Source organism: Aegilops tauschii, chromosome 4 (assembly GCF_002575655.3).
Source record: "Aegilops tauschii subsp. strangulata cultivar AL8/78 chromosome 4, Aet v6.0, whole genome shotgun sequence".
In the NCBI taxonomy this organism is placed as follows: domain Eukaryota; kingdom Viridiplantae; phylum Streptophyta; class Magnoliopsida; order Poales; family Poaceae; genus Aegilops; species Aegilops tauschii.
In genome coordinates, this window is record NC_053038.3 from 270,343,997 (window position 1) to 270,416,085 (window position 72,089).

Genomic DNA, 72,089 nt, shown 5'->3' on the forward strand with positions numbered 1-72,089 from the left:
CCCAACGATAGGCTTCCTCAAATGCCCTAGGTCTTCATGAGCAAGCAAGTTGGATGCACAACCACTTAGTTTTCAGTTTGAGCTTTCATACACTTATAGCTCTTAGTCCATCCGTTGCATGGCAATCCCTACTCCTCGCATTGACATCAATTGATGGGCATCTCCATAGCCCATTGATTAGCCGCGTCGATGTGAGACTTTCTTCCTTTTTGTCTTCTCCACACAACCTCCATCATCATATTCTATTCCACCTATAGTGCTATATCCATGGCTGACGCTCATGTATTGCATGAAAGTTGAAAAGGTTTGAGAACGTCAAAAGTATGAAACAATTGCTTGGCTTGTCATCGGGGTTGTGCATGATTTGAATATTTTGTGTGGTGAAGATGGAGCATAGCCAGACCATATGATTTTGTAGGGATAACTTTCTTTGGCCATGTTATTTGAAAAGACATGATTACTTTACTAGTATGGTTGAAGTATTATTGTCTTAATGTCAAATGATAGACTATTGCTTTTAATCACTCGTGTCTTAATATTCATGCCATGATTAGATTGCATGATCAAGATTATGCTAGGTAGCATTCCACATCAAAAATTATCTTTTTTTATAATTTACCTACTCGAGGACGAGCAAGAATTAAGATGGGGGATACTGATACGTCTCCGTCGTATCTATAATTTTTGATTGGTGCATGCCAATATTATACAACTTTCATATACTTTTGGCAACTTTTTATACTATTTTCTGGGACTAACATATTGATCCAGTTGTAACATCCCAAAATTCTAAATTTTGGAATGTTATAATAAACAGATAGATTGGATTGATTGTTTGATTGATTGACTGAAAGTGAGTGGATTTCGAAATCTTTTGAAAGTTAAATGAGAGGGAATAAAAGGACTTTCCCAAACTTTCATTTTACTTTTATGATCTCCATGAATTCAAATTCTTTTCATCACAAAACCCTGGAGAGAAGATGACATGACTTCTTCCATTTATTTAAATGAAAAGGGGTGTTGAAAATATTTGAATTTCATTTGAGAATATTTCCAATTTTGAAACTTTATGCAACTCAATGATTTTCACGAGCGAAGATAAAATGACTTCTTCAAAACATATGAAATAGGAGTTGGGAGTTTCAAAGGATTAAATTCAAAGTCCCATTGAAATTATTTTTCCAATATTGGACTTATTTAAGTTTTATTCAAATTATTTTTCTCCAAAATAGAAATATACAGTAAATAGGGTAACATGATTCCCTACATCAGAAAATTGGAGAAAAATAAATATGAAGTCATTTTGGTATTTTTAAAATGATTTTTATTGGATTTTATTAAGGCAGTAGCACTGTTTGATTTATTTAAATTTGTGTGGATTTTATTTGACCTTACAAAAATGCCCAGGCTGTAGGAAATAATTTTCTGAAAATTTTAATATATTATATGCCTTTATAATATTTTATTTTATTTTCATTTTCTTTTCTTTTCCCTCTGTTTAAAAAAAAACTTCGCCGACTGGGCCGGCCCAGCACCCAGCCAGGCCGCGGCCCCGCTCGCCCGTCGTCCCCGTGCGGGACTCCTCCCCGAGTCCGAGCCGCCGCCGCCGCTCGCCGTGGCCGCCCCGGCCTCCTCCTACCCCTCCTCCACGCCACCTCCTCGCCCCCCCTCTTAAAAGGCGCCGCCCCGGCCCCCTCTCTCCTCTCTCTCCTCGCCACCGCCGCATCTCACCGCAACAGCCGCGCCCGCCGCCGCCGCTCCCGCCGCCGCCGCTGCTCCGCCAGCACCGCTGCCCTGCGTCGCCCGCGCCGCTGCCCCGCACCACCGCCCGCGCTTCCTCTCGCCGGAGCCGCCGTCCGCAGCCGCGCCCGACGTCGTCGCCGTCCGTCTCGCCCCCGGAGTAGCCGCCGCCTCGGTCTTTTCTCTTGAACCGGAGATAAACCAACCGATCCGAACGGTTTATTTTAAGGTTCGGTTTTTGTTTAGAAACCCGTTTTTTTATTTAGTTATTTAACGAACTTTTTTGTTTAGTTAGTTTTAGTGAACGTTTTCGTTCTGTAGATCTGTGTAGCGAACGTTCGCTATTTAGTCTTTTTCTTTTATTTTAGTTTTTTTGCCAGGGACTTATCTGTGCTGATTTTTATTTACAGTCTAGTCCCTATTCTTCAAACGTCTACAACTTTTTACTCGTTTGTCCAAATCCAGCGAAACCAACGCCCACTTCTTCGTTATGATCTCCTCTATCCAGTAAAACAACTTAAACATGTTTTTGAAAGTTTTAAAATTTGAATTCAAACAGATTTGTATTCAAAATTCTTTTGTTCATAACTTAAGTTCCGTAACTCCGTTTGAGTTGATTCTTTTTGCAAATCGAAGCTCTTGACCTAAACTTTCTGATAAGGCCAAATTCACATAATTTTGGTGCTGTTAGAAATTGTTTTATGTTGCAAGAGTTAAATTGCTTGGTTTTGATGTTTTCTGAACTATCTTCTTCGTTCTTCTCGATCTTTTGAGTGATTGCTTATGTGTGGTTACTATTGCTTACTTACGATAGATTGACCGGAGTGTGACGAGTAGATCTATCCAGAGTATTGAGTGCGAATCATCTTCATCAACATTGCAGGCAAGTTCACACTTTGATCATATCCCTTTCATACCCAGTTTTTTTTATGCATTAGATTCAAACCTCAAACAATTGCATGATTAGGATCTGATCAACATGTGGGTATTGGGAAGTAGTTGATGAGGTAGTACCTATTGCCCTATTTACAATAAAACCCTTGGGAGTTACTTCTACGTTGCTATTATATTGCCATGCTATGCTCGTAGACGTGGATTGGGTTTGAGAGATATTCATGACAGATGTGAGATTGTTAATAATGGTTTACTTAAGGTGGCAACTAAAACTCACATCTGGGTGGATTGAGGCACCTGGAGAACCCAGTGTTGTCTGTTTGTATAAGGACCGCCACCCAGGCTCAAAGGGATCATAAGATTATTCATGCTAGAAACTTCCGTGTGCAGCCACAAGCTATTATGGGCTCTAGCATAGTTGAGTAAGTTGTGGGAAACCATTCCATGATGGGCTAGCAGATGTAGGGGATTGTAGGTGTACCGGCCTATCTATCGGTTAAGGGGACCTCTTCGGAAAGACTGTGTCTCGGTCATCCGTTTCTCAAACATCATGCAGTGCGAGAATCAAGCGGAGGCGATCGAGTCTTGTGGGGAAAAGTGCGCAAACCTCTGCAGAGTGTACAAACTAATCATGATTAGCCGTGTCCCCGGTTATGGACATCTTGAGTATCTAGTTCTTGGATTATCCCGTTGATCTCATCATGTTACTTAATTTAAATTTGAATTGGGTTTAATCACGTTCTTAATTGGGATTGAGATGCTATCAACCATCTCAATGTTTCACAACCACCATGATAGTTAAATAAAATTTATTCCTTTGAAGTAGGGAAAAATTGGCTTTTCGCAAAAACATTATAACCATAGAGCTTTTCCACCAGCCATATATGCATGTAGTGATAGCCTTTGTTCATCATTTCTCTATGGTGTGAATTTGCCAGCATATTCCATGTGCTGACCCGTTTTCGGGCTGCAACATTTCATGTTGCAGGATTCTTACGACGAGTAAGTGATACGTTAGGGTTACGATTTCTACACTCAACTTTGCCGTTGGTGTTGATGGGAATCCACAACCTTGTTACTTCCGCTATTTTGGATTGAGGTAATAGTATTTACGTTACTTTATACATGTGATTTACCTCTGTTATAAATCCTCGAGTACTGTGTGTGTCAGCATACCGATCCAGGGATGACACTTAAGCACAGAGACTTGATCCATTCGGGTCGGGTCGCTACACCAGTGCCCAGTGCCAGTTCCTGTTTGTTGCATGTTTTTTGTTTCGCAGAAAATCCATATCAAACGGAGTCCGAACGGGATAAAACTGACGGAGATTTTTTTGGAATATATGTGAATTTTGGGAAGTGGAAAAAATGCGAGACGATGCCCGAGGAGGCCACGAGGCAGGGGGGCGCGCCCCTGACCCTCGTGGACACCCCATAAGGTGGTTGCTGCCCTTCTTTCGCCACAAGAAAGCTAATATCCGGATAAAAATCGTGTTCAAATTTCAATCCAGTCAGAGTTACGGATCTCCGGGAATATAAGAAATGGTGAAAGGCTAGATCTGGGAAGGCAGAAACATAGAGAGACAGATCCAATCTCAGAGGGGCTCTCGCCCCTCCCATGCCATGGAGACCAAGGACCAGAGGGTAAACCCTTCTCCCATCTACGGAGAAGGTCAAGGAAGAAGAAGAATTGGGGCTCTCTCCCCCTCTCTCTCGGTGGCGCCGGAACGCCACCGGGGCTATCATCGTCACCGCAATCTACACCAACAACTTCACCGCCGTCATCACCAACTCTTCCCCCTCTATGCAGCGGTGTAACTCCTCTTTTACCCGCTGTAATCTCTACTTAAACATGGTGCTCAACGCTATATATTATTTCCCAATGATGTATGGCTATCCTATGATGTTTGAGTAGATCCGTTTTGTCCTATGGGTTAATTGATGATCGTGATTGGTTTGAGTTGCATGTTTTATTATTGGTTTTGTCCTATGGTGCTCCACGTGTCGTGCAAGCATGAGGGATCCCCTCTGTAAGGTTTGCAATATGTTCATGGTTTGCTTATTGTCTGCGTTGCGTGAGTGACTGAAACACAAACACGGATAAGTAGGTCATGGTGTATGGGAATAAAGAGGACCTAATACTTTAATGCTACGGTTGGGTTTTACCTTAATGATCTTTAGTAGTTGCGGATGCTTGCTAGAGTTCCAATCATAAGTGCATATGATCCAAGAAGAGAAAGTATGTTAGCCTTTCCCCCCCCCCTCAAATAAAATTGCAATAATGATTACCGGTCTAGTTATCGATTGCCTAGGGACAAATAACTTTCTCGTGACAAAAGCTCTTTACTAAAACTAATTTAGTTGTGTCTTTACCTAAACAGCCCCTAATTTTTATTTACGCGCTTTTTATTATCTTGCAAACCTATCCAAAAACACCTACAAAGTACTTCTAGTTTCATACTTGTTCTAGGTAAAGCGAACATTAAGCGTGCGTAGAGTTGTATCGGTGGTCGATAGAACTTGAGGGAATATTTGTTCTACCTTTAGCTCCACGTTGGGTTCGACACTCTTACTTATCGAAAGAGGCTACAATTGATCCCCTATACTTGTGGGTTATCAATACCCCGACGCCGTCGTCCATTACAAGAGATCGACCTCTCTCATCCACGGCTTCGGACCGGGATCCTTGCATCCCATCCTCTCGCTTCATCCCCGCCGTCGTCCACCTTGCCGGCGCCGCTCCTATGACCGTCTCGTCCATCGCGACCCACCGCCACCGTCTACCCTCCTAGATCTGCTTCCACACCACCGACAGCCATCGCTACCGCAGCACCGTCAAATTATCAGCAAATGCATCCACGGCGCCGCACCAGAGGCGGTACTCTTTCGTATCTGCTCAACTTATTTATCGCAGCAAGAAAAAAGATTGCCAGTGCTTTAATCTGATTTCTTGTCCATCACTTACTTGTTAGTTGAAAGCAAACATTGGTTGCGAAGTTGCCTTTGTCCGGTTTGCACCTTCAGATCCGCCATGGCAGCTCAACACTATACTCGCAACGCTTATTGTTTTCCCCTTTTATATTCCACACTAGTTAAATGACAGTAGACTAAATTTCAAAATTGGGTCAGTCGATTTTTGAGATCTCGCCGGAGATCGCCGGTGCGAAGAAAGGGGCTCAGGTGGGGACGGTGGTTGTGGGGGCGGTGGTGGGGCCTCGCCGAACGAAGAAAACTCAACGCGGGTGGGGGCGGGGGTGGGGGTGGCGGAGGAACACAAGCGGTGGGGGCGGTTGAGGGGAGGGCGGGGGGGTCGGGGCCGGTGGTTCGGCCGGCGGCCCGTGCAGTGTTCTGTATGGGAAGAATCATAGCCGAGGAAGAAGAAGGGTTAGGAGACGTAGGATCTTCATCCAACCACCTGAAATGGTCGACTGGCCCAAATGACAAATGTCATGCGACTTGCATGCATACATGCCTTTATATTCACTACCATCATTGTACCTGCTTAGCACTGCTCCTGAATCCATCAAGCTAAACAACGTGCCACTCATAATGCCAAACTTGTTGCTCAAATACGAATCTGATATGATGCTGATATTACTAAAACAGATAACATTTAGTTGGTAGGCTAATGTTCCTACTTTACTTTCGAAAAGCACGTGCACCACATATAGAGAGACAGCAGGGAGTTGCATTCTTAATGCGCTCTGGTTCATCATGTGTGGGCATTGCGCAACGAACATTTTATTATCCAAAATCTGCTTGCTCTTCTTTAGCATGTTCCTCTTCCGTTTTTCTTTAATAAGTACTCTCTCCATTCCTAAATACAAGTCTTTGTATAGATTCCACCATGGACTACATATGGAGCAAAATGAGTGAATCTACACTCTAAAATGTATCTGTATATATCTATATGTGATCCATAGTGGAAATCTCTACAAAGACTTATATTTTGGAACAGAGGGAGTATGATAGTAGTACTGTATGTTCCTTGTAGTGAAGATGAGCAGGGACATTTGCGGTGTAGAGGTATATACGATCGGTTGTGATGGACACTTTGAACTCTTCGTGCCTCTTCGATTCGTAGGATTTTGTAAACATAGGAATAGGATTTGTAGTGGCCTGCCCACTTGAATCCTATAAGATTAGCAAGGAAATGCGGGGAGCTGTGTCACCTTTGAAAGTTACACTGATATTAACAGTAACGCACCTTCAGTTGAAGAGAGCTGGTATCCGAAGCCTTTCTAGCCGTACCGGCAATACTAGCACATATATTCCAGCAAGTTCCACTTTGCTGATTTTCCTCCTGATGCTTACGGTTTTCCCGTTATATCTACACTATGATCTATGTAGCTGCTATGTGTCGCACGAGCGGCAGTCCACTCTTGAAGCTAAACAACACACCAATCATAAGTCCAAAGCTTACTTCTTCAAATACGAATTGTGATATGATACTGATATTAGTTAACAGACACACATTTAATTGGTCAGGTAATGCTACCACATATAGAGAGACAGCATGGAATTGCATTTCTTTGGGCGCTGTGATTCATCATGAGTGGGCAACCAACATTATATGCAATGAAGCGGAACCTATAGAATATGCTTCCTCTTCTGTTCTTTAACATGTTCCTCTTTTGTTATTCTGTATTTAGTACGTACAGTATGTTTCTTGTCCGAAAGGGGACCAGGGATATCTGTAGTCAACAGCGGATAGAGCTGGCCTGTACGTGATCGATAGGCTTTCAATTAGTAGTGGCAATACAACACCGTATTTTCCAGCCAGTTCCACTTTCCCGATTTATATATCGTGGTTATGGTGTACCCCTTTTATGTACACTACGATCTGCCTAGTTGTTGTGTGCTCTTGTTATCATGGTTTGGCAATAAACTCTTTATACAGTATATTATGAACTATCATCTGCCAACTATCCTTACTTCTGGAACCTATTTTTTTGTGTACTTGTGCCCGATTATATTGATGCACGCACCATATTACAGCACACATGAGCTCTCTCATCAAAATCCAGTGATAGCACACAAGGGTTTATAGGGGCGCCCCTATATTAGAATATCCTCTGCATTACAAAGATAATCTCACTACTATTTATGTTTTCATGGTTCTTAGATATTATATGTAATTACAGTGAATATTAGAATCCGCGCATCAGAAGAATATTGTGGAACACTGCAATGCCTTACAAAATTGGCACCAAGGCATTGTGTGCCATTCTGGATGCAATGAGACTCATACGCTCCCCACCTATAGATTCTTGTTCATAATATGATCCTAATGACTATTCTAACCACGAGGAGTCAAAGGAAGATGGCCTGTCCTGTTCACCCATCAAGGTGCCTATTGTAATTTGGCAAGGTTTTATTGATTGCGCGTTTCTTGCATATGTTGTCTTGCATTTCTTCTACTTTGTTGCACCGATCTGCTTAGTTTACTCATCATATATGTCAAGATGCCATGCCCATCCATTATCAATACATATTCCATCTGTCATCATACCATGTTTTTCCACTCAAATGTTGTTCTTGTGCATCAGACATCAAAAAGGAAGAGGGTGATTGCCGAACCTAAAGGAGCACCAGCAAAGTCCTTGAAAAACGTGGTGGTGCCGGAGAAATCAGACAGCACCCCACTTATATTGGTTGTACAACCAGTGACACAAAACATAGGACCGACTCTAGTACCCATACTTCACTGGCCACACCACTAGCCCCACCACACAGGACATGCACTCCGGCAAAAGGTATGCCGATTTCAGTTGCCATAGCACTAGACGTACCACAGAAAAATCCCACTCCAGCAAAAAGTACAGCAAGTCCACCGGCCGAAGACCTATCCCAACTGCAGAGACGGCCAATTCCTACAGATTGGAACCCCATTCTAGTTATTCCCAGTTTTAAAGACAATGTTTTCCATGTTGTTCGGGACTACGTGCATATATTCCCATCATGGGAAGATTATAGTGAAGACAAACACCATTTTCACATCTTCCTGTCCCCCTTACGTGCAAGTGCTATTATTCATGGTGATTATTTTCCTGTTTTCTGCTGATTGAACACATCAATGATTTACATTACATTGTTGTAAGTAGGCAAGGGTCAATCTGGATAGTCATGACGAGCAAAGCTTGCTTGCGCTTTTCAAGGAAGCATTGCAGCAGTATCGGTGTTACCTGAGGAAATCACACTTTGATGGCAAGTCTATAAACGAATTTCTGGTGAAGTCTCATGTGCTAAATTTAGAAGACATTGAATGGAAAAACCTTGTTATGCGTTGGTCTCGTTCCTAGGATGAGGTACTGTCTATGATATCACATGACAATTTGAACTTCTACTTTTTAGCATGTGCCTTACGGATCTTTTTTTGCAGGAAATCAGCTCGAAGAAGAATTCCAGTTTGAAAAGAACGACAGGATATCACAAATATGATGCCCGCTGCTTTGCTCTTGTTAGTAGTTGTTGTCCTATATCACTGTACTTGCATTCATACTTGGTTCATTATGTGACAGCAGTATGCATGATAGCTTGCTTATCAATTGTTCACTCCAAATTATCTGATCTGTATGAATGGTTACATTAGTGTAGAATATATCCAATGCCAATGAAATTTTTTAGCTCTGCATTGTTCTTGTATGTACCTGCTGTCCTTTATCAGTGTACTTATATTGACAAGTAGTTGTTCATGTACCATCACTCTGCAGCTTATCTTCCTTTGCCCTCCATTTTCTACGCATCAGATCTATATTTACTCTTACCATAAGGTTGGATAACACCGATGGTCCTGAAGAAGTTTAGCTCTGCATTGCTCTTGGCTGTACCTTTTGCCTGTATCGTTGTACTTACATTTATAGCTACTTGGTTATGTAGCACCACTCTTCATCTTATCTTAAATATTTTCCATTTTTTTCTTATATTATCACATCTATATTTACTCTTAACAAAATGTAGAATAAAGGCAATCCTTATGAAGAAGATTATGTGGTAAACTTCTTGAATTGACCCACATCAGCATGGACAAGGGGAGCCTGTCTTCACCAATAATGTAAGTTTGTCCTTCTCAAGCCTTCAAACTTTGTTGTGTATATTTGGTTAGGCATGACTGCAACAGCTGTTTATTTTTGGTGTTTGCATCAAATTGCATGTTTAAAGTTTATTATGTAGTTCATAAACAAAAGTTTGTCCTTCTCAATTTAAGTTTTCAGTTGTACAACCAAGTTCCTTCTTCATACCATGTAAATTGAACTATACAAAGCAAGTGATCTTCTTTTGCACTGCATGTATGCTTCTATTCTTGATCCATAATCCAGTAGTGTGGTGAACCTACCCACTACAGCACAATGTCATATTCTGCAATGTCTTAACTATGAAAAATGTCATATCATTCTACTATTATTTAAACCGTCTCTTTATCTGCCAATATGAAATGGGATAAATTGACAACACACTAACCATTGATACTTATGAGTTCTTGATCTGTAATCTAGTGGTGTCGTGAAGCTGCCAACTCCTTCACAATGTCATTTCCTGCCATGTCTTAACCTAAACAATACCATATTGTGTTAATGCTATTTTAAACTATGTAACTTTATTCGTCAGTAAGAAATCTGATGAATTGTTAGCACTGATACTTATATGTGCAAAACCTGTCATCTGTCTGCTTGTTTATCTTTCAGAGTGAGAAGGATATAAGTATCAAACAGGCGCAGTCTCATCAGCTTGCTCAGCTGCTTGCGCTGCAGCTCCCGAGCAGGGCGATCCTTTCTAGAACTCTATTGAAGTGCTGTCGGTTTTGTATATTATTTTGTTGGCGTGTTTATTTGCACTGGTGGCGATCTTTGATGCCCAGTGTATGTAATCTGTTGTCTGCTTGTGCTTTATTATCATAGTGGCGAACTTTGATGCCCAGTGGATGTAATATGCTGTAATTTCTTTATTGTATAGTCTAGGTTTTTTCTTATTCACGATGCTGCAGTTATTTTACTGTATATATATCATGTCTTGGCAATAAACTGGCCAAACCGTAAAATTACGGTACATAATCGGGCCGTCATGCAAATCACTACATAGTCGGTCCGTTAACAGGCCTAAATGTAAACTAGCCCACTAGTAGATTTGGGCCTCTAATAGTCCGAGTAAACCGCCGGCCCTATTTTCGCAAGAAAACTCAATGAGCTTTTAGGAGGCTGAAAAGTAGGCTGGGCCTGAAACTTGCCGAACAGCTCACGAGCCGGCAGCAGGCCAAAATAGACCCTGGCCCATGATTGTGCCAATCACATCACGGGCCGTTAACAGGCCAAAATTGTCCCGGTCCCTGTTTGGCTCAATCAGATTATCGCCTGTGAGCAGGCCGGATGCAAACCGGGCCGTAGTTAGGCCCAACTATATGACGGGCTTTTAACAGGCCGAAATAAATATAGGGCCAAAATGTTAAACAGGCCTTTAACAGGCCGAAACTATTATTAGGATGAATTACTAAATGGGCCTTTAGCAAGTGGGCCCAAAAGCATAGCGTCCAGTTAACGGGCCGAGTCTGATATGGGCCATAATTTAGCCCAAAGCCTCTTAAAGGGCCGGATCTCTTCTGGGCCGTAATTTGGCCTAGAACTTGGTAGGCTTTTAACGGGCCAGATCTCATATGGGCCTTTATTGGGCCCGGAACGTGGCAGGCTGTTAATGGACCGGATCAAATATGCGCTGGCATTTGGCCCAAAACATGGCAGCCTGTTAATGGGCCGGCCCATTAGTGTCCTCAAAATCTTGTGGGCCTTTAGCTGGGTCGGCCCATTATGGTAGATGAAATCTCATGGGCCTTTAGCTGGGCCGGCCCATTATGGTCGGCGAAATCTTGTGGGCCTTTAGCTGGGCCGACCCATTACGGTACGCAAAATCCTGTGGGCCTTTAGTTGGGCCGGCCCATTTAACCTTTATGGGCCACTTTTGGGCCGGTCCATGTGTCAACATATCATAGGAGCATCTCGCCCATTGGATGAGTGACACCTATGCCAATGCGGAGCTGACACGTGGTTCCGTCGGCCAATGAGACTTTTACACGTGGAAAATTGTCATTGGTCGTAGCTGTTAGCGGGTTATCGGATCCAAAACCGGACCCGATAGCTTAACGATGACCCGTTACAGTGGATGCCACGTGCGGTCACCCTTGATGAAAGCACTTCCATGACGCGGCATTTAACGTCATGGAAGTGAACACTTCCATGATGATAATTTTGGTAATGTCATGGAATACTTCTACGACAGCACAGGTATGACTATCTTGATTCTGTCATAAAATCGTCATGGATGTACATGCATGACAGAAAACATGACCTACTGTGACAAACAAGTATCATGACGGAAGTGTCATTTTTTTGTAGTGAGTGCAAGAGTGCCGTGGACTAAGATGGAATCTGCAAACATTTTATTCAACAGGAGAAGACAAGGTAAAATGGGCTCTTTATTAGTTCAACAGTTATTCATATGAGAGCCACTCAACATTTTCATCGTGGTCTTCTCCTTGGTAAGACTCGAATAAAAATAAAAGAAGTTCAGAGAAACACACTGGAATATTTTTGGAGTTTTTGGTTTTCTTGCACAAGCAAATAAAAAGCAAAAATGAGAAAAAACTATTTACACGGGAAAGCTCCCAACAAGCAAAAGAAGAACAAGGAATTTTTTTTGGGTTTTTCTAAAGTTTTTCAAACACACAAGAAGAAAGCAAGAAAATAAATCCAAACATGGATGATACAATGAAAAAGAGTGAGCACCGGCAAATAGAATGATATGAACATGAATGTAATGTCGGTGAGAAACACGTACTCCCCCATGCTTAGGCTTTTGGCCTAACTTGGTAGTCGATCAGTAGCATGGAGGGTAGTAAGGATCCTGAGGAGCAGGCATCCACTCATCCCACTATTGGGGATCCTCCTGTGCTGCCTCTGCAGCAGCGTGAGCGTTCCAGTAGGCGATGATGTCTGCAGGCATAATCCTATATCCGCCCGTGGCAGCAGAATCAAACAAAGCAGGTGCAGGCAATGGAATAACATCACGAGTTCTAACGCTATAGACTAGGTTATAAGGAATGGCAATATCATGACGATCATGTGCAAGAAAGTGATGGTGTTCCATGGCTACACGGTCTAGGTAAACCTTGGTCAGAGGGTAATCATGAGGGCGTATCTCAACCTCGAAGTCAGCCGCCAAACGAGTGGCAAAAATCCCACCATTTATTTTACCCTAGGTTTTATTAAGATATAGGCGACGAGCCACGATAGCTCCCAAGCTATACGTGTTGTCGCCCTCAAGTGCACGGCGTAAAACAGCAAGGTCTGGTGAACTAAGTGCACCCACCTTCTCCCTAGCAAGCGAGCATTTGGTAATAAAATAAAGCAAAATAATGTATAGCGGGAAAGTGTAAGCTAGCAGCCGTGGTGGCTGACACTCCTCTCTCATCTCCCACTGTCAGAGTACGATAAAAATCCTCAAACCCAGCAGGCCTAGGCTCAGCCAAGCTCCCATCAGATGGGATCATGCATATGTCACAAAACTCAGTAAGTGGTATCTGATGGTTTTCAGCATATAAATCAAAGCTCACTTCAGGAGGATTATTTCTAGGCAAGAAAGTAAAGCTTTGAACAAAGATGTTCGTAAGGATTTGGTGCTGGTCACACTCATCTGCGATGAAGTCGGTGAGGCCGGCAGTAGAAATAAATTCCATGAACTCCTCATGAATTCCAGCCTCTTGCAGGAACGGGGTGTGCGGCCATTCGCACAGCCATACCTCCGCCAATCTCCGAGGGTGGAGATCACTATCAGAAGACTCCGCAATAACACCATTGGAGTTCTTCTTAGAGCCAAACTTCCTGAAGATATTCATGTTCACGTACAATTTTCCTATGAAAAAAAAATCTGAATTTTTAGTTCATAAAATTTTCTCAACAAAACTTCACAAAATTGATAGCAACTACTCATAGGGATACATAGAGGCCATAGCAAGCATTCAAACTACTTAGAACACTAAGAATTCAACATGCAAGCACATCTATAGCAGCACCAAGAGTAGCTAATTATTCAAAGTATAAACCATTAAAACAAAAACTAATTGGACAAATGGTGGAGTCACATACCAAGCAACAATCCCCCGACGGAAATGGAGCTTCAAGCAAAGAGATCGAAATCTGTGGGTTTGAGCTCAAAAACACGGGAGAGAGAGCAATAGGGATTATTTTCTGGAGGTAAGTGATGATGTGGGCTAAAGACATAAGTGAGGGGGCCCATGTGGGGACCACAACCCACCAGGGCACGCCTGGGGGTACTGGCGCGCCCAGGTGGGTTGTGCCCACCTGGTGCACCTCCCTCTGGTATTATTTGCACCAAAAATTCTTAAATATTCAGAAAAAATCATATAAAATTTTTAGGGCATTCTGAGAACTTTTATTTTTGGGTCATTTAAATTGCACGAAAATTTCAGAAAACAGACAAAACATGGCATTTTATTTTAGTTAACTAATAAAAATAGAAAATAAATGGTAGGGACAGAAGGTAGTGCTTACTAAATTCATCAACTTCATACCGCTCAAAAATGATCTATTAAAGGTTGATCAGGTCTTATTAACAACCACTTTCGATTAGCATGAAACCGAAGAACTTTCGTAAATCACTAAGTTACCTCAATGGGGATATGCATTTCGCCAACAATAAGCATTTCATATTTCTTTTTAACAGTATGCAGAGGTATTTGAAAACTTCCAATTGTGATTGTCAGAGATTTTTCAATAACATTAATACCATTCACTTGGAATTGTTTCTTCGGAAAGTGCACCATATGCTCATCACCATTGATATGAAAAGTGACCTTGCTTTTATTGCAATCAATAACAGCCCCTGCAGTATTCAAGAAGGGTCTACCAAGGATAATTGACGTGTTGTCGTCCTCGGGCATCTCAAGTATAACAAAGTCAGTCAAAATAGTAACATTATCAACAACAACGGGCACATCCTCACAGATACTGATAGGTATGGCAGTTGATTTGTCAGCCATTTGCAAAGATATTTCAGTAGGTGTGAGTTTATTCAAGTCAAGTCTTTTATATAAAGAGAAAGGCATAACACTAAAACCAGCTCCTAAATCACACAAAGCAGTTTTCACATAATTCTTTTTGATAGAGCAAGGTATAGTTGGTATTCCCGGATCTCCAAGTTTTTTAGGTACACCATCTTTGAAAGTATAATTAGCAAGCATAGTGGAGATTTCAGCTTCTGGTATTTTTGTCTTATTAGTGATGATGTCTTTCATGTATTTTCCATAAGGAGGCATTTTCAAGATATCAGTCAAGCGAGTACGCAAAAAGACTGGCCTCAGCATTTCAGCAAAGCGTTCAAATTCTTCTTCATCTTTCTTTTTAGTTGACTTGGGTGGAAAAGGCATAGCTTTTTGAACCCACGGTTCTCTTTCTTTACCGTGTTTTCTAGAAACAAAGTCTCTTTTATCATACCTTTTATTCTTAGGTTGTGGGTTATCAAGATCGAAAGGTGGTTCTATCTCAACATCAATATCTGGTTCTTTACTATTAATTGGTTGAGTGTCTTCATGAACCTCATCATTATCTTTTTCATTATCACTAGGTGAGTGTTCATTACCAGATTGAGTTTCAGCATCAGAGATAGAAGTTTCATTATCATTATCAGGAGGTTTCTCTATTTTAGGTTCACTAGAAGTATGCAAAGTCCTATCATTTCTCTTCTTCTTTTTCTTTTTAGAAGGACTAGGTGCACTAGTGTTATTTCTTTGTGAATCTTGTTCAATTCTTTTAGGGTGTCCCTCAGGGTAAAGTGGTTCCTGAGTCATTTTACCTCCTCTAGTTGCAACTTTTACAGCAAAGTCATGTATATTATGATTCATTTCATCAAGCAATTCTCTTTTTGATTTAGAAACTTGTTCTAACTGAGTTTAAACCATAGAAGCATGTTTTCCAACACCTCTAACATCATTTGAGATTCTAAATAACAAGTCACTCAAGTCAGCAATCATATCAGAGTTGTATTTCAATTGTTTCATAACATTTGCATTGAAGTGATCTTGTTTTCTAATATAGTTTTCAAACTCATAAAGGCATTGGCTAGGATGCATATTGTGAGGATTATCATTATCATTGAACTTCATTAGAGAATTTACCTCTACCACCTTAGGCAGTGGTGGTGTATTAAGCCCATGTATTTCTTCAATAGGAGGTAAATTTTTAACATCCTCAGCTTTAATACCTTTTTCCTTCATTGATTTCTTTGCCTCTTGCATATCTTCAGGACTGAGATATAATATACCACTCTTCGTCGGAGTGGGTTTAGCTGGTGGTTCAGGAATAGTCCAATCATCATAATTTTTCAATATATTTTTCAATAATTCTTCAGCTTGTCCAACGGTTCGTTCCCTGAAAACACTACCAGCACAACTATCTAGGAAGTCCCTAGAAGCATCGGTTAGTCCATAATAGAAGATATCAAGTATTTCATTTTTCTTAAGAGGATGATCAGGCAAAGCATCAAGTAACTGGCAAAGGCTCCCCCAAGCTTGTGGGAGACTCTCTTCTTTAGTTTGCACAAAGTTAAATATTTCCTGTAAGGCAGCTTGTTTCTTATGAGCAGGAAAATATTTTTCTGAGAAGTAATAAATCATATCGTAGGGACTATGCACACAACCAGGAGCAAGAGTATTGTACGAAGCTTTAGCATCACCCTTTAATGAGAAAGGAAATAATTTGAGAATAAAGCAATAGCGAGATTTCTCATCATGAGTAAAAAGGGTGGCTATATCATTCAACTTAGTATGATGTGCCACAACAGTTTCAGTTTCATAACCATGGAAAGGATCAGATTAGCCCAAAGAAATTAACTCTGGGTCGACAGAGAAATCATAATCCTTATCATCAATAAAGATAGGTGAAGTACCAAACTTAGGATCACATTTCATTCTAGCATATAGAGATTTTTCTTTATACTTTTGTAGTAATTTCTCTAGATCATCTCTATCATTGCAAGAAAAATATCTCTAGGTGTTTCTTCACTCATAACATAACCTTCCGGTACCTTAGGAAATTCATATCTAGGAAGGCTAGTTCTAGCAGGTGTTTCAGGAGATTCAGTTTCAAGCTCATCATTAGATTCAACAACATCATGTTGTATTACTCTAGCAATTTGTTTATCAAAAATTCACCAAGTGGCACATCATCATTATCAAGCAAGGTACTAGCATCATGATAAGCAACATTCATAGTAGAAGTAGCATCATCAATAATTTGTGACATATCAGGATTGGTATATGTGGTGTTGTTGCAAGTTTACTCATAATAGAAGGTGAATCTAAAGCAGAACTGGATGGCAGTTTCTTACCTCCCCTCATACTTGAGGGAAATATCTTAGTCTTTGGATCCTTCAGATTCTTCATAGTGATAATATGATAATAATCCCAAGTGACTCAACAAATATCACTCTGCTCCCCGGCAACAGCGCCAGAAAAAGGTCTTGTTAACCCACAAGTATAGGGGATCGCAATAGTTTTTGAGGGTAAAGTACTTAACCCAAATTTATAGATTCGACACAAGGGGAGCCAAAGAATATTTGAAGGTATTAATAGCTGAGTTGTCAATTCAACCACACATGGAGATTAATTATCTGCAGCAAAGTGATCAGTAGCAAAGTAGTTTGATAGTTTTGATAATAGTGACAGCTGCAACAGTAACAGTAACAGTGATAGCAGTAATTTGTATCAAGTGTAATAGTGATGACAGCAATAGTAACGCAGCAAGATTAATAAGGATAAATTCGTAGGCATTGGATCGGTGACGTGTTGGATGATATTCATCATGTGACAGTTATAACCTATGGCGATACGGCAGTAGCTCCAGTTCATCGATATAATGTAGGCATGTATTCTGTAAATAGTCATACGTGCTTTATTAAAAGAACTTGCATGACATCTTTTGACCTAACCTCCCGTGGCAGCGGGGTCCATATTGGAAACTAAGGGATATTAAGGCCTCCTTTTAATAGGGAACCAGAACAAAGCATTAACACATAGTGAATACATGAACTCCTCAAACTACGGTCATCACCGAGAGTGGGCACGGTTGTTGTCACTCTGGGGTTGTCGGATCATAACCGTAGTAGGTGACTATAACTTGCAAGATCGGATCTAAAACATGGATATAATGATGAATTCATAAACGTTTCAGATCTAAGTTCATGGCACCCGGGCCCAAAGTGACAAGCATTAAGCATAACAAAGTCATAGCAACATCAATATAAGAACATAGTGGATACTAGGGATCAAGCCCTAACAAAAGTAAATAGATTACATGATGAATCTCATCCAACTCCTCACCGACCAGCGAGCCTATGAAGGAATTACTCACTCCCGGTGGGGAGCATCATGGAATTGGCGATGGAGATGGGTTGGTGATCACGAAGAACGAAGATCCCCCTCTCAGGAGCCCCAAACAGACTCTAGATCTGCCCTCCCGAGGAAGAAAAGGGCTTGGCGGCGGCTCCGTCTCGTGGATCGCGATAATTCTTTCTCCCTGATTTTTTCTAGAAATATGTGATTTTATAGTATTAGGGGGGTCGTCAGCGGGGCCACCAGGTGGGTACAACCCACCTGGACGCGCCAGGAGAGGGGGGCACACCCAGGTGGGTTGTGCCCACCCAGGTTCCCCTCTCCGGCAGGTCTTGGCTCCAGAAATTCTTATTATTCATATAAAAAATACTCGCAAAGTTTGGTTCCATTCCGAGAACTTTTATTTCTGCACAAAAACAACACCATGGTAGTTCTACTGAAAACAGCGTCAGTTCGGGGTTAGTTTCATTCAAATCATGCAAATTAGAGTCCAAAACAAGAGGAAAAGCATGAGAAAAAGTAGATACGTTGGAGACTTATCAAGGCCGCATATAGTGCACTAGAATGAACTATTCAGCTATTGCTCTTTCGACACTCGTTTTTTAGACCTTAACAGTTTTCAATCTTCATGTCTATTTAGGCAACAGGACGGGGTAAGAAAGTTATAACCAATCGGTGGTTTCGTAAGCACCAGGATTTTCTTAGTTCGCATGACATTCAATTGAAGGCAGTAACACTGGAACGATATGTAGCCAACCATACAAACACTAGATTTGCCACATTCTTCCTGCTGAATGCGAGGTTACTATTGTCCATCAGGCTTAAGTTTATCAACGGCATGGTTTTGGCGGATGGGTATGTTGAAGAGCAAAAAAAGGAGTTTCAGGTGGACAAAAGGGCTTCTGAACGTGTCGGGCTTCTATTTACAACATCTTGTGGTCCTAATCCAGTAAATTTTACAACCCAGAATGTTCATTCTATGGACATGACCGATCCATTTGAATGTGACTACCAAAAACAATGCTGGAGTTAGATGTTGTTGCCCTTTTCAATCTGGGTTTTGTCTAAACCTGATGAACAATTAACCCTCATGTTTTTGTACAGTTTGTAAGCTGGAATTAGATGTTGTTGCCCTTTTCAACTCGGCTATGACTGTAATATTTTCTTTGAAACAAGGCAAATGGCTTGCTATTTGTTTAATTAAGAGAGAAATATTGTAACAAATGCCAACCAAGGGAAATAACATCACTCTCGCCGGCTGCTTGAGCTCACTGTGCATTACAGAACCCAAGTGATTAGCCCCCACCAGCACCCACAAACTTATTTTGAACTAGCACACCAAATGGGCTGTAAAATTTCATAAGAAAGGCTGCATGGCCATGACAGCTTTGGATTCTGACATTTGGGACCCACGAGAAAAAGCATATCCAAGGTGGTGTCAACTTACTAGTCAACAAACGATTCTTCCTACCACCCGTTGGATTGACATCCAACACCTGTTGTGTTTCATCTATCTCTTGTCTTCTTCCTCCAGCCGCCCAGATCAAACCACCCCATCGGTCCCACCCACTCCCACCTCCCACGGCATGCTGGGCCTCTGCCGCCCTACCGTACCCTCAACCATTGGCTAGTCCATCCCTCTATTCCCCCTCACGTCATGTAATTCTCCGGCGACATTAGCCCTGACCTGCACCCGCACCCGAATGAGTCAACCCTCGTACTCCCCTCCGCCTGTGACTAGACTGCCGCATATTCCACGACTCCTGTTCATTCCCGTCTGAGGCCTCGCCGTCCTCCTCCGCCTTGGTTTGCTCGCCGCGTGTGGTATGCCATCGTCTGGCGTTGTCAACATGGCCATCAACCGAGAGGAATAAGGAGATGAGTGTACGTTGAGAGGATGGCAGTAGGGACCCAACAGGGTCATGGTAGTATGCAAGCAAGTGCCTCGTTATTACAAGCCAAAAAAAGGTTCCTCCTAATTGTTAGACATCTGGGTCGCATGCCATTGTCAACGTAGTCAATAAACAAGAGAATTACACAACGAGCAGCTGACACCGGGGACCCAGCATGTCACGCAGTTATTATTTACTTTTTTTAGGAACAAGTAGTTGTTATTTACTAGTTTTAGAGACGGATCATGATAACAATGGGGCTGTGCGGGGGCTGTGGCCCATCCAGCCCATGCTTTTATTTTATGTTTACCACATGATGAGCCCAGTTGCGTTTTTTCTTTCTGAAAATGGCTAGCCCAGTTCTACTTTTTTGAAGAAATACCCAACGGAGGCCTTGCTTTCTCAGCCCTGCTGGGTTGCAAATCTTTCAAGATGAGAGCGATGTATTCGCTTGCCCATAAAATGAAGTAGTAAGAAATGGATGTAAATTTTAGAAACACAGCAAACCGGCAATTAGTTTCAAATATCGTTTTTTTAGATTTCGAGATCTCGAATTTAATTGTTTTTTGCGGGGAAATTATGTTGGATTTTAAATTAATATAATTTTATTATTTTTTAATTAGTTTGAACGTGATTCAAAATTTCGGGATTAAAAGCAGTTCAGACCACACCGAAATATGAAAATTTCATTGAATTTTTTAACCGTGGCCAGAATATGGGCTGTGATGGTAACAAAAAGAATATGGGCTTCGAAAAAATCCTTAAGAATTTGCCTATGGGCTATAAATTTGTTAGCAATAATGGCAGATGGGTTGTATGCTGTGTTCCACATATTTGAGGCTGACTTGTGGGCCTATTAGGTTGACGCGGACGCTTTCCTAAAAAAATGGTTGACGCGCACGCAAGGCCGTGTCAACTTAGTCTTATAATAAAACACTACCGAGTTCTGAATGGGAACTGCTACTTCTTGAACTTGCGCTGATTTTTCCCTTGAAGAGGAAAGGGTGATGCAGCAAAGTAGAGTAAGTATTTCCCTCAGCTTTTGAGAACCAAGGTATCAATCCAGTAGGATACAACGCTCAAGTCACCGATTACCTGCACAAACAAACACCAAGTTGCACCAACACGACAAAGGGGTTGTCAATCCCTTCACGGTTATTTGCAAAGTGAGATCTGATAGAGATGGGGCTTGCGACTGGAGTGAAGTCGTAACAAGGTAGCCGTACTGGAAGGTGCGGCTAGATCACCTTATTTTCAGGGAGAGCTAATGCTTATGCTTATTGGGTATTTTGGTTTGACACTTCTTCACGCCCAAAAAGAAGGCAACTACGTCTGAGCTAAACTTGGATATGGAAGACTTCTTTCGTTTAGGGTGAAGTAAGACCAAGCTCATGAGCTTATTATCCTAGGTCATAATAAATTAGTTGATAGTGATAGGATCCCTTTTGCGGCGTCCCCATGTCCCCCCCTGTGGTGTGGGTAAGTAATATTTTCAGTATTTTTGGTTTATGGAATGGGAAATAAAAGATTGCAAAGGAAGTAAATAGGAAACTAAAACTGTAGATCAGAAACTTATATGATGGAAAATAGACCAGGGGGCCATAGGTTTCACTAGAGGCTTCTCTCAAGATAGAAAATATTGCGGTGGGTGAAAAAATTACTGCCGAGCAATTGATAGAAAAGCGCAAAGTTATGACGATATCTAAGGCAATAATCATGAATATAGGCATTACGTCAGTATCAAGTAGACCGACTCCTGCCTGCATCTACTACTATTACTCCACACATCGACCGACTCCGGCCTGCATCTAGAGTATTAAGTTCATATAACAGAGTAACACATTAAGTAAGATGACATGATCTAGCGGGATATACTCTGGCAATATGATGAAAACCCCATCTTGTTATCCTCGATGGCAACAATACAATACATGTCGGTTCCCCTTCTATCACTAGGATCGAGCACCGCAAGATTGAACCCAAAGCTAAGCACTTCTCCCATTGCAAGAAAAACCAATCTACTTGGTCAAACCAAATCGACAGTTCGAAGAGACCTGCAAAGATATCAAATCATGCATATAAGAATTCATAGAAGGTCCAAACAATATTCATAGATAAGCTGATCATAAATCCACAATTCATCGGATCTGGGCAAACACACCGCAAAATAGTATTACATGAAATAGATCTCCAAGAACATTGAGGAGAACATGGTATTGAGAATCAATGAGAGGCAAAAATCCATCTAGCTCCTAGCTATGGACCCGTAGGTCTGTGGTAAACTACTCATGCTTCATCGGAGAGGCAATGGTGTTGATGTAGAAGCCCTCCGTGATCGAATCCACCTTGGGCAGGATGTCGGAAAAGGCCCCTAGATGGGATCTCACGGGTATAGAAGGTTGCGGTGGTGGAAAAGTGTTTTCGTGGCTCTCCTGGAATGTTTTGGGATATATGAGAATATATAGGTGGAAGAAATAGGTCGGTGGAGTCACGAGGGGCCCACAACAGTGGGGGCGCGCACTACCCCCCTCGGCACGCCCTCCGACCTTGTGGCCACCTCGTGGCTTCCCTGACGTGCTCTGCTTCTTCCCTATTGCTCATGAAGTGCAACAAAGAAGACATGCTCGAGAGCTTGATGTTGCTGCTTGTGGGCGTGTCACTACTCCTCAAGAAGTGCAGCAAGGAGGACATGCTCGAGGGCATGGTGTTTCTTCTCGTGGGCGTGACAGTGCTGCACCTAAAGTGCAACATGGATGTCATGCTCGAGGGAGAAGTTGTGGCACCCATCGGCACAACAACGACCCACCGCAAAGCATGACCGTGGTTGATGGAGCGGCTCCGGTGATTCATAGCCCATATTCACCTAAGAAGCTCAGTCCTAATGTTGGCATCTCAACCACCACCACTGTCCCAACATCCAGGAAACATGTGCCACAAATTCCATGTGAGGAAGAGAGTCCACAATCCAAAATCCCACAACTTGAGAGTGATAAGAAAAGCAAGATGAGTGACTCCACCAAAAGTGAGGAAGAGTGTCCACTTTCAAAAATCCCACCACTTGAGAGTGAAAAGAAAAATGAGTTGAGTGACTCCACCAAAAGTGAGGAAGAGTGTCCACTTTCCATAATTCCATCTATTGAGAGTAAGAAAAGTGAGGTGAGTGAGTCCACAAAATGTGAGGATCAGATTGTTCATCATGAGATTGGAGAAATGAAAGATCTCCACCTAGATATACCACACATTGAGGGAGAGAAGATTAATGTTGAGTCCATAAAATGTGAGATTGAGATCATTCCACACCTCATTAGAGACATAAGTGATCCACAACCCAACATACCATACACAAAGAGTGAGAGGATAAGTGAGTTATGTGAGTCCACTAAATGTGAGGTTGAGATTTTTCAACAAGAGAATAGCGAGATGAGTGATCCACCACCATGGGAAATTAGTAGTCGACCAAATGAAAATAGAGAGGAACATTCAATAATTAACCTTTCACAAAATTCTCTTTCTTTGCAATATGTGCAGGTGCAAAAGGCATACCTATCAGCTCTCTTGCAACGATGGGAGATTGAGATCCAAGAACAAATATGGAGGACATGGAGTACCACTACACAAGGTGCATGTGTGAACATTGTTTTTCAGAAAGGCATGAAGTACTCAATCAGGTAAAACAAAAAGGATCTTCCATTTTGATGCACCTCGAGGTATGCACGTACGAACTCTTGAAGCAGTGGCGCGATGAAATCAGAGAAAAATTCTTGGGTACATCCTTTAGCACACCATCCATCCATCAATATAATTTGTTCAAACATGATGAAAAAACGAAGGATTTGGGAAACTTGAGATCCACGTAAAAATGTTCAACTTTTTCTTTCCCTAGTTATTTTCTAGTGTCATCGTGCTATAATTTTGTAGACCGAGTGATGTCGAGGACGACTTTTCTCCAAGAGAGGGAGGATGATATGGACATGCTCATGGTTGGTTATAAATTTGTCCTCCATGAAAATATTTGCTGGAAGGAACTCCTAAGTCGAACAAAACATCATGTTGTCATCGTCCATAAGATAGCAAAGTTGAAAACTAAAATTCTTCACATCATGAAACCTTTGTATTATGATTTGGTATTGCCATACTCTCTTTTGTGTGATGACCAGGTAGAGTCGAGGACGACTCCTTTTCAAGAGAGGGGGAATGATGAGGACATGTTGATTATTGAAACAACACAAATCATCCCTGAACAAACTCTGAGTTGTGACAAACAAGTACATGATCATATGCAACACAATTCAAAGGTGAAAGCTACAAATGAGGATTGCATCATTTCTTTGCATGGATATTATCTACTTCCCTTCTACTTTTCTTTTGCAGATCAAAGAGAGTCGAGGACGACTCTTTATCAAGGGAGGGAGGATGATGAGCACATGGGTACATCAAACATGACATTTCAGAAATGTGCAAAATTTAGTTGGAAAGAACTATTAAGCCGAATCAAGCAAACACAGGCCCAGGTGAACGCTAACTTAAGTTCATACTATAATATTGAATACATGGCTGCACTTTCATCCCCATTGTTGTTGGTTGAACTTAGGTATCACATGGAAGAAATCCAACAAACTATGAGCTCTTAAAGCAATCGGTCTGAAGGAACGAGTTTGAAGAAAACAAGTTTCAAGTGAAGCTGATGCTGTCAGTTTTTACCTCTGATGTTTCGTGGTGGCACACCCATATGATGGAGAGAAGGGGCCATAGGGGTACATCAACAGAAGGTAAATCAAATTATCTTTCCAATGCAAAAAACCTCACATCATTTGGAGTTGTGAGTCAAAAGTTCTAGTCATTCTCGTGGAAGGTGTCCAGACTGTCAAGACTTCGCGAATTTCCGAGGAGCTCTGCAACAACTCCTAAAGTTGACTGCTTATTCACCCAAGAAAGCCATGCAAACCTACTTACTTTTGAAACCATTTTCACACATAGCTAAGGGGGGTTGTCCCTGCTATAAATCCCCATCTCCCCCATCCTCTAGAAAACCTTTTGTCAAATTATTCGGCTACAAGCTTGTGCAGCAAGACTGCTAGAGAGATCCGAGAGATCTTGCTACCTTTGCTCTTGTGAGTTCATTTGGATTCGCGAGAAGGAGCCTCTAGTTGCCCCTAGTTCCTGCTCTACGGTTTCGGCCATTTTGTGTGGATTAGCCCCGGTTTGTGGTTCTGCGATTGTTCGGACAGCGGGATGGAGTTCTTGTGGCTTCGGTCAGCCATCCCCAACGTACGGGTTGCATCTAACCTTGGCAGGTATAAAGCTAGTTATCCCAGCTGCTTGCAGCTAGTTATCCCTCCCTATTCGATCCTACGACGTGAAGATCGGGCCACCCTCGGGAGTGAACTCGTTCATTGGGTTCCCACCTATCAAGAGGCTACCAAGGATAGACAACTAGGTTGTCGGATCCCACACATCCCAAGCATTTCAATCATACACACAATATGCCCGATATGTGTAAATACAACATGGCATCACAACATGACTCTACGACTCTAGTATTTATTCAATAGGCTCCGAGGAGCGAGATATTACAAACATGGGTCTCATGACCCAACATTCAGAGCATACAAGTCAAAGCACACGCGGAAGCTTAACATGTCTGAGTACAGACATCTACAAATGGAAAAGGCTGAGAAGCCTGACTATCGACCAGATCCTGTCGAGGGCACAAGATCGTAGCTGAGGTATCAAGCTAAACGTCGAAGTCCACACAAAACTACTAGCGAGACTGAAGTCTCTCTGCAAAAACATAAATTAAGAAAACGTGAGTACAAATGTACCCAGCAAGACTTACATCAGAGCTAACTACATATGCATCATTATCAACAAAGGGATGGTGGGGTTTAACTACAGCAAGCCAGCTTTGACTCAGTGGCTATCCTGAACTACGACTGCAAGTAACTCTTTTGAGGTAGCGCACACGAGTCCACATATTCACCATATCAATACATCATTATGGATCTGCTCCCGTCTCCCTACGAGAACGCCATCCATAGCACTCACGCTTATCTTGCGCATTTTAGAGTATCCACTTTCACTTGTCTATGAACTGTTATAGGCAACCCAGAAGTCCTTTACTATGGACGCGGCTATTCGATAGATCATTTATAACCCTGCAGGGGTGTACTTCTTCACACGTGTTTGCACCACTTAGCATCTGCACACGACATGTGCTCGGCAGACTTCAAGCGAAAGCCGACGTGGGTGTAGACCATGACCTAACTAACCACACAAGTCTCTAGTCCAGGTTTATCGCCTATTCGGGTTCCATCCGCGAGGAGATCCGGCCGGGGTTTCGCTCACAGCCCCAAACGATGTGTGCAGGGTTCCCGAGACACCAAACGGGCGCCCGGTACACCGGGCCACGGTGTATCTACCGCATCATAGCCCACCCCCAGGGTTAGCGCTACGCACGGCCTCCAACACATATCCTACAAGCACCAGAAACTAGTTGCAACTCCTGGACAGAGGACAGGGCAGTTAATAAGTCGAGCGGGGTCATATTTCTGGGCCCAACGTGTGGTAGTAGCTGTTCATGGATCACAAACACAGAACTCAGTTCCTGAGGACGGTTTCAATGAGACAACCCACCATGTACTCCTACATGGCCTCTCACCGCTACCTTTACCAAATCGTGTTCACACACTTAGCTCACACATAGGAGGACATGTTCATCACCATTCCAATTCATCCCCGATGAATCAGACCTGACTCAACTCTAAGAAGTAGCAGGCATGACAAACAAGCATGAATGAGTAGGCACATCAGGGCTCAAACAACTCCTACTCATGCTGGTGGGTTTCATCTATTTACTGTGGCAATGACAGGTCATGCAGAGGAAAGGGGTTCAACCGCAGCATGTAACAGTTGAATCGTTGTTGTCCTAATGTAGTAAAAGAGCGTAGGAGCGAGAGAGTGGGATTGTATCGGAATGAACAAGGAGGTTTTGCTTGCCTGATGGAGTGGTATTAGGATACTGCCCTTCAGCTGGATACTCGTGAATATCCTTGGAGGCAGAACCTACCACGAAGATCACACTGGTAACTCAATCATCACATGGCAATATGCAACAATATGATGCATGCTATGACATGGCAATATGGGTGTGTTTGGCTAATGCATTCTAAAACAGGTTGGTTTGAGTCCATTTGAATCAAAGATTCATGAAAGCCCATGATATGAAGTCATATTAATGCATTAGCTTGTTTCACTTAAACATAAATTTTAAAGTGTTCTGACATGCATGATACCAGTACAGATGGAAAGATTGGATTTTTCTGATCAATTTTCATATATAAATCTTTGCATTTGGAGTTACAGATTAATTTCTATGAATTTTTGAAGTTTGTAGTAATTTCTGGAATTTCCTGTATAAGAATAAACCAGTAAATGAGTTATTGCGTCATCATTGTGTCAGGGTGACGTCAACCGTCATGGAATTATCACGGCAGATGTCCTAGTGTGAGGACTTAGTCGTGAGGCCAACGCATCTATGTAGTAGCTTGAGAGGGGTTGATCGGGACGAGAGACGCGACACACAAGACAAGGATTTAGACAGCTTCGGGCCCCGGAAACATCATCCGGTAACAACCCTACATGTTGTTTGTGGCTATGTCTCATTATGCTCATGAGGGAGACGCCGTAAATCCGGCTCCCCTCTAGTTGTGTCTAGCCCTAGAGATTGTTTCTTCTTACTTGTCCCTCTTTGGGGAGCCCTGCCCCTCCTGATATAAGTTGAAGGGGCGGGTTACATGTGGAGTCCTTTTTGGATTAGGACTAGTCTACCTTCTAATACAAACCGGATACAAGTCCGGGTCTTAACTCCTTGTAAGGTAAATATTCTTCACACCTTTCCTCTTAAACCGGCCCACCATTAACATAAACCAGCCTTCTAGGCCTTGGGCCTTGTCATCCGTCTGTCGCCCGCCGGGTTACCAGTGCGTCATAATGTTAAGCAGGTTTCTTGTAAACCGTCTGGTCAGGGCGGGTCACCACTGAATCGCCAAGCCCGGCCAGATCATATTTCCGGCCGGTTCCTACCGCGGGGTATATCCCCGACATTAGCCCCCAGTTTAGCTTGGATTTATCCATGTTAAACTGATCCTGCAAAATAACTCAAGAACAAATTTGACAGGTTGTGCTCCGGGTTAGATATTCTTGTAAGCCGGCACTTGATCATCCTTAAGTCCTTGTCATTTCCTCCTTCTAAAAAATCCGGGTCAGTAAACCAGCTTCATACTCAAATTGCTGACGTTGGTTTCTCATAGAGAAATATTGTGAAGAATAATCCACTTGAGTCGGCTTCCAAAGCTAGCGCTGGTTGAAGAAATATTGGTCTTGAACTACTCATCTGATATTCAGCCGGTTTGAAGATGTAGAACTTGCCGGTTTAATATTACCAAAATTGCCGGTTTGTAAATACTGATGGCACCGAGTCATAATTGTTGCCGTCGCCGGGTCATAATTATTGATGACACCGGGTTATGATTGTTGCAGACAACGGGTCATAATGATTGGTGACGCCGGGTCAATCTGGTTTGCTCAAAACTGAGAATTTGAAAATATTTCTCCTTATATGCATATTACCTGTAGCCCCCAAGTCTTAAGAGGAGAACATAGTGATAGCTTAAGACTTGCTTCAATATAAATGTTGCAACTTTGAAGAAATCCAATTTGTTCATCTCAGTCACTAGTCAGAAACTGAATATTCCACATACGTAGCCCCCAAGTGCCGGGTTGTCATGCTTGCAGCAACCTGGGACTTGTAATTGCCTTATGCTCATAAAAGTTTCAACCAGCGTAGCCCCCAAGGGTCGGGTCATTAGGCAATAATGAGCAGGGACTTTGTAGATATGATCATATAGATTCAAGCAGCAATGTGTAGCCCCCAAGGGCTGGCTTAGTAAGATAATACTGAGCTGGGACTTGATATATACTTCATTGAAAATAACATCATATGATGTAGCCTCCATCATGGGGCTTGAACCCACGTCCACAAGGTTAAGAGCTTTGTGCTTTACCAACTGAGCAGTAGACCCCTAAATATAATGGATTAAGACTTGTGTACCTTGAATCATTGATAGGAGCAATTGGTACCCCAAGTGCCAAGATTAATACTTGTATTGTGCTTGGGACTTGTAGAAATTTCTGATAAGGAGCAAATATGCATTAGCCCCCAAGTATCAAGGGCATAACTTGTTATGTGCTTGGTACTTCGAATATATAATGTCAACTCATTATACATCTGTCCCTTTATAGGCTGAGCTGAGCAAGAAGGAAAGCCAAACCGCTGATCTGCAAGAGAACATCAAAACCCAGCAAGCTGAAGCCTCCAAAGCGAAGGAAGAATTGACCCGTGCTCTAGGCGCTATGGAGAAACTGAAAGAGGGCTTCAATAAAGAGCGGGCGGATTGGGAGACTGAACAATCCGCTTTGATAAAAAGGGCTGAAAACGCAGAAGCCGCTCTTAAACCGGTGGTTGATGAACTGACTGGCGTAAAGCGGCAGATTCATGCCATGACTGCTGCTGTGTTCGGTAAACATCTTCTCCTTAATACTTTCAACATATCTTTCTCATGTGTTGTCGGTTTACTGATGTGTACAATGGTGCAGGAACTCGCATTAGTCATCTGGGCTCTGATGTTCAGAAGAAGCTGAAGGCTGCCTACACTCTGATAGAGCAACTGTATACCGGCGCACAACGAATTATCTGCACCGCTTCTCACAATAAGCCGCCCCCGACGTTAGTCAAGGATACTTTAGACAGACTATCTATGCTGCCTGCCCGGGTAGAAGAGGTAAAGAGGTCTGCTGCAAGGGCTGGCGCTCTGACCACACTAACCCGGGCAAAAGCATGGGTGCCTGATCTTGATCCGACGGACGTGGCTAAAGGCTACCCAAGCTTAAAAGAAGATGGATCAGAATTTGGCACTAAAGATCTCCGCGCCATAAACCGGGAAGTACGTCCACTGGCTTGTCAACTTGCTGAAGAGGCTGATCTTTCATTTTACCAGGCGAGTTATGATACTAATAACAAATGGGTTGCTGCACCAACTCCTGAGGCTCAAAACCTGATCCCTCCAATCCGTAAGCACACTTATGCCCCTGATATTGAACCGTCCACCCTTATAAGCGACGAAGCTGTGTTCCAAGCTTTAACTGGGATCGACTAGACAACTGTTGACTTCCAGCCGCTGGGTAGAGACGAAGAAGATGAACTGGTGCAAGATGATCCGCAGCCGTCAGGTCAAGCTGATAAGCAATCATAATCCGGGGGTCGGTTTAGTCTTCCATGTGTTGCAATGCTTATTGAGAAACATTTATACCTTTGGGCACTGAAACGCCTTGTAATAGGCTAGTTAAAACACTTGGTCTGTTATGCCTTCGTGCATATTTATCTGCAACTGATGCATGTTAATCCGCCATGCTTTAAGATATGATGTTCATAATCCATAGCTATTTATTCAAGTTGTTCCTACAGATAAGAAGCTTAAAGCGCCCTGGCGGTTTACCACCGGGCGGGTCATGATACCCAAATATATAGATGACCAAGGTTTATAACCAATGTTGTAAAAGATAACCAAATATGGAAATATATGATACCTGTGACCGTTAGGCATAATGTTGGCTGACCAACTTTGTAATGAGGGTAATAACCCTAATCCGGAGTAGAAGTAACTCCTGTCATATGATACCGGTTTACAATAAAACCGTTCCGGGTTGTGATAATCAACGGCTTATTCCATACTGGTGACTTTGAGTCAAAACCAGACCGGGTTGATAGTCTCCAGATTATAATTTGATCGTGTACTGACAACTTGTAGTTGACAGCCTAACCGGGTTGACAAACACCGGTTTAAAAACATCACAAATCTTATGAAAACAAAGAAAACTTAGTAAAAGGCAAATGAAAACCGTTGTAGTCGAGGTTTTTCTCGGGCTGCCAGGCCCTAAATTTGACAGCAAAGAAATCCCAAGCAACCTTGTGAGCTGTGCTCAGTGGGTGCCTATGTTTGAGCTATTGTTTTACAACACTCTCTTTGGCCCCGGATTGACGTGGCTTTGAGCCGATCAAGAGGTGTGACTGTGGTTCGGGTACGACCAAGCCCCCAAGTGATGCTATGGCATTGCACCGATCAAGAGGTGTAGCTATGGTTCGGGTTCGACCAAGCCCCCAAGTGATGCTGTGGCATTGCGCCAATCAAGAGGTGTAGCTATGGCTCGGATACGACCAAGCCCCCAATGGCCTTTTGAAGTAGGGTACCTATGTTTGAGTTGTGCCTTGCAACAGACTCTCTTTGGTCCCTTTAATTTTTCCTGAGAACTCGAGCTTTGCGAGAGATAAATTCTTCTTGAACCAGAATTTTTTCCGGACGGCCTTTAAACTGGCAACATTTATTGAGCTATGGCCATGTAGCCCTCGAGTCTTTAAGACGACTCAATGAGTTGACTTGAGATTCTCCACAGTTGATAGTGATATAGACCGGTTTGCGTCCTGCATGGGAGAACTGGCAAGCCAGAGTAATTGCTCTTTTAAAGAAAGCAATATGTAATATAAAAATATACTGGATGGATTTCACCTGATATGTCAAGGCAGTAATTATCCACCGCGGAGTTGATGATCACCTTGGTGAAGCTGAAATCAATCACGAGCGAGTCGGCCGTGGCGTTGTAAGCTGGTGCGGACGAGCAAGTTGTCCTCCTCGTTGTAAGCCGGCGCAGACGCGTAAACCGGCCGCGAGAGCAGACGGGCGACTCAACCAAGTCATGTTGATGTAAATCGGGCTGCACGGACGACGGCTTGTACACACCCATTCAACAACAAGCGGGCGTGGACGCCGGTGCATAATGATGATAACGCATACCCCATAGGCATGGCACCACCTTTATAATAAATCCTTGTCCTGCACATAAAAATGTACATACCAAAGTGATTGTTTTTTGAAAAAAAACAATATGCATTAATAAAATAAATTTAGATGAATATCACCTGATATTTGTGACCATTGGATGATCTGTACATGAAATTTTTGCACGTAGTAATAGTAATGCTCCATGCTCTTTTTTGGACTGATGTAGTACTTGTAGTAGTACTTTAAATAGGAGTACTAATTCATATTTCTCTTTGCACGACACTCCCTCTATTCCTTTCGTTGGTTTGACCCGCTACTGTTGCAGGCCTGCGCCGCGTGCACACGCAGCTCATCGCAGATTAGCAGCATCACTCAGATTTGAAGTATTCCTCCGGATATTATATGCGTATATGGCATTCTCAGTGGTGGCCTTTTGAAAAGACAGAACATCTTCTGAACGAGCCATTGCGAATATCCATTATACTGTAAGCAAGCCAGCAGGCGGATGGCGAGCCGGACTGCTGTGCGCACGCACGCGCGCGGAGCAAACGTGAGCCTGGCGATTTAGCAGTAGTGGCCGGCTTGCAGCAGAGGCTGGGGGCGGCTCGGGGTGAAGATGACCGGCAAAGGTAGGCGGCTGATTTGGAAGTAACATTAGCGATTTGAAGCCACGCGCGGAGCTAAGCCGTTGGGCGAGCCAGCGGAGGTGGAGGCGGCTCAGCCCAGTGGTCGGCGGTCGACGAGGCGGCCAGCGGTTTAGGGCGGAGGCGAGACCACGGCTGTGGTGGCTTGAAACCGCGGGGCAGAGAATATCCGAGTGACAGCGGCTCGCGTAGCAAGAGGAAACCGAGTTTTCCTCCGGGTCGTTGTCTTCTCCCCCTCCTTTTTTTATTCCTTTCCTTTTCCTTGATTACTTTCTCTGCTCCAGCTCGGATGCTTGTCGTAGTTGGACCCGGCCGCTGATTCTGCAAATTCCTATGAGCTCGGTGGACTTTGTAGTATGCAGACTTCAGATGAAAAAACTCCATTTAATCTCGGCAGATCAAAGTGATTAAATGAGCCGCCGGACGGTAGCAACGAACAGACCGTAACCCTAACTGCTTTTGATTTTGGACAAATCTTGTATTTTGTTGCTCTGACTGCTTGATACTGAAACAATATAACTCCTTCGTCGATGACTCTTCTTCATCTCGAAAAATTGCGAACTTCTCGAACCCTAGAAAAGATCCCTCCAAGAACTGAACACCACCGTGCGCAGGCCCCACGGTGGGCGCCAACTGTCGTGGAATTGTCACGGCAGATGTCCTAGTGTGAGGACTTAGTCGTGAGGCCAACGCATCTATGTAGTAGCTTGAGAGGGGTTGATCGGGACGAGAGACGCGACACACAAGACAAGGATTTAGACAGCTTCGGGCCCCGGAAACATTATCCGGTAACAACCCTACATGTTGTTTGTGGCTAGGTCACATTATGCTCATGAGGGAGATGCCGTAAATTCGGCTCCCCTCTAGTTGTGTCTAGCCCTAGAGATTGTTTCTTCTTACTTGTCCCTCTTTGGGGAGCCCTGCCCCTCCTTATATAAGTTGAAGGGGCGGGTTACATGTGGAGTCCTTTTAGGATTAGGACTAGTCTACCTTCTAATACAACCCAGATACAAGTACGGGTCTTAACTCATCCTAAGGTAAATATTCTTCACACATTTCCTCTTAAACCGGCCCACCATTAACATAAACCGGCCTTCTGGGCCTTGGGCCTTGTCATCCGTCTGTCGCCCGCCGGGTTACCAGTGTGTCATAATGTTCAGGCAGGTTGCTTGTAAACCATCTGGTCAGGGCGGGTCACCACTGAATCGCCAAGCCCGGCCGGATCATATTTCCGGCCGGTTCATACCGCGGGGTATATCCCCGACATCAACAGTCAACGGAGACGGTCCAGGTCAAACCTGACCAGTGGGGCCCGTGTGTCAGTGGATAACTAAACTAACCTAGTTTAATTAGCACTAACCTAGGTTAAACTAATTAAGCTTAAACCTAAACTAGATTAATTAGTCGGGCGGGGCCGCATGTCATAGACCGAGGGGAGGTCAAATCCCCTGGTCAACCGGGGCTAAACCATCGGCAGTCAAAGCGGTCAACCCGCCGGCGAGGCCGAACGTGGCGGAGGGTGCGGGATTCCTCCTCCGACGACCAAAACGACGGCGGAGCACATCTACGTGATGCGGGGAGTGAGCCGCGTTGAGTGGTGGCAGTGGGTGGACCTGGGGTGGCCGGAATCGACGCCGTCGACGACCTTGGCGGACGCCGGAGCTCGGACGAGCTCGGGCCCGTCATTAGGTAGCACGGCGAGGCGCGTGGGGAGGTGCTATGGCCTCCTGGGAGTGCGGTGAGTGGGGTGACGTGCTCGGCTTCGAGCCAACATGGCTGCGGCCACGACGGCGACGTGCGGTGGCGGGTGCGGGCGAGCTCGGTGCGGTCGATGCAGGGGACGACAGCGAGAACGGAGAGGATGGGGAGGTAGCTGAGCTCACGGCGATCACGGCAGTGCAGTCGGCAAGGTCGGAGGAGGTCGGGTGGCGATGGAGCGGCGAGGGGGATCTCCGGTGGCGTTCGGTGAAGACGAGGTTGATGGAGACGGGGCCGAGCGTGCGAGCGCTCGGGGCTCGGCCTACTCGGCGTAGCGGACGATGGCAAAGCATAGGGACACGACTGGGCGGCGCGAGGACGACGGTGGCTGCGAGAACTACGGCAGCACGGGCGCGGCAGCGTCGGCCATGGCGAGGAGAGGAAGAGGGAGAGAGGCAGGGGGCGTGTGAGGTGTCCACGGGGTCGGGGTGGCGCCGCGGAGTCGCTTCAAGGCGCGGGTGAAGCAGACGAACAGGGAGGTGGCATGGCGTGACGCGTGCGCGTGCGTTGTCTCCCTCCTCTGCCTACTGGCAGAGGTAGGTGATGACTGGCACGGGCCAGGTGGGCCGGCCCAGCCAGGTAAGTTGGCATGTGGCCTTTCTCTCTCTCTCTCTCTCTCTCTCTCTCTCTCTCTCTCTCTCTCTCTCTCTTTTCCATTTAATTATGTTTTCTTTTTTCTGCAGCTTTGTGGCTTTATTAAAAATAGCTAGGCACTTTCAAAAATCACCAAATTGCTCATGCCCACTATTTAGGATATAACCAACATGGAACATTTCAGTTTAGGATTATTTGGACATTTAAAATATTTTATAGCATTTAAATGCCCAAATGCAATTAACATATGATTTAATCCAGTGACCTTAGGATGACCTAGAAAATTGTGCACCATTTTTGTCAGAGGTTTAAGACCAAGGCAAAGATGATGAACATTTTAGAAGGGCATTTCAGGTTCATTGAAAATAATTTTAGTAAACCCTAGTTGGTTTCGGGGGGGGGGTGCTGGGGGTTCTGTCATCCCCATTTCAACTTTCTATGAAAAGTAAACATGATGCAACACCAGATGCTAGCACTAGGCATTGTCAGAACTAGGGATATGACCGAAAGTTCTATTACAGTAGCTACAATGCAAAAACAAAATATGAATTGGTTTACAACAAGTACTTAGAGTAGCGATTTGCTTTAATATACTAACGGATCTTACCGAACTTTCTGTTGAGTTTTGTGTGGATGAAGTGATCAAAGATCGAGGAGGCCTCGATATGATGAGAAGGAGGAGAGGCAAGAGCTCAAGCTTGGGGATTCCCAAGGCACCCCAAGTAAATATTCAAGGAGACTCAAGCGTCTAAGCTTGGGGATGCCCCGGAAGGCATCCCATCTTTCTTCAACAAGTATCGGTATGTTTTCGGTTTCGTTTTGTTCATGTGATATGTGCAAATCTTGGAGCATCTTTTGCATTTAGTTTTCACTTTTCTTTGATGCACCATGCTGGTATGAGATAGTCCTTGGTTGATTTATAGAATGCTCTTTGCACTTCACTTATATCTTTTGAGTATGGCTTTATAGAATGCTTCATGTTCATCACATATATCATTTGAAGTTTGGATTGCCTGTTTCCCTACACATAGAAAACCTCCATTTGTAGAATTCTCTTTTGCTTCACTTATATTTGTTAGAGCATGGGCATATCTTTTGTCGAAAGAATTAAACTCTGTTGCTTCGCTTATATCTATTTAGAGAGTTGACAGGAATTGGTCATTCACATGGCTAGTCATAAAATCCTACATAAAACTTGTAGATCACTGAATATGATATGTTTGATTCCTTGCAATAGTTTTGCGATATAAAGATGGTGATATTAGAGTCATGCTAGTGGGTAATTGTGGATTGTAGAAATACTTGTGTTGAAGTTTGTGATTCCCGTAGCATGCATGTATGGTGAACCGTTATGTAACGAAGTCGGAGCATGATTTATTTATTGATTGTCTTCCTTATGAGTGCAGTCGGGGACGAGCAATGATCTTTTCCTACCAATCTATCCCCCTAGGAGCATGCACGTAGTACTTTGTTTCGATAGCTAATAGACTTTTGCAATAAGTATGTGAGTTCTTTATGACTAATGTTGAGTCCATGGATTATACGCACTCTCACCCTTCCATCATTGCTAGCCTCTTCGGTACCATGCATTGCCCTTTCTCACCTCGAGAGTTGGTGCAAACTTCGCCGGTGCATGCAAACCCCGTGATACGATAGGCTCTATCACACATAATACTCCTTATATCTTCCTCAAAAAAGCCACCATACCTACCTATTATGGCATTTCCATAGCCATTCCGAGATATATTGCCATGCAACTTCCATCATCTTCATATACATGACTTGAGCATTTATTGTCATATTGCTTTGCATGATCGTAAGATAGCTATCATGATGTTTTCAGGGCTTGTCCGTTTTTTTATTTGATTGCCACGCTAGATCATTGCACATCCCGGTACACCGCCGAAGGCATTCATATAGAGTCATATCTTTGTTCTAGTATCGAGTTGTAAGTAAATAAAAGTGCGATCATCATTATTAGAACATTGTCCCATGTGAGGTTATCAAAATAGAAGTGGCCAAAGAAGCCCCAAAAAAGAGAGAGAGGCCAAAGAAGCCTACAAAAGAAGAAGAAAAATAAAAAAATAAAAAAATGAGAGAAAAGAGAGAAAGGACAATGTTACTATCCTTTTACCACACTTGTGCTTCAGAGTAGCACCATGTTCTTCATATAGAGATTCTCTTGAGTTATCACTTTCATATACTAGTGGGAATTTTCATTATAGAACTTGGCTTGTATATTCCAATGATGGGCTTCCTCAAATGGCCTAGGTCTTCATGAGCAAGCAAGTTGGATGCACACCCACTTAGTTTTCAGTTTGAGCTTTCATACACTTATAGCTGTTAGTGCATCCATTGCATGGCAATCCATACTCCTCGCATTGACATCAATTGATGGGCATCTCCATAGCCCGTTGATTAGCCGCGTCGATGTGAGACTTTCTTCCTTTTTGTCTTCTCCACTCAACCTCCACCATCATATTCTATTCCTCCTATAGTGCTATATCCATGGCTCATGCTCATGTATTGCGTGAAAGTTGAAAAGGTTTGAGAACATCAAAAGTACGAAACAATTGTTTGGCTTGTCATCGGGGTTGTGCATGATTTGAATATTTCGTGTGGTGAAGATGGAGCATAGCCAGACTATATGATTTTGTAGGGATAACTCTCTTTAGCCATGTTATTTTCAAAAGACATGATTGCTTTATTAGTATGCTTGAAGTACTATTATTATTTTATGTCAAATGATAGACTATTGATTTGAATCACTCGTGTCTTAATATTCATGCCATGATTAGATTACATGATCAAGATTATGCTAGGTAGCATTCCACATCACAAATTATCTTTTTTATCATTTACCTACTTGAGGACAAGCAGGAATTAAGCTTGGGGATGCTGATACGTCTCCATCGTATCTATAATTTTTTTATTGTTCCATGCCAATGTTCTACAACTTTTACATACTTTTGGCAACTTTTTATACTATTTTTGGGACTAACTTTTTATACTCCCGCCCCTCCGCCTCCATGGAAGCCAAGGACCAAGAGGGGAAACCCTTCTCCCATCTAGGGGGAAGGTCAAAGAAGAAGAAGAAGAAGGGGGGCCCTCTCCCCCTCTCTCTCGGCGGCGCTGGAACACCGCCGGGGCCATCATCGCGACAACGATCTACACCAACAACTTCACCGCCGTTATCACCAACTCTTCCCCCCTCTATGCAGCGGTGTAACCCCTCTTTTACCCGCTGTAATCTCTACTTAAACATGGTGCTCAACGCTATATATTATTTCCCAATGATGTATGGCTATCCTATGATGTTTGAGTAGATCCGTTTTGTCCTATGGGTTAATTGATGATCGTGATTTGTTTGAGTTGCATGTTTTGTTATTGGTGTTGTCCTATGGTGCTCTCCGTGTCATGCAAGCGTGAGGGATCCCCGCTGTAGGGTTTGCAATATGTTCATGATTTGCTTATGGTGGGTGGCGTGGGTGATAGAAGCACAGACCCGAGTAAGTAGGTTGTTTGCGTATGGGAATAAAGAGGACTTGATACTTTAATGCTATGGTTGGGTTTTACCTTAATGATCTTTAGTAGTTGCGGATGCTTGCTAGAGTTCCAATCATAAGTGCATATGATCCAAGGAGAGAAAGTATGTTAGCTTATGCCTCTCCCTCATATAAAATAGCAATAGTGATTACCGTTCTAGTTATCGATTGCCTTGGGACAAATAACTTTCTTGTGTGACAAAAAGCTCTCTACTAAAACTAACTTAGTTGTGTATTCATCTAAACAGCCCCTACTTTTAATTTACGCGCTCTTTATTATCTTGCAAAACCTATCCAACAACACCTACAAAGTACTTCTAGTTTCATACTTGTTGTAGGTAAAGCGAACGTTAAGCGTGCGTAGAGTTGTATCGGTGGTTGATAGAACTTGAGGGAATATTTGTTCTACCTTTAGCTCCTCGTTGGGTTTGACACTCTTACTTATCGAAAGAGGCTACAATTGATCCCCTATACTTGTGGGTTATCAATGGGTGTGCATCCAACTTGCTTGCTCATGAAGACATAGGGCAATTTGAGGAAGCCCATCATTGGAATATACAAGCCAAGTTCTATAATGAAAAATTCCCACTAGTATATGAAAGTGACAACATAGGAGACTCTCTATCATGAAGATCATGGTGCTACTTTGAAGCACAAGTGTGGAAAAAGGATAGTAGCATAGTAGCACTGCCCCTTCCCTCTTTTCTCTCATTTTTTTATTTAGTCCGGAGTCCCATACCGACTTGTGGGGGAATCATAGTCTCCATCATCCTTTCCTCACATGGGACAATGCTCTAATAATGAAGATCATCACACTTTTATTTACTTACAACTCAAGAATTACAGCTTGATACTTAGAAGAAAGTATGACTATATGTGAATGCCTCCGGTGGTGTACCGAGATGTGCAATGAATCAAGAGTGACATGTATAAAAGAATTATGAACGGTGGCTTTGCCACAAATACAATGTCAACTACATGATCATGCATAGCAATATGACAATGATGGAGCGTGTCACAATAAACGGAACGGTGGAAAGTTGCATGGCAATATATATCGGAATGGCTATGGAAATGCCATAATAGGTAGGTATGGTGGCTATTTTGAGGAAGGTATATGGTGGGTGTATGGTACCGGTGATAGTTGCGTGGCACAAGAGAGGCTAGCAATGGCGGAAGGGTGAGAGTGCGTATAATCCATGGACTCAAAATTAGTCATAAAGAACTCATATACTTATTGCAAAAATCTATTAGTTATCAAAACGAAGTACTACACACATGCTCCTAGGGGGATAGATTGGTAGGAAAAGACCATCAATCGTCCCCAACCGCCACTCATAAGGAAGACAATCAATAAATAAATCATGCTCCTACTTCATCACATAACGGTTCACCATACATGCATGCTACGGGAATCACAAACTTTAACACAAGTATTTCTCAAATTCACAACTACTCACTAGCATGACTCTAATATCACCATCTTCATATCTCAAAACAATCATAAGGAATCACACTTCTCATAGTATTCAATGCACTTTATATGAAAGTTTTTATTATATCCCTCTTGGATGCCTATCATATTAGGACTAAATTTATAACCCAAGAAAAGTACCATGCTGTTTAGAGACTCTCAAAATAATATAAGTGAAGCATGAGAGTTCATCAATTTCTATAAAATAAAGCCACCGTCGTGCTCTAAAAAGATATAAGTGAAGCACTAGAGCAATATTGCCTAGCTCAAAAGATATAAGTGAAGCACAACGAGCATTCTAATAAATAATGATTCATGCGTGTCCCTCTCAAAAGGTGCGTACAGCAAGGATGATTTTGGCAAACTAAAAAGCAAAGACTCAAATCATACAAGACGCTCCAAGCAAAACACATATCATGTGGTGAATAAAAATATAGCCTCAAGTAAAGTTACCGATAGACGAAGATGAAAGAGGGGATGCCTTCCCGGGGCATCCCCAAGCTTAGGCTCTTGCCACTCCTTATTCCATGGTACATCAAATCCTTACCCAAAACATGGCACAAACACTAATGAAAACACAAAACCACATCTAACCAGAGGCTAGATGAATTATTTAAAGCAAAACAGAACCTAAAAAGCAAAAACATAAAATAAAAATGGGTTGCCTCCCAACAAGCGCTATTGTTTAACGCCCTTAGCTAGGCATAACGCACGAATAGATCTAGATGTAATCGTCTTTGGTATGCAATCCATATGTGGCTCTCATAATAGATTCATATATAAGGTAATTTAATTTTCTTTCTTAGAAACTGTTCCATACCTTTCCTTAACGGAAATTGAAATCTAATGTTTCCTTAGTTCATATTAATAATTGCAACAATCGTCATAAGGAAAGGTCTACCAAGAATAATAGGACAAGTAGGATTGCAATCTATATCAAGAACAATGAAATCCGCGGGCACATAATTCTTGGTATGTCTTGGCTTGACGTAGATCTCCCCGGCAACGGTGCCAGAAATTCTTCCTGCTACTTCTTGAGATTGCATTGGTTTTTCCCTTGAAGAGGAAAGGGTGATGCAGCAAAGTAGAGTAAGTATTTCCCCCAGCTTTCGAGAACCAAGGTATCAATCCAGTAGGAGACAACGCTCAAGTGACCGAATACCTGCACAAACAAACACCAACTTCCAGCAATGCAAAAAAGGGGTTGTCAATCCCTTCATGGTTATTTGCAAAGTGAGATCTGATAGAGATGGATAAACGGTAAAGTAGTATTTTTGGTATTTTTGGTTTATGGAATGGAAAATAAAAGATTGTAAAGGAACTAAATAGGAAACTAAAACTGTAGATCGAAAACGTATATGATGAAAAATAGATCCGGGGGCCATAGGTTTCACTAGAGGCTTCTCTCAAGATAGAAAATATTACGGTGGGTGAACAAATTACTGCCGAGCAATTGATAGAAAAGTGCAAAGTTATGACGATATCTAAGGCAAGGATCATGAATATAGGCCTCACATCTGTATCAAGTAGACCGACTCCTGCCTGCATCTACTACTATTACTCCACACATCGACCGACTCCTGCCTACATCTAGAGTATTAAGTTCCTAGAATAGAGTAACGCATTAAGTAAGATGACATGATGTAGCGGGATAGACTCAAGCAATATGATGATAACCCAATCTTGTTATCCTCGATGGCAACAATACAATACGTGTCGGTTCCCCTTCTGTCACTAGGATCGAGCACCGCAAGATTGAACCCAAAGCTACGCACTTCTCCCATTGCAAGAAAAACCAATCTACTTGGCCAAACCAAATCGACAGATCGAAGAGACTTGCAAAGATATCAAATCATGCATATAAGAATTCAAAGAAGATTCAAACAATATTCATAGATAAGCTGATCATAAATCCACAATTCATCGGATCTCGGCAAACACACCACAAAATAGTATTACATCGAATAGATCTCCAAGAACATTGAGGAGAACATGGTATTGAGAATCAAAGAGAGGCAAAATCCATCTAGCTCCTAGCTATGGACCCGTAGGTCTGTGGTAAACTACTCATGCTTCATCGGAGAGGCAATGGTGTTGATGTAGAAGCCCTCCATGATCGAATCCACCTCCGGCAGGATGTCGAAAAAGGCCCCTAGATGGGATCTCACGGGTACATAAGGTTGCGGCGGTGAAAAAGTGTTTTCGTGGCTCTCCTAGAATGTTTTGGGATATATGCGAATATATAGGCGGAAGAAATAGGTCGGTGGAATCACGAGGGGCCCACAACGGTGGGGGCGCGCACTACCCCCTCGGCGCGCCCTCCGACCTTGTGGCCACCTCGTGGCTCCCCTGACGTGTACTTGAAGTCCTCTGGATGGCTTCTGGTCGAAGAAAAATCATTATGGAAGTTTCATTCTGTTTGGACTCCGTTTGGTATTCTTTTTCTGTGAAACTCTAAAACAAGGAAAAAACAGAAACTGACACTGGGATCTAGGTTAATAGGTTAGTCCCAAAAATAATATAAAATAGCATATTAATGCATATAAAACATCCAAAACAGATAATATAATAGCATGGAACAATCAAACATTATAGATACATTGGAGACGTATCAGGAACCATCATTGAAATAACGAAGTCTTGTGCATGTTCGTCTGGGCCCTTCGGGAATAGCATTTGAACTTCTTATCCTTGAACAAATCAATCAGTGGCTTTATGTGCTAGGAAATACATGTGGAATGGAGGTTGCAAATCTACCAAACCATAGTATACTTCGCATGTGCATGACTGACTTGGGACGGTTCCAGAGGAAGCAAAACAAGCTTCCTCATATTCACGGCGGCAACTTGCATCAAATGCACATGAATTAGACGAAGTCACTTCTTTCATTCAAACATATGCATCATGAGCTAGCATGAAGAAATGCTTACAAAAGTTTCCAACACTAACTTAGATGTTCAACATGAATCATGGACAAGATAAAATGTTGTTGATGAGCTCAACAACAAATCATCGAGATTTCCATGAGGATGGAATTCCACAACTATGTGAACAAGGTGATAGCATTGGTCAGACCCAAAAGATATAATGATGTATGCTCAAGGAAACAACCACGAGTAAGACAACATTAAAAAAATCATTGGTTCTGATTTGATTTGACGATAGCCCACACTCAAATCTAAGTTTGGACAAGACAATAGATCCAAAAATTGATCACGAGGATCAATCAATGACGATATCATCTTTCTTCAACATACACACACACACAAAAGGTATCCCTTTGAAATGAACTAAGCGGGACAAGCTTTCATCTTACAACTCTCCAAGTTGTTGTTTAGCTTAACCTACTAGTTCAGAGTATCCGACACAAATTCGGGAGAAGGGGTGGTTTAGAGGAAAACCCAACTTGATCATGAACTCAACATAATGGTCAGGGGACAACCTGGTGATACTTCCGGGAAGATATCCGAAAAATCACGAACCACCAATATGTTACTAAGCTCGAGAGCAGTCTTGCCTTTCAGGGCAAGATGATATGACCGAAAGAGCGAGGAATTGATACAATCCTAACTCATTGATCGAAAAGTGCACCAAAACTAAGGACAAGGCAGCACGGTCAATCTTAGAATAGTGGTTCAATTACCAACATGCTAAGAATGATAATATTGATATTATTGTCCATTAACTAGGAAGCAACAGAATTGCTAGGGGTATTGATTTCACACATCATAGTTCACTTGTCGGCATTCCGGTTGCAACAACACGGGGACCGATGAATGAATAATGATGGCAAGAAGTATCACTGTATCAAGAGTTCATAGGATGGTGTGCAATTCCCATGATATTTTTGATATAAAGATGGTAATACTCCAAGGTAGAACAGAACTAAAGCTGGATTAGCATTTTGATCTGTGGAATACAAATGTTTTGACCCAACCCAAGAAATGGATGAGGTGCTGGAGTTTGTTTCTCCTAGTCATTCTGGAATAGAATGGCTTGACGGACTACAAGAATAATAGGCATTGATGAACACGAATGCACACCTACTCTTGACTATCAATTGATAGTTGAAGTCCAGAACACAATTTAAGAGGGACAACTCAAGGAACATATAACTTTCTGAGTTGTGGATGCATAGATTAGTATGTCAAACAATTTCAACATATTTCTTCCGGATAACCCATGCAGAAAGGTAGGACTGGCAGATTCACAATATAGAATGGATGACTCATCTTGTTGTGATCTTTTCGTTCTGAGAGCTTCTGCAAAGGATGGTTCATGGTATTTGGAAGAATGATATACCATGGACCTCAAGGACTATCACAAAGGTTACTAATATCCTAAAGGAACGAGCAAACACTATCAACATGAGGTAGGTAGGGTGAATCTTGGGTTCAAGAACCCAAAGATGGAATACCTACTAACTAAATGGCATCACGGGATGCTTTCGAGGATGACAGCCGGAATTATCACACTGAGAATACAATACAAGCTAGAGTAATAGGTGGTTCTATAAAATATCCTAGATCCATAATAATAGCTTCAACATATATGTCGAGGCAATGGAGTACCACAACTTGGCGATTAGTGTGGTTAATCTGGCACAAAGGAACATCGGGAATGGGAAGAAGGGATTTGCAAATGCATCAGACTAGTTAGAAACCTGGGATGACTCGAACAACATAACGGGCGTAAATGCTCAAAAAGATTTGAGATATCCTGCAAATTGGTGGCGTAACCACTTAACATCACAATGTCAAGGTTCCGAGACCAACTGTTAAGACGCGGAAGTACTAGAAACCAAGCTGAGACTCGAATCCATCAATCCTATAAGTCTACAGATTAGTAACACGTGATCCTGATAGAAAGATGAGAAGCCTAGTTCTTAATCCCCGTAGAAGAGAAGAGGATGACTCAGATCAGAGGAACATAGGGTGAAGGAGTAAAAAGAGCCTTACGTTCCCATCCACAATCAATTCCCTTATATAACTAAGGAATTTCTAGACTCGACTTCGACCAGTTTGGCTTGGTAATCCTACAGGCAATCAGGCTCTGATACCAAAGCTGTCAGGACCCCGATCCTAAGTCACACCGATCTAGCATGTAACACATCATATTACTTTGCGGCCTCACGCACGGTATCCCCACGGGTGCCACCTTACCTGGCCCGGGACCGTTTGCGCCTTTTGGCTCACGTATATGATAGTGTCGCTAGCATCCATATGACAGAGAACCCAGGCTAACATGACTAGTCATAAACTCAAGCTGGCACTAACTTATAGCGACAGGCATACATGACCCAGCAATGCACGTGTCGGTCATCAACGTATGAACCCAAGTCGTAGAAAGCTACAAGGACTTAAAGGAACAACAGTTGACATTTCCTTGAAGGGACAGACACATGAGCAAAGAAGGACACATGCCGATCATTCCATGTGTTCTGGAGTAGTACCAAGCTACCATGGCTCAGTGGAAGCACTAGGAGACATTTCCCCATAAGAGAGGCTACCAAGAATAAACAACTAGATTGTCGGATCCCACACATACCAAGCATTTCAAAATCATACACAATATGCTCGATATATGCAAATACAACATGGCATCACAACAAAACTCTATGACTCAAAGTATTTATTCATAAGGCTCCGAAGAGTCATACATAGTAAGAATTACAATCATGGGTCACATGACCCAACATACAAAGCATACAGGCAACAGAAGCATAAACATGTCTGGGTACAGACATCACCATGTGATTAACACTCAATGAGTTCTAGGGTTTGATCATGTTATGCTTACGAGAGAGGTTTTAGTCAACGGGTCTGCAACATTCAGATCCGTGTGTGCTTTACAAATCTCTATGTCATCTTGTAGATGTAGCTACCACGCGCTACTTGGAGCTATTCCGAATAACTTCTCTACTATACAAATCCGGTTTACTACTCAGAGTCATCCGGATTAGTGTCAAAGTTTGCATCGACGTAACCCTTTACGACGAACTGTTTTACCACCTCCATAATCGAGAAAATTCCTTAGTCCACTAGATACTAAGGATAAGTTCGACCGCTGTCATGTGAACCATTCCCGGATCACTATTGTACCCCTTGACTAACTCATGGCAAGGCACACTTCAGGTGCGGTACACAGCATAGCATACTGTAGAGCCTACGTCTAAAGCATAGGGGACGACCTTCGTCCTTTCTCTCTCTTCTGCCGTGGTCAGGTCTTGAGTCTTACTCAATACTCACACCTTGTAACACAACCAAGAACTCCTTCTTTGCTGATCTATTTTGAACTCCTTCGAAATGTTGTCACGGTATGTATTCATTTGAAAGTACTATTAAGCGTTTTTGATCTATCCTTATAGATCTTGATGCTGAATGTTCAAGTAGCTTAATCCAGGTTTTCCATTAAAAAACACTTTTCAAATAACCCTGGATGCTTTCCAGAAATTCTACATCATTTCTGATCAACAATATGTTAACAACATATACTCATCAAAAATTCTATAGTGCTCCCACTCACTTCTTTGGAAATACAAGTTTCTCATGAACCTTGTATAAACCCAAAATCTTTGATCATCTCATCAAAGCGTTCATTCCAACTCCGAGATGCTTACTCCAATCCTTAGAACGATTGCTGGAGCTTTGCATACTTGTTAGCATCTTTCAGGATTGACAAAACCTTCTGGTTATATCACATACAACCTTTCCTCAAGAAAATCGTCGAGGAAACAATGTTTTGACATCCTATCTGCAAGATTTCATAAATAATGCAGTAACTGCTAATATAATTCTAACAGACTTTTAGCATCGCTACGAGTGAGAAAGTCTGATCGTAGTCAACTCCTTGAACTTGCCGGAAAACATCTTAATGACAAGTCGAGCTTTCTTAATGGTGACACTTACCATCATTGTCTGTCTTCCCTTTAAAATCCATCTGTACCCAACAGCCTAACGACCATCAAGTAGTTCTTTCAAAGTCTATACTTTGTTTTCATACATGGATCCTCTCGGATTTTATGGCCTCAAGCCATTCATCAGAATCCGGGCCCACCATCGCTTCTCCATAGCTCGTAGGTTCATTGTTGTCTAGCAACATGATTTCCAAGACAGGATTACGTACCACTCTGAAGTAGTACGCATCCTTGTCGTCCTATGAGGTTTGGTAGTGACTTGATCTGAAGTTTCATGATCACTATCATAAGCTTCCACTTCAATTGGTGTAGGTGCCACAGGAACAACTTCCTGTGCCCTGCTACACATTAGTTGAAGTGACGGTTCAATGACCTCATCAAGTCTCCACCATCCTCCCACTCAATTCTTTTGAGAGAAACTTTTCCTCGAGAAAGGACCCGTTTCTAGAAACAATCACTTTTGCTTCCAGATCTGAAATAGGAGGTATACCCAACTATTTTTGGTATTCTATGAAGATGCATTTATCCGCTTTGGGTTCGAGCTTATCAGCCTGAAACTTTTTCACATAAGCGTCGCAGCCCCAAACTTTTAAGAGACGACAGCTTAGGTTTCTGTAAACCATAGTTCATACGGTGTCGTCTCAATGGAATTGCGTGGTGCCCTATTTAAAGTGAATGCGGTTGTCTCTAATGCCTAACCCATAAACGATAGTGTAATTCGATAAGAGACATCATGGTATGCACCATATCCAATAGGGTGCAGTTATGATGTGCGGACACACCATCACACTATGGTGTTCCAGGCGGTATTAGTTGTGAAACAATTTCCACAATGTCTTAATTGTGTGCCAAACTCGTAACTCAGATATTCATCTCTATAATCATATCATAGACATTTTATCCTCTTGTCACGACGATCTTCAACTTCACTCTGAAATTACTTGAACCTTTCAATAATTCAGACTTGTGTTCATCAAGTAAATATTCTTAGCATCTACTCAAATCATCTGTGAAGCAAGAACATAATGATATCCACTGCATGCCTCAGCATTCATTGGACTGCACACATCAAAAATGTATTACTTCCAACAAGTTGCTTTCTTGTTCCATCTTACTGAAAACGAGGCCTTTCCGTCATCTTGCCCATGTGGTATGATTTGCATGTCTCAAGTGATTCAAAATCAAGTGAGTCCAAACGATCCATCTGTATGTACTTTCTTCATGCACATATACTAATAGACATGGTTCGCATGTCTCAATCTCTTCAAAAATGAGTGAGTTCAAAGATCCATCAACATGGAGCTTATTCATGCGTTTTATACCAATATGACTCAAGTGGCAGTGCCACAAGTATGTGGTACTATCATTATTATCTTATATCTTTTGGCATGACATGTGTATCACTACGATCGAGATTCAATAAACCATTCATTTTAGGTGCAAGACCATTGAAGGTATTATTCAAATAGACAGAGTAACCATTATTCTCCTTAAATGAATAACCGTATTGCGATAAACATAATCCAATCATGTCTATGCTCAACGCAAACACCAAATAACAATTATTTAGGTTTAACACCAATCTCGATGGTAGAGGGAGCATGCGATGCTTGATCACATCAACCTTGGAAACACTTCCAACACATATCGTCATCTCACCTTTAGCTACTCTCCATTTATTCCGTTGCCTTTTATTTCGAGTTACCAACACTTAGCAACCGAACCGGTATCTAATACCCTGGTGCTACTAGGAGTACTAGTAAACTACACATTAATATAATGTATATCCAATATACTTCTGTCGACCTTGCCTACCTTCTCATCTACCAAGTATCTAGGGTAGTTCTGCTTCAGTGACCGTTCCCCACATTACAGAAGCACTTAGTTTCGGGTTTGGATTCAACCTTGGGTTTCTTCACTAGAGCAGCAACTGATTTGCCGTTTCATGAAGTATCCCTTCTTGCCCTTGCCCTTCTAGAAACTAGTGGTTTTACTAACCATCAACAATTGATGCTCCTACTTGATTTCTACTTTCGCGGTGTCAAACATCGCGAGTTGCTCAAGGATCATCATGTCTATCCCTGATATGTTATAGTTCATCACGAAGCTCTAATAGCTTGGTGGCAATGACTATGGAGAACCATCACTATCTCATCTGGAAGATTAACTCCCACTCGATTCAAGTGATTGTAGTACTCAGACAATCTGAGCACATGCTCAACGATTGAGCTTTTCTCCCTTAGTTTGCAGGCTTAAGAAACTTGTCAGAGGCCTCATACCTCTTGATGTGGGCACTAGTCTGAAATCCCAATTTCAGTCTTTGGAACATCTCATATGTTCTGCGACGTTTCAAAACCGTCTTTGGTGCCACAATTTTAAACCGTTAGCATCACATACTGAACTATCACGTAGTCATCAAAACGTGTATGTCAGATGTTTCGTAACATCTACAGACGACGCTCGAGGTTCAGCACACCGAGCGGTGCATTAAGGACATAAGCCTTCTGTGCAGCAATGAGGACAATCCTCAGTTTACAGACCCAGTCCGCATAATTGCTAGTATCAACTTTCAACTAAATTTTCTCTAGGAACATCTCTTAGTAGAACTAAAGCGTAAGCTACGACATTATTTGCAAAGACATTTTGACTATGTTCATGATAATTAAGTTCATCTGATTATTTAATGAACTCCCACTCAGATAGACATCCCTTTAGTCATCTAAGTGATACATGATCCGAATCGACTAGGCCGTGTCCGATCATCACGTGAGACGGACTAGTCATCATCGGTGAACATCTCCATGTTGATCGTATCTACTATACGACTCATGTTCGACCTTTCGGTCTCTTGTGTTCCGAGGCCATGTCTGTACATGCTAGGCTCGTCAAGTCAACCTAAGTCTTTTGCTTGTGTTCCGAGGCCATGTCTGTACATGCTAGGCTCGTCAACACCCGTTGTATGCGAACGTTAGAATCTATCACACCCGATCATCACGTGGTGCTTCGAAACAACGAACCTTCGCAACGGTGCACAGTTAGGGGGAACACATCTCTTGAAATTTTAGTGAGGGATCATCTTATTTATGCTACCGTCGTTCTAAGAAAATCAGATGTAAACATGACAAACATCACATGCAAATCATAAAGTGACATGATATGGCCAATATCATCTTGCGCCTTTGATCTCCATCTTCGAGGCGCAGCATGATCACCTTCGTCACCGGCATGACACCATGATCTCCATCATCATGATCTCCATCATCGTGTCTTCATGAAGTTGTCTCGCCAACTATTACTTCTACTACTATGGCTAACGGTTAGCAATAAAGTAAAGTAATTACATGGCGTTTTCATTGACACGCAGGTCATACAATAAATTAAGACAACTCCTATGGCTCCTGCCGGTTGTCATACTCATCGACATGCAAGTCGTGATTCCTATTACAAGAACATGATCAATCTCATACATCACATATATAATTCATCACATCCTTTTGGCCATATCACATCACATAGCATACCCTGCAAAAACAAGTTAGACGTCTTCTAATTGTTGTTGCATGTTTTACGTGGCTGCTATGGGTTTCTAGCAAGAACGTTTCTTACCTACGCAAAAGCCACAACGGTGATATGCCAATTGCTATTTACCCTTCATAAGGACCCTTTTCATCGAATCTGATCCAACTAAAGTGGGAGAGACACACACCCGCTAGCCACCTTACGCGTCAAGTGCATGTCAGTCGGGGGAACCTGTCTCACGTAATAGTACGTGTAAGGTCGGTCCGGGCCGCTTCATCCCACAATGCCGCCGAATCAAGATAAGACTAGTAACGGCAAGAAAATTGAACAAATCATCGCCCACAACTACTTTGTGTTCTACTCGTGCATAGAATCTACGCATAGACCTGGCTCATGATGCCACTGTTGGGGAACGTAGCAGAAATTCAAAATTTTCCTACGTGTCACCAAGATCAATCTAGGAGATGCTAGCAACGAGAGGGGAGGAGTGCATCTACATACCCTTGTAGATCGCGAGTGGAAGCGTTCAAGAGAACGGGGTTGATGGAGTCGCACTCGTCATGATCCAAATCTCCGATGATCCTAGCGCCGAACGGACGGCACCTCCGCGTTCAACACACGTACGGAGCGCGGACGTCTCCTCCTTCTTGATCCAGCAAGGGGGGAGGAGAAGTTGATGGAGATCCAGCAGCACGACGGCGTGGTGGTGGAAGTAGCGGGATCCCGGCAGGGCTTCGCCAAGCGCAAGCGGGGAGGAAGAGGTGTCACGGGAGGGAGGGCGGCGCCAGGGCTTGGGGTGCTGCTCCCATGCGCCTCCCCACTATATATAGGGGTGGAGGGGGCTGGTTTCTTGCCCTCCAAGTCCATTGGGGCGTTGGCAAAGGTGGGGGAAAGAAATCCCATCATTTCCCTTCCCCACCGATTGTTATCCCCCTTTTTTAGGGATCTTGATCTTATCCCTTCGGGATATGATCTTATTCCTTCTAAGGTGGGATCTTGGTGCGCCTTGACAAGGGGTGTGGGGCCTTGTCCCCACTACCCACGTTCATGTGGGTCCCCCCATGCAGGTGGGCCCCACTTCGGAACCTTCTAGAACCTTCCCGATACAATACCGAAAAATCCCGAACATTTTCCGGTGGCCAAAATAGGACTTCCCATATATAAATCTTTACCTCCGGACCATTCCGGAACTCCTCGTGACGTCCGGGATCTCATCCGGGACTCCAAACAACTTTCGGTTAACCGCATACTAATATCTCTACAACTCTAGCGTCACCGAACCTTAAGTGTGTAGACCCTACGGGTTCGGGAGACATGCAGACATGACCGAGACGACTCTCCGGTCAATAACCAACAGCGGGATCTGGATACCCATGTTGTCTCCCACATGTTCCACGATGATCTCATCGGATGAACCACGATGTCGAGGATTCAATCAATCCCGTATACAATTCCTTTTGTCAATCGGTACGTTACTTGCCCGAGATTCGATCGTCGGTATCCCAATACCTAGTTCAATCTCGTTACCGGCAATTCACTTTACTCGTACCGTAATGCATGATCCCGTGACCAAACACTTGGTCACATTGAGCTCATTATGATGATGCATTACCAAGTGGGCCCAGAGATACCCCTCCGTCATACGGAGTGACAAATCCCAGTCTCGATTCGTGCCAACCCAACAGACACTTTCGGAGATACCTGTAGTGCACCTTTATAGCCACCCAGTTACGTTGTGACGTTTGGTACACCCAAAGCATTCCTACGGTATCCGGGAGTTGCACAATCTCATGGTGTAAGGAAATGATACTTGACATTAGAAAAGCTCTAGCAAACGAACTACACGATCTTGTGCTATGCTTAGGATTGGGTCTTGTCCATCACATCATTCTCCTAATGATGTGATCCCGTTATCAATGACATCCAATGTCCATGGTCAGGAAACCATAACCATCTATTGATCAACGAGCTAGTCAACTAGAGGCTTACTAGGGACATGTTGTGGTCTATGTATTCACACATGTATTACGGTTTCCAATTAATACAATTATAGCATGAACAACAGTCAATTATCATGAACAAGGAAATACAATAATAACCATTTTATTATTGCCTCTAGGGCATATTTCCAACATGACTAACCACGCAAGTCTCTAGTCCGGTTTATCGCCTATTCAGGTTCCATCTGCAGGGAGTCCGGCCGAGGAGTCCACTACGGCCCCAAATGATGTGTGGAGGTTTCCCAAGTCACCAAACGGGCGACTCGGTACACCGGGCCACTTGCGTACCGCATCACAGCCCACCCCTAGGGTCAGTGCTGTGCACGGCCTCCAGCATACTACAAACACCAGAAACTACTTGCAACTCCTGGACAGAGGACATGGTGATTAATAAGCCGAGAGAGTCAATTAAGGATCCCAATGTGTTGTAGTAACTGGCTTGGATCAAAAACACGGAACTCAGTTCCCGAGGACGGTTTCAATGAGATAACCCACCACGTACTCCTACATGGCCTCTCATCGCTACCTTTACCAAATCGTGTTCACACACTTAGCTCTCAACAGTAGGACATTTTCACACCATTCTAATCCATCCCAGATGAATCAGACCCGACGCAACTGTAAGCATAGCAGGCATAACAAGCAAGCATAAATGAGTAGGCACATCATGGCTCAAACAAATCCTACTCATACTAGTGGGTTTCAACTATTTACTGTGGCAATGACACGTCATGCAGAGGAAAGGGGTTCAACTACCGCAACATGTAACAGTTGAATCGTTGTTGTCCTAATGTAGTAAAAGAGAGCAGGAGCGAGAGAGTGGGATTGTATCAGAGTTTTCAATGGGTGTTGCTTGCCTGGCACTTCTGAAGATAGTAATAGCTCTTCATCGGTGTCATCGATCTCATTACCGGAACAATGTCTACTGAGAGGGGACAAACACCCGCAATAGAGAGGAAACACAACCAATGCAATGCAACAATATGATGCATGGTCATGTCATGGCAAAATGAGTATATTGAGCTAATGCAACTAAAACCAGGGGTTTGAGTCTATTTGAACCAAGGGTTCAAATTTAAATTCAAACTATGAATTTCCAAGGTGCATTAACATGTTTTGATCTATACAGCAAGGTTAAGTTTCTTTATCACGCACAAAAATAGTACCAATGGATAGATTGGATTTTTCTAATAATTTTTCATATATAAATTATTTCATTTGGAGTTACGGTTGAATTTCTATGATTTTTGGAAGTTTAGGACATTTTCTGAAAATAAAATAAATCATTTAGATTTATTTAAAATCCAGAAAACATTTATGATGTCATCACTGTGTCACAGTGATGTCAGCCAGTCAACAGGGCCGGTCCAGGTCAAACCTGACCAGTGGGTCCCACTGGTCAGTCTCACAGTGCTCGCTCGAGTCACAGACAGGTGGGACCAGTCAAAGGCCACGTCAGTGAAGTCAATGCTGACGCGTGGGTCCAGTGGAATTAGATTAATTCTAACTAATTTCGTTAGCTGGTTAATTAAACCCATGGGACCCTGCTGTCATTGACCTGTGGGGTTAAACTAATGCGTGATTAGTGCTAATTAAGCAAGTGCCATGTCATCTAATCTGGCGACTAATCGCCGGCGGTAAGCAGACGCAGCGGCGCACCTCGTCTGGCCATCTCGGGCCACGAGAGCTTGCACAGCTGGGTGCGTTCGAGAGCGGCTACTGCGGCGCTTCGGGAGGTGGCTGTGGCAAGTGCTGGGGTGGGGCGTGGCAGCGGCGAGCGAAGCGTCGATCGGAGCTCGGCTCCATGCGAGCGTGGCGCTAGAGCAAGCAGGCGAGTGAGTGGAGGGGCTAGGAGGCCTCCTAGAGGCACAAGGAGCACGATGCGGTGCAAGGGTGTGGGTGGTTCGAGCTCAGGCCATGGCGACGACAAAGCCGGGCGGCGGTGAGCTTCGATCACGGCGGGGAACGGTGCTACGGCATGCAAACGACAACGCGAGCAGGGGTAAAAGGGAGAGTGGCTCACGACGCTTGCAACGGAAGGCTCGGCATGGTCAAGGCAGCTCTGGAGGTGGCGCATCGATGACGGCGATCTCCGGCGATCCAACGACGAAGACGATGACGTGAAGGAGATGTAGAGCTTCGGTGAAACGTGGCTCGGTGAGGACGAAGAGGGGAACGAGGCGGAGCTTTTGAACAAAATGGAGAGGCCTATGGTGGCCTGTGGCCGCGTTGGCAGTGGACGACAGTGACGGCTACGCTCGGGCTACAGGGAGAGAGAGCAGAGGAGGGGGAGGAGATCCAGGGAGAGAGCGAGGGATCCAGAAGGCTCCAGGGGGTCGCGTGGCATCTCAAAGAAGGCTGGGACAAGCAGGCAGAGAGGAGGTGGCCTCACGCGTGCGTGCGCGTGGCGACCAAGCGCAATCGCGTCCTTCTGGTGCGGTGGAGACAACGATAGGCACTGGGCCAACCAGCGGGCTGCCAGGTAGGTCAGGTGGGTTTTCTCTCTGGTTATCTAATTTTGTTTCTGTTTTCTATTTTTCTGTAGTATGTTTGAATTTGGTTTACACACCAAATAATTTTTTTTGCTTCTGAATATAATTGTGGATGCAAATTGAATTATTTCAGAGCCCCACATAAAGTTCCAGAATTATTGGAGCTATAGAATTGTTTATAGGAATACATAGCTCCAACTCAGATACTTAGTGACTTAATTCAGAGACCAAAAATGCCAATGAAAAATTTGCATCATCACTGGATAAGGTTTACACCTTTTTCCCTAAATCATGAACATTTTTGAAGGGCATTTTGGGTTCGTTGAAAATATTTTTAGGTTGAACCTATTTGAATTCCATTTGATGCTAGAGTTTGAACATCCCCAATTCAAATTCATTTGAATTTAAACATGATGACATGATGATCAAGCAAAGACAAACAAAGACTAGTCTAGGGTTGTGACAACTCACCCCCACTAAACAAGAATCTCGTCCCGAGATTGAAGCGTAGGGTAAGAGGAAGAGGGGACACAAAGCTAACACAATCTTCACGATCCAACTGCCCTCATCGTAGATATTGATTCGTTTCATCATACTGGTCTTGACGTCTTTGCTTTTGAGATCTTCACGCAACACGAGGACAAAAGAGCGAGACAACTCTACAAGGATGGATCATCTTAATGATCACGAAATTAACTCATGGAATGAGATGTAGAAACATCTCTCAAGGTGACATACAACACACATCAAGAGCTATGGAAAGAGATAGATGACAAGGGTTCAATTTGGTAGGCAACAATTCCACGATTGGGTAGGATGGTGCATGGTTTCAATGTAGCGTGGAGCTAATTTCCATGATTCCATAATAGAGCACCTCAGGGAAGGAGACTCATAGAATTATTCCGTTAAGTGGCAAAAAGAATTACTTTTGATATAGAGATCACTGAAACTTTGTATACCAGCCTAAGGAAAATCACAGTCGATCATTTGAAGGAGTCCAAAAGAATGACATACTTGGGCTAGAATGGATGGTGTGGACTACCTTGTTGAAGACAACGCAATGGATGATTTTTGCTTATCATCGGAAATGGATGGGACCCATGGTTGGACCACATTTGAAGATGATCCTGAACAACAATTACTGAGAAGGCAGCCCATGGGAGATTGGCACAATGGCGGTGCAAGCTAGGTACAAAATGTAAATGTTGGGAATATTCCAACCATCATATCTGCCTGAGATTCAGATCCGATTGGTGATAGGATACTTTAGACTCAGCATGTCTGAAAAGGAAGATTGCAACACAAATCGACGAGACGACATTGCAAGATTCTCAGGAAATGTACTACGATAGCAAGCTCCAAAACATGAGCGGGTTCTGCTACACACATGTGAACACGCTGTCCCAGACAAGCATGACCACATAGTAGTCTTATAATAAAACACTACCGAGTTCTGATTGGGAACCATCATTGAAATAACGAAGTCTTGTGCATGTTCGTCTGGGCCCTTCCGGAATAGCATTTGAACTTCTAATCCTTGAACGAATCAATCAGTAGCTTTATGTGCTAGGAAATACATGTGGAATGGAGGTTGCAAATCTACCAAACCATAGTATACTTCGCATGTGCATGACTGACTTGGGACGGTTCCAGAGGAAGCAAAACAAGCTTTCTTAAATTTATGGTGGCAACTTGCATCAAATGCACAAGAATTAAAGTAAGTCACTTCTTTCATCCAAACATATGCTTCATGAGCTAGCCTGAAGAAATGCTTACAAAAGTTTCCAACACTAACTTAGATGTTCAACATGAATCATGGACAAGATAAAATGTTGTTGATGAGCTCAACAACAAATCATCGAGATTTCCATGAGGATGGAATTCCACAACAATGTGAACAAGGTGATAGCATTGGTCAGACCCAAAAGATATAATGATGTATGCTCGAGGAAACAACCACAAGTAAGACAACATTACGAACATCGTTGGTTCTGATTTGACGATAGCCCAAACTCAAATCAAAGTTTGGACAAGACAATAGATCCAACAATTGATCACGAGGATCAATCAATGACGATATCATCTTTCTTCAACACACACACACACACAAAGATATCCCTCTGAAATGAACTAAGCGGGAGAAGCTTTCATCTTCCAACTCTCCAAGTTGTTGTTTAGCTTAACGAATGTCACGCCCAATATGTGATCCTATCCGAGAGGAACTCGACGGTCCCACCAAGGATTGAGCCGCATATTGAAACGCTTTTGCAAGGTGGATATCATTACATCGTACCATTACTTAACAGCTGGGGAATAGACACAAAGGCATAGAAATGCCACATGAATACATCAAACATTGTATGTAAGAGCAACATCTAACTACGGATGAAACACAAACAGAAACTCAAACGACATCCACCCTGCTAGCTCAGGCTACCGGCCAGGAACCTATCCCAAGATTGATGATGAAGAAGAAGAACTCCAAAATGATTAAACATCGCTCTCACGTCATCATCATCGCATTACGTGTACGTGCAATTGTTGTTGTAGTAATCTATGAGCCATGAGGACTCAACAATCCCATTACCATGGGTATCAAGACCAGCAAAGCTTAATGGGAATGGAATGGATAAGTGGTGAGGTTGCAGCAAGCAACTAAGCATTGTATGGTGGCTAACTTATAAGTACAAGAGTAAGATGAGAAACTACGCAAATGGTCGCAAATTAGTAATGATCAAGAAGTGATCCTGAAATACTTACGTTCAAACATAACCCCACCGTGTTCTCTTCCCAAACTCACTCGAAAAGAGATAGTCACAGTTACGCACGCGGTTGGTGTATTTTAATTCGGATCTGGTGTCAAGTTATCAACAACCGGATATTAAAAATTCCTATCTGCCACATAACCGCGGGCACGACTCTCGAAAGTTTAAACCTTGCAGGGGTGTCGCAACTTAGCCCATGACAAGCTCACGATCCGCCGAGACAATCCTCCATCGTGGGATATCCGATCAAACTTGGGATCCCGCTGCACAAGACATTTCGACAATGGTAAAACAAAACCAGCAAGGCCTCCCGACGTGCCGACACCCTGATAGTAGCCGCGTGTATCTCGTCCCAGGCCACGACGGATGAGCTACGCATACAGGTGCCAAAATAATCCAGGTTGCCCCGGGGCGGCCCCGCACAGTGCTCTAGTTAGGACCAACACTCATGAGGAGCACTGGCCCGGGGGTTGATTATGTCCTCGGGGTCAAGAAAGTCCCGATGCAAGTTTGAGTTGTTATTAGGGAAATGGTAAAAGCAATGTTGGGCCTTGCTGGAAGAGTTTTATTCAAAGCGAACTTTCAAGAGGGGCCCATAAACCCTCATCGTGTTAGGGACGCAAAATCAACGAACATAACACGAGTATGGCGGAAACTAGGGCGGCATGAGTGGAACAAAACACCAGGCAAAAGGCCGAGCCTTCACCCATTACCAAATATATGTGTGCATTAATTAAATAAGGGATATTCATGGACAACTCATTTCCACATATGCAAAAAGGGTCAAACAATGGGTCAAAACCTCTGACAGCAGGACCTACATGTGCAAGACCAAATTGTTAAAAACCTAATATTTAAAAATAAGAAGTGGAAAGGTCTGTTATTAACTGCAACAGACCTACTATTTAAAAATAAGCAAACATAGTCATTGAAACTTGTATTGTGCAGGTCTAAGTACACTAGTTATTGGCCCTGTTTGGATCCATAGCTTAGAGTTAGTTTGAGCTAGTTTGGGCTCAAATAGCCCTAAAGTATCCAAACATGAGGGCTAGTTTGAGCTAGTTGCGTCTAACCCACCCAAAACAACTATCCCACCCAAGAGGTGCTGATTGGGGCTAGTTCTCCTAGTGCATTTATTGTTAATCTAACACTGTCATCCAAACACCTCTTTGGCTAGAGTTAGTTCAGGGTTACTCATTGTTGAGTATCATTGTTATTTACGAAACGTAGGATAGCGTAGGATTTATTCTACCTTGACTTGTACTCCAAGATGACCATGTACTCCTATATATACGCCCACGAGGCTCAAGCAATACAATCAACTATCCCACCAATCTCTCTCTCCCTTTTAACTGCCATGAGCTAGAAACTAACTCTAACCTCTAGCTAAGTTAGAGTATCCAAACAGTGCCATTGTTAAATCAAATGGAAAGGCGTGTTAAATACTCCCTCCCGTCCTTTTTACTCTGCATATAAGAATTGTCTGAAGTCAAACTTCATAAAGTTTGACATTATTTATATGAAAAAATATCAACATCTACCATGCTAAAGTTATACAATATGAAAATTTAAGTCATGACACATGTACTGATATTTATTTCATATTGTGAATGTTAGTATTTTGCTCTATAAAGTTGGTCAAACATTATGAGGCTTGACTTTAGATAAATCATATATGCGAACTAATAAGATTCGGAGGGAGTACAACATGCTTAACAACAACAAAATATAGTCATTCATAGAGCTATTGTTAAATTTGGTATTGATGAAATTGTACTGCACAGTTCATACTAGCACATATAGAACATCACACTGTTAATAGCTGAAATAAACAAGGCATACTACGAACAACCAAAGATAGCAATTGAAACAGGACATATGCTAACTACAAACAACTAAACAACCATAAACTGTAGAAATAAACAAGGCGTAATGCAAACAACCAAATATATAAATAAATACTGGACATGTTCTCACTACAAAAGGGGTTCGAGAAAACAAATCATGGGTTTCCTCACTTGTCATATATTGGCTCCTCCTCCTGGTCGCCGTCGATGAGGTCTGACTTGCCAGCTGAGGATCCCAAGCCAACGTCACAGAACGTATCCTTCAGAAATGACAAAAGGGGCTCCACGGCGATGAAGGCTGGCAAATTGTTCATAACGAGGTGTAGGAGATCAGCGGTAGGGCCATCGATGAGATTGATAGCTGTCAAACCCGAAGGGTTGGGGTGGGCAAATTAACCTGTGACATAGCCCGTGTCAAGCCATCGGTGTCGATGACCTCGATGTCGTAGCCGGCGTCCGCGGCATGCCAGAATACTCTAGCCTGCTGATTGAAAGGCTCAATCCAGGTCCAGTCATCATCGTCAGTTTCCTCGGCGGCCACCTCACCGACGTCGGGCGAAGAGGCCTCGATAAAGCTCTTTTGGGCCATTCGCTCCTCGAGCTCCCCGAGAAGCGTAGCTGGGCTTAGGCTACGACACTCTAGAGTGGGGGAGGAGGTGGGGATTGGGATCTTTGGGAAAGGGGCGTTTTGCTGGCGTCATCTAAGAAACAAAGGGCGGCGAGGGTATGTATATCGGTGGGTAAACTGCACGGGCAGACCGGCAGAGGTTGACGATGGAGGCGGCGCGGCGGCGCCGGCGACCTTAGCTAGGTTTAAAGCGAGGGAGGGGTGGTGTGTATGTGTGTGAGCAGGGGATTTGGGGTGAGCGAAGGATTTGGGGTGTGTGTGGAGGGGGTCCAAGGTGGTGTTTGAGTAAAAGTCGTGGCTACTGAAAATTTTACTAGGCATGAGTAAAATGGCGGGGCTACCAAAAATTTGGATCAAGGGATTCAAGCAGAGCGGGGCGGGAGTAACAAACATCACACACGGTTAAAACATAATAATCATGTGCTATCAAACAGAAAACACTCCAGCCGAGCAGATATTTTTGAGATTGTGAGGGATGCAGGCGGGAGTAAAATGCTGGTGCTACTGAAAATTACTATCTACTAATTGAAGCAGAGCGGGAGTAATAGACATCGCACACGGTCAAGACATGCTAATAGTGTGTAATGAAACAGAAAAACCATCTACGCGGGTAGATATTTCGAGATTGCAAGGGAGTAGATATTTTCGAGAGGGGGAGGGAAGCCCCGTGGAGCCCAATTGTCGGTGTCAAAACTGGCAGACCTCGGGGTAGGGGTCCCGAACTATGGATCTGAGATCGATGGGGAACAAGGCACGATGAACATGGTGTTTACCCAGGTTTGGGCCCCCTCGAAGAGGTAATACCCTACGTCCTGCTTGATTATATTGGATGTATAGTATGTTTATAGAGTAGCTCTACCTCGAGATCAGTATGAGCTAAACCCTAAGGTGATGAGGCGATGAATATGTCTCTCCCTAAAGACTACATACCTCGGTTTATATAGAAACTGATAGGGTTAGGGTTACCGGAGATAGATTACAATAAGGGAGAAAGAGATCATGTCTATCCTTAACTTGGAGGACATACCACGGCTTCATAGACCTCCCATCGCTATGCGGCTTCACTAGTCCGGCCCATATTCAATGGGCCAACGCACTGAGGTCCCCTTAGTCCATGACTCCCTCAGTAGCCCTCGAACTTGCCTCCAACGCCAAAGCTTGTGTCCGGCATCTGCTCACCTATCAGTATTCAGCTTGCGAGGCAAGATCTCTTATTCGCTTCATTCATGCTCGGAGCCAAGGGATGTCCGGAATTTGAAACAACGGTTTTTCTTAGCAACAAAGGCAAAAACAAAAACCGTTCAAGTGTAAACAGTGCCTTTGCCTACCAAATTTTCCTCTTTCAATGAAGAGTCGCGTCAGGCCATAACACCGAGCGGTTAGTGTTTCTCAAAGCGTGTCTCGAGGCTGACGCCACGTTTGGCACGTCTCATCAAGGTGGAGATCGTGCCCCACCTTTTGGGGGATATGATCAATAATTTTGATTCCCCTCCCTGCACATAATTTTGCGAGCGTATCAGGAAGTGGAGAAGCCAACAGCATGGAAAAAGGAACCACTGGCTTGTCAACAGCCTATAAAGGGGGAGCTACAACAGTGAGCATCCCACGCCTTCTTCCACCTTCCGCTCACACAAATCCTCAAAGCTCCAGCGTGCCTTTTCTCTGCTTCCACAACAAATCCCACCACGTCTCCTTCAGCATGGCCGGATCCGGCGCCAACGGTAAGTGGGAGGCCTCCATCGTCACCGATGGCGACATCTTGAAACAGAGGCAAGCCGACTACTTATCGGCCGGCATTGCCCATCAGGCCCCTAAAGAGGGCCAGATCATCCCTACGCCCTGGCCGAGCAAAAGGTTCGTATTCCTCCCTCATTTCCTTAGGGAGCTTGGATTTCCCCTGCACCCCTTTGTGAGGGGGTTGATGTTCTTCTACGGGCTAGATTTTCACGATCTAGGCCCCAACTCCCTTCTCCACATCTCGTCCTTTATCATCTTCTGCGGGGCCTTCCTCCCAGTCCAGCCACACTTCGGCATGTGGCTAAAGGTGATCAACGTCAAGCCCAATGTAGTCGGCGGAGAACAAGCAGACTACGGCGGGGCCATCATCAGCAAACTGACGCGGGTCTACTGGCCGGCGGGCCACTTTGTCGACGCCATCAAAATGTGGCAAAAGGAATGGTGGTACATCACCGAGCCAAGGGGAGCCGGCTGGATGGCGGCTCCGGCATTCAGGTCCGGACCCCATACCAGGCTGGCCTCATGGATCAACAAGAGCCCAGACTGGGGGTCCTCTTTCAAATTGAAAGCGCTGCAGAAGCACGTAGTCAGCGTAATGGAGACTGGCGCGAAGCTGGTTGACGTGATTCAGATCATGCTCCATCGTCGACTCCTCCCCTGCTAGGAGAGGGCCAAGCCAATGTGGGAGTATGACCTTGAAGATCCGGCCACCATGCAATGCCTCTTCGGCACGACCCACAAGAAAGTGTGGAGTCTGCTATTCAAACCGCAGAAGGAGTGGCTAGTCGAGGCAGAGGACATCGGCTTCGACGCTGCAAACCCTCCGAAGAAGGTGAGCGGCACTTGTCTTAACATGAGTTCGAATTCACATCGTATGATTTGATCTGAACCTCTTTATGTGGATTTTGCAGGGCTGGCTTGCCAAGGCCGAGAAGATCAGCCGCCCGGCGCTGCTGCCAGAGGGGCCCCAATTCGAACAGCTAGAGAAGTTGTTGGTCATGGTGCCTTACAAGGCACCCGACAAGAAGGGAAAGAAGACGGAGGTTCCAGACGCCAGGGAGGGCCTCCGTCGCAGAGCTCGTCCGGACGGCTGGTCCGGAGACACTGCAACCCCATCAGCACGGGAAGGGGACGAGGATGAGGATGAGAAGGAAAGCGCCTCCTCGCACTCTAAAAAGAGATGGTGACGTCGAGGAGGTTCAACCTTCTCCGGGCCCGAAGAGATGGTGCCGTCCTAAGCTAGTCGTATCCGACAGCTCGGACTCCGACAATGAGTCTGAAGCGTCCGAAAAGGTTCCGGAGAGGAGACCCACGGTCAAGCCCCATGCGACCAGGTACATACCACGGCATTTTCAATCGCCTTATTCTTTAGTAGTCCCTGGTTGGACGTAGATTGATTGCATTTTGGTGGTGCAGTCCTCCGTGTGGCCACCGCACCGAGGAAACCTCGGAGGGGACGTCCCCGCCCGCCGAATTGGCGGACATTGGCTCACATTCCGCACCTCCTCTAATCCCTGAAGAAGTTGGGGAGGTGCTGTCACGGTGGACACCTCCTCCTCTGAACTCAAGGGAGGAGGTCGACGCCTCCATGGACGAGGCCGATTGCCTTGGTCATTGAAGAACAGGGGGGTGCATCCCTCCTGGAAAACACACGAACGGGATCCGGATCATCCGAACCCCTACAACATCTCGCTCACGAGCTCCCGAGGCCCTTGAGGGAGTCAATTCCTCCTTTTGGTGAGGAAGGTGCTGAGGGCCCGACGACTGTGCCGAACACCTCGATTCGGGCGACAAGATGTGTAAGCCCTTTGATAAGATGTCTATTTGCTTGATGCCGGATATTGACGATCTAGACTATATGCTAATATTTTATCGTGATGATCTTCCAGCTGCCGCCGCCAAGGTCGAGGGCTTGAGAGAGGCCCTGAAGAAAGCCGAGGCAGAGGCGGCTGCAAAGAAAACAGCCTCTAACAAGGCGGTGGCTGAGCTCGAGAAGGCCAAGCTCGTTGGTGAGCCGCACGAGGCTCGAGTAGCCAAAGTGCAAGTGGAGCTCCAGGATGCCGCCAAGAAGCTGGAGGTCCTTGAGAAGGAGCAGGAGGAGCGATCCTCCCAGCTGTCCAAGGCGGAGAAGGAGCTCCAGGAGGAAAGGACTGAAGTGCGGGGTGTCCGGGAAGAGCTCCGCCAAGTCGAACAAATTGCAAATGGTAAGAAATACTTACTGTAAAGTGTGTTCAGAGGCAACAGGTTCACCCTGCTGACGCAGGTCTGGCGCTCCGCAGGCGTCTTCACCGAACTTCTGAAGAATGTGGCGGCCGTCGTGGAGCATTATGCTGCTCATGAGGAGGACTCTAAGAAGCGGTTGTTCTGGTCACAGTTTCCGGCCTCCGAGACTCCTCCCCTCCTCAGCAACCAGATGAAGCAACTGACGGAGCTGCATCGGATGTCCGAACTAGGACTGAAGGATCTATGTGTCCAGCTGTGGCCGGCTGAGTTGATTCCTGGGAGCTACTTCGGATTAGTGCAGAAGCTGCGCGATGCACCGCTCCACATTGATGCCACGACATGCCTCGAGGGAGCTAGGCTGGCGTTTGCGAAGACCATGGTGCATTGGCCGAAGATCAATCCGATGGATATGGCCACTAGTCCTCCGCCCAAGGGAAAGGAGCATCGCCGCCCTCAGTAGTATTTTGCGCAGGTGATGAATGGTGCGCGGGCGATAGAGGGCCAGTGTTCAAAAGTTGTAGTGTTTGAATAACTGTGTTAATTTTTTATCAATTGGACCCTTATGCTACCTGACTTATTTTGTCTTTTCATGATTTAATTTTGACTCCTGTGCGGCCGTATGTTTATTCTGAAAGCTATCAGTCGTCGGCTTCTGCCCCCAGGTGAATATTATGAGGGGTGTTTTGTCTCCGCAATGTTACCCATAGCCAATGTCTTGGTACCCGGAGGTGGTAGTGCATGAGCAAAACTAGGCAATCGGACTATTCGGTTTTATGGCTTTCACTTAGCCTTAGCAGCTTGACTGTGGGAGCTAGTGACTAGCCCCCGGTGGCTTGTGACGTACTTGGGGGCCAATACTTGTCCTTTCCGATCACATGGTTTGTGTTAAGACGAACCTTTCGTGTGACACGGTGAAATAGCCAATGAATTTTGGAGTCAAACCTCGTCATCGAATCACTGACCAGTTCGCGCTTACTATGACGGTCAGTTTTCGGCTTTCTCCTCCTAAGGTACTTAACTGGACTAGCCAGAGGTACAATCACATGGGTTCTCCCTTTGCCCACTTAGCCGAACGAGCGGAACATAACGGGCAAGCATAGGAGCCGGGCAACCCAACTATTGACCCAAGACATAGTTCGGAACTGATGCATGTAGTGGAATATCCGAGACGCCGAACACCCAGCGAAAAAAGGTGTCGGACTTGGGATATGAAGCCGAGGGTTAAATCGAGCTCTAGGTTAGTTAACGGATCATGTTTTCATGCCGGGCTTGTTTGAAGAGCGAGGGGAGAATCGGAAGGGAAGAAGACAATCGCGAGATGCGGATATCCGGACACCATAAGGGGAGTTTTTATTATTTCTCGTAGGCTAAAGACATTTAACCGTATAATTCGAACTGCCATGGCATTATTTGTAAAAAAAGGAAAAGGTTTTACAGAGTAAAGGTTTACGCAGGGCCTTGATGCATGACTCGAAGCCTCCACTGTGCCCTGCTGCACGTCTACGCCTTTGCTTCTGCGGGGTGGGGGTTGGGACCTTCAATGAAACCTTGAGGGGCGAGGATCCTACTGATGAAGCTTTGTGCTTGGGGGAGGTCCGGAATTGGCCCCCGGGTCATCCGAAGACAAGGTAACTCCAAAGTTCGGGTTAGCCGAACACATGCTTCGGATTTATTGATATATGCATCATGGCTGCCCATGGTATTTTGAGTGCAAAATTGTGCTGATGAGGCACATGGAGCGCGAAGAATGTGGGCGGGCCCTAGGGCGCGCATCCCTATTAGCGGCGAACGCATGCGGTTCCCATGACGTGGAGCGGGTTCGGGCCCGTTTACTGTTGTCGCCGGCCTTTATGGCGGGCCGATAACCGGACCATAGAGGCCGATTTGGTCTTCGGCCACTAGGGCCGCAGTGTGCTCTTCGGTCCGAAGTGAGTGTTCTGCATTGCCGTTGATAGTTATGACGCCCGAAGGACCGGGCATCTTCAACTTGAGGTACGTGATAGTTCTGAATTTAGCGAACGTCGTTCGGGCGAGGAGGGCGTGATAGCTGCTGCGAAAGGGTGCAATGTCGAAGATCAAGTCCTCGCTTCACAAGTTGTCTGGAGAGCCGATCACTACTTCAAGCGTCAAAGTGCCTGTGTAGTGGGCCTCCTCTCCCGGAATGACCCCCTTGAAGGCGGTGTTACTGGGTTTGATCCTTGACGGATCGATCCCCATCTTCCTCACTTTATCTTCATATATCAGATTGAGGTTACCGCCCCATCCATTAGGACTCTAGTGAGGTGGAATCCATCGATGATGGGCTCGAGTACTAAGGCTACGGATCCTCCATGGCGTATGCTGGTTGGGTGATCCCTGCGATCGAAAGTGATCGGGCAGGCTGACCTCGGGTTGAACTTCGGCGCTACAGGCTCGATGGAATATACAACTCACAATGCTTGCCTTTTTTCCTTCTTTGGTATGTGGGTTGGGTAGATCATGTTCACCGTCTTGACCTCGGTAGGGACGGGTTTCTGGCCTCCACTATTCAGCTTGCGGGGCTCGTCATCGTCCTTGCTTTGTGGGCTTTTGCCTGAGTCTTCGGCTGTAATCTTTCCGGCCTATTTTATCACCCAACAGTTACGGTTGGAGTAGTTGGCCGGCTTCACTGGAGTGCCGTGGATCTGGCAAGTCCTGTCCGGAATTGTGTCTAGTCTAGATGGGTCGTCGCCGTTGCCTTTAGGTCCTTTCTTTCGGGGTCCAGACTTCGGGTTTCTGAACCCGGCATTTACTGCCGTATCCTCGCCTTCGCCGTCATTGTGGCGACATTTACTCTTGCTACGTCGCGGCTTTCCATTAGCGTGCCGAACCTCAGAGGTACCAGGTGTGTCTGAATTGCTATTTTTATGAGCGAGCCAACTGTCTTCGCCCGTGCAAAAGCGGGTCATGAGAAAAGTAAGGGCTGCCATAGTTCTTGGTTTATCCTGGCAAAGCTATCTTACGAACCATTCGTCCTTGATGCTATGCTTGAAAGTGGCCAAGGCTTCGGCATCCGGGCAGTCGACAAGCTACTTCTTCTTGGTCAGGAATTGATTCCAAAACTGCCGGGCGGATTCTCCGGGCTGTTGTGTGATGCAATTCAGTTCGTCCGCGTTCGAAGGCCGGACATTAGTGCCCTAAAAGTTCGCTCGAAAAGTGTCCTCAATCTCTTCCCAACAGCCAATAGAGTATTCGGGAAGGCTGTTCAACCAGTGTTGAGCTGGTCCTTTAAGCTTTAGTGGAAGATATTTGACGGCGTGGAGGTTATCTCCTCGTGCCATGTGAATGTGGAGGAGGAAATCCTCTATCCATACGGCTGGGTCTGTGGTTCCGTCGTATGGTTCGATGTTCACAGGCTTGAAGTCTTCTGGGAATTGGTGTTGCATTACCCTCTCTGTGAAGCAGAGGGGGTGTGCGGCGCCCCGAACTCGGGCTACATAGCGTCGGAGGTCTTCGGAGATCCGAGTCCGCTGCTGCTCCCGGACTCTATCGTTTGGGTCCGATCAATCATAATATCCTCCTCGTTGAGTGGGCAGATCTTCTCTGGGTCCGTAGATGGACCTAGTATGGCCTCCTCAAGCGTCTAGGTCATGGCGGAGGTCGTACTCGTAGGTGGGCCTCACTTGATCCTTGCCATAATGGCGAGGTGGGCGGCGGGGTGCTCGGCCTTGTCAGCTTCTCTGTCCCGCCCTCTAGGGGGCGATCCGGCTGTTCGATGCGTGTGTATGTCGAATGTGTGGGCTCTATGGCCTCGTCATCAAATTGTGGCAGCAATCTTCGCTTGGGATAACTTTTGATTGGTTGTTCGCGGCCATACCCTTCTTCGGCGGCTAGGACTTTGGTCCATCGAGCGCTGAGGGTGTCTTGTTCGGCCTTGATTCTACATTTTTGTTTCTTCAGACTACGGACGGTGGCTAGAAGCCTCCGTTTAAACCGCTCCTGCTCTAGCGGGTCTTCGGGGACGATGAAACTGTCATCCTCGAGACTAGCCTCCTCCTCGGAGGATGGGAGGTAGTTGCTGTCTTCGAAGTCATTGGAGTTTTCTGGGTTGAACGTGTCATCCTGCCCCGCGGGGTCATCCTAATGATGTTCGTCGGCTACAGCTCTGGCGAGGTCATCTGTATTATTCGTTGTGCTGTTCTCCATCGAGTCCATGTTGCTCGCATGGCTTCGACGTGGCTTTGATCAATGGCGTTGTCTTCGGCGCTTGGGTGGCTCATCTCCAGGCTTGGCTTGGTCCTGATTGGGAGTGCCATCGCCGGCCTTGGGGGTCTCCACCATGTAAATATCATAGGTGGACGTGGCCGACCAGCGGCCGGTGACGGGGGGGGGGGGGGGGGGCAACATCGGTATTAGCCGTGGCTCCACTATGCTCATCCATGTATTCGGCATTTTCCGAATTATAATCTAGCATGTCGGTTAAATCATCCGCGGTGGCTACCAACTGGGTGGTGGGTGGGACGTAAAATTCGCCGTGGTACGCCTCGGAGGGTTGACGGTTGTGGGCGGAGGGCAGGTCCTCCTGGATGGTCATTTTATGGATTCGGTCTAGTGCCTCGTTTAACATAGCGAGGGTCGACGAATTTGAGGGCTCTAGGCCAAATTCCATTATTACGGGGTGGGGGCACTCAGTACCCTGGCCGGTCCTTGGTTTCCAGAGGCCAAGATGAATTCAGCGTACAGTGCCGGATCCTTCAAGGGGTCCGAATTGTCAATGGGAACTAAGGACGGGCCTTGGTTTTTGCGTGTGGTTTCCATGCCGGGATTCGAGATCGAGCTGCTTCGGCCCGAGGGTGACCCCTGGCCATCGGTTATCGGCTCATTGTAAGGGCTTAAGGCCAGAGAAGCGTTGTGACGGAAAGGTTCGGCCGAGATTGACTCTTGGCCCCCGCCTCCTGATTTTGCCTCGAAGGCTGAGGATAGGCCCTCCGCAGACATGACAAATCCGGCCGAAGGTGGAGTTTGGCCCCCGCTTGAAGCGGAGCCCTCCGCGCTCGAAGATGTTCGGAGGGTGGGGGCCGATCTGTAGAACGGATCGGAGGGGGACTCTAGAGCGGGCATGGCGAGGCCTGCGAGGGTGCGGGAGGGGGCAGTGAATCCGGCGAAGACCAGATTGCCCTGCGTGTCTGCAACGTATTCCAGATTACCAAATCGAATTTGGTGTTAGGGAGCAAAGTTGTCAATCTAACCCAAACGACCAGTCGGATCGGCGTGCAGCACGATGCCGCCGAACGCGAAAAGTTGACCGGGGACAAAGACGTCCCCGGATTCGATGCCTTCTCCTACGATCAGGCGAGCCATCGATCGTTAGGGCGACCCCACAACGGAACTCTCATTGAAAGCACCAATGTCGGTGTCAAAATCGGCAGACCTTGGGGTAGGGGTCCCGAACTGTGGATCTGAGATCGATGAGGAACAAGGGACGATGAACACGGTGTTTACCCAGGTTCGGGCCCTCTCGAAGAGGTAATACCCTACGTCCTGCTTGATTATATTGGATGTATAGTATGGTTTACAGAGTAGATCTACCTCGAGATCAGTATGAGCTAAACCCTAAGGTGATGAGGCGACAAATATGTCTCTCCCTAAAGACTACATTGCTCAGTTTATATAGACACCGATAGGGCTAGGGTTACCAAAGATAGATTACAATAAGGGAGAAAGAGATCATGTCTATCCTTAACTTGGAGGACACACCATGGCTTCATAGATCTCCCGTCGCTATGCGGCTTCACCAGTCCGACCCACATTCAATGGACCGATGCCCTGAGGAACCCTTAGTCCATGACTCCCTCACCAATCTACTATGATCATGTGGGTGACAGGGGCAGGGGCGCGGCACACTGGTAGTCCTAGGGAACCGTGTGTGTGTTTCATACCGTATCGCAGACGGTTGATGCATCCGACTCGTCTGCTGTTTTATAAATTTGGCCAAATAATCTCGAGAAAGGATCAGAACACGAACACACATGCATGTGGACCAAATATATGTATGAAAAGGGTGGTTTGATGTTCAAATACCCAATGCACAACTTTAATGTGGCACCCCCCATACACACACAAACACACACACACACACACACTTCATGTTGCCGGGAGGGGAATCCTAGCTATGAATGCATGCCCCCACATAGCTAGGTCTAACATCTCACTCGACCGTAACAAAAAAATGAAAGGAGTACATCATGGCCAACCCCCCCCCCTTTGCTTCTGATCAAATGCTGACCATGTGTGGGCCCACAGATGTGTTCTTCTGGCATTAGATGGGTGAGACCACATAGGAACCACACCTGTGGGTGGCACGATGTGCGTGTGTGTGTGTGTGCATGTGTGTGAAAACAATGTGGTGTGATATTTAAATAATGAAATCACAAATTTGATGTGGCACATGTTCATTGCAAATTAATGGGACATCCCTGACCCCACGGAGGTTCAACTAGTATGAAGTAGTACTACGCCCCCCCCCCCCCCGCCCACACACACACTTTGAGTCGGTGCGAGGGGGCATCTCACCAATGCGTATTGTAAGACTGACCAAGAAGAATCACCACCTTGGTCGTATAACATCTCTGGTTTGTTGGGTCAAATTCATGCATGGACGTTCCACATGTGGCCCCACAAAATGGGCTAGCTTGTCACCGATAACCACGCGTGCATGTGGCTCAAACATATGTATGAAGTGTCATGTGGTGTTTGAATATATCCAATGCACAACGTTGATGTGGCAGCGTGCTTTTGGAACCAGAAAGTCCCCACACGGAGCGAGGGTTCATGACGTGTAGTATGCTATATATATATAGGGATTCATGTGTATGCGAGCCCCCGAACTTAGGTCTCAAATCTCACCATGATCGAGGTATGACTATACGGTAACACGAACCAACAGAAGAAGAATCGACACTCGTAACCTCTCTCGCGTTATTGGTCGAAGTGATGGACGTCCACGCGGGCCCACTAATATATAGGTCGTCGATGATATATAACCAAGCGAGGGAGAGTGTCCAAAGATATCCACTGCATGTATGTGCCCCAAACATATGTATGGACATGCGTGATGCATGCATATATGTTTGAATACCAAAAGCATGACATTTTGATGTGGCGCATGCATGCGTCGAAAATCGCACAGTCCCCACACAGATCTGGTTCATCACGCATCGCGTGCTCGTCCCCCCCCCCCCCCCCCCGACTTCGACCTGGTGGGAGGGATTCGTGCGTACACATGTGCGCAAAGTATAGTTGCATGTACCGAACCATATAAGATGAACCAAAATTTAATCCCCTCCTAATTATAAGTCAAAATAACCTCTATCGTTGTTCTTCGAAGTGATCGGGCGCACAGAGATGGACGAAGCATCTCGCTGATAACCTCGTGAGTGAGTGCTAGAGGGCAACCGCCATCGCTTGCTTGTGGGACAAACACATGTATGGAGATGTGTGGTTGTGATGTTTGAATACCTAATATATATGTAGAACTTTGATGTGGCACCTGCCTCGGAAACCTTTAAGTACCCCACACGAACCGAGGTTCATGACACGTAGTATATATATGTTGGCCCCTTCCCCTCTTTGACGCATAATATATACTCCTACGTGCCGTAACACAACCCGGAAATAATCCACCTTGTTCATCAAATTACCTTTCTCGTTGTGTCATATATTAGATGAACGACGACCACGCGGGCCCATGGAGGGAAGAGTCACAGGCGAATGAGTGACAACCATCGTCTGCACATGGCCCAATGTGTTGGTGATCTTTTTAATACCTAATATGCACAACTTCTTTGTGGCACCTGCCTCAGAAACCGAAAAGTTCCCACACGGAGCGAGATCGTTCATGATGTGTGTGTAGTATGTGCTGCCCCGGCCCCCTCCTCCCCTCTTCGACGCGTACTATATACTCCTACCGCAACACAACCCAAAAAGAAACCTCCTTGTTGGGTCAAAGTGATGGGGGACAACCTCGCGGGCCCACGGATGGAAGCAACACACATGAGTGACTGTCCTATATGACGCGTAGTATTGCCCCTGGCCAACCTCTTCAACGCATACTATATATATACTCCTACAGTAAGTAACAAAAACCAAAAAATGGCCATCCTTGTTGGTCAAATT